The 60,948-nt window shown below is 46.0% G+C and overlaps 2 protein-coding genes across 5 annotated transcripts; one reads left to right on the top strand and one right to left on the bottom strand.

The window, feature by feature from the left end:
* Nucleotides 1-321: 321 nt before the first annotated feature.
* Nucleotides 322-29,918, top strand: KAT7 (lysine acetyltransferase 7). Of its 2 annotated transcripts, XM_033090716.1 has the most exons (15): nt 322-527; nt 2,927-3,074; nt 5,231-5,407; nt 6,513-6,752; nt 11,347-11,429; nt 14,491-14,580; nt 16,051-16,149; nt 18,702-18,812; nt 20,644-20,835; nt 23,152-23,241; nt 23,452-23,592; nt 24,630-24,723; nt 26,704-26,850; nt 27,462-27,568; nt 28,238-29,918. In XM_033090716.1, the coding sequence occupies exons 1-15, from the start codon at nt 513-515 to the stop codon at nt 28,337-28,339; spliced, it is 1,836 nt and encodes a 611-aa protein (XP_032946607.1). In that variant the 5' UTR covers nt 322-512; the 3' UTR covers nt 28,340-29,918. The 2 variants fall into 2 exon arrangements, with proteins under 2 accessions (XP_032946607.1, XP_032946609.1); XM_033090718.1 differs by lacking the exon at nt 14,491-14,580 and having other exon boundaries at nt 332-527; nt 28,238-29,000.
* A 4,374-nt stretch (nt 29,919-34,292) lies between these two features.
* On the bottom strand, nt 34,293-43,664 carry TAC4 (tachykinin precursor 4). 3 transcript variants are annotated; one of them, XM_033089118.1, is made up of 4 exons: nt 43,412-43,664; nt 40,262-40,355; nt 38,657-38,689; nt 34,293-36,497 (listed from the first exon to the last, which is right to left on the bottom strand). In XM_033089118.1, the coding sequence occupies exons 1-4, from the start codon at nt 43,565-43,567 to the stop codon at nt 36,466-36,468; spliced, it is 315 nt and encodes a 104-aa protein (XP_032945009.1). In that variant the 5' UTR covers nt 43,568-43,664; the 3' UTR covers nt 34,293-36,465. The 3 variants fall into 3 exon arrangements, with proteins under 3 accessions (XP_032945009.1, XP_032945006.1, XP_032945005.1); XM_033089115.1 differs by having other exon boundaries at nt 34,293-36,493; XM_033089114.1 differs by lacking the exon at nt 34,293-36,497 and having other exon boundaries at nt 37,478-38,689.
* Between the last annotated feature and the right edge of the window lie 17,284 nt (nt 43,665-60,948).

Here is a 60,948-nt window from a genome sequence, read left to right as displayed (position 1 = left end):
CAACGAAGGGGTTAAATCTCAACAACCTGATGAATTCTGGGGGTTTCCTGCCTCGATTTCAGAAATTAAAACAACCGGGAAGGGAAATTTTGCCCAAGGTAAAGATGAGAAGAGTTAACTTCAACTGTCAGGCTTCTGCCCCAAACAATAATGGCTACTCACGTCCACAAAGGGTGCCATTCCCCTAACTAGAAATGGCTGGCCCCCGTTTCTACTTTGTGCCCAATTCCAGCATGGCGCTCACTAGCCTCACCAGAAGGAGCGAACTTCCCAGCACCCATCTGGCCCGTAACGTCAGGTGACGTGAGCCTCAGCCGGAAGTGAAGGAAAAAGCGCCTCAGCCCGCGGCGCCTGCGCAGAAAGCTCTAGACGCTGTGAAGCAGGAGGCACTTGGGATCGTCCGCAGGATTGGGCCTGCTACCGTGGCCGCCACGGAGCCCGCCGGAGCCACCGTTCCTACTGCTGCTGCCGCCGCTGCCCGAATCGGAACCGTCGGGCCGCAGCCGCCGGCAATGCCGCGAAGGAAGGTAAGAACGGGACAGGAGGGATGGCGGGTTTCTAAGGACAGTCGACTGGGCAACGTGACGCAGTTGGCCACGCCTCACACTCCTTGGGTTCCAACTTCCCGCTCCCCGGAACCTAGCTTGGCAACCCTCTCTTCTGTCCATACCCAACAGAAAAATGTGGGCCCGACCCTGGCCTCGGCCTGTGCTTGCAACTATTCCCGCCCTCTGCTTGCCTGGCTCGGAGGCGTTCTTCTCGTTAATTGGTCGCTGAAACGTCTAGAAGCATATTGATTGGCTGATGACACCGCCCATTTGGGCCCAACGGTCACCTCCCCGCGTGCGGGGGCGGTGTCTGGGCCAGGCTGTTCGACTTTCAGACTGGCTGTAGAGAGCGATCTCTCCTCTCTTGATTGGCTGGGCTTGGCAGTCTGTCCCGTGGGGGCGCGGTTTAGCGGGACCACTATTGGATGGCACGAATCCACGCCCTTCTGGCTGCTGATGCTGATAGGTGGAGAGGCGGAGTTTGGGAGCATTCTTTTTTTTTTTTCCGGGCGGGGGGCATAACAAAGCAGAAGAGTGGGTGGCAAAGAACCAGCGCCCACTCCCAAGGGATCCCACTCTGTCCTATTGCATCTAAGCCGTAATTTTTGCTTATTTGCTTAGTTGGACAGGCCCTAGAAAATGCAGTTAGTAAATTCAGAAACTTATACCGGACTTATGAGATCTCTTTGGGACACCCCCATCTCTTTGCCGCTGAACAAACAGGCCTACTGGAGTGTCCCAAGCCACTCATTTAGGCGGTGGCAGAGCCAGCACTGCAGAACAGATTCAATTCAGCAAATGTTTATTGACTACTTGCAGTGTTCTGGTTGCTGGGGGTTCAGAAATTAATTAGACATGATCCCTGGCTTAAGGAAATCACAGTCTGATGGGGGAAAACAAGATCCAGTAAATTCTCTACTTAGAAGTATATGTACAAAGAGTTAGGGGAGGGAAGTGAGGGAGTAAGTCAGTCTGCTCTGGAGTAAGATGGGAAGTAGATTGGTGGAAGCTGAAGAGAAGAGCTGAGTTCCAGGATGGAGCCAGGAAGGGATGGTCAGAGATAATCAGGGATTCAAGTATCTGGGTAATTGGACTAGATGACCTTTAACCCCCCCCTTCTTCCTCTGGATGTTCTGTGATGTCCATTCATTTCTGGGCAGATTACCCTTGAACTATTTGGAAAGCTGGGTAGTATTCTTGCTCATTTCTGCAGAAATATTTATTTTCACAGAGGCTTTCAAATAAAATATATTTTTTAATGTCTTCTAAAATGACCTACATTGCTAGGTGGTGCTTATGTTAAGGCTCACCAAATGCAGGAATAGTATTGGTGCCTTGCTTGGAATAGGTCCACAGTCCCCCCCCCCCCCCCCCCCCCCCGCAAATACAAAGAACTCTTGAAAATGGAAGTTTTTTTGTAACTTATTTGGTGGCAAAACCTGTCCTAAACTGTCCGGAGGCTACTTATATTTTTTGTGGGTCTCCTTGGTAGTGTGATTATATATTTTCCTGCAGGAATACTAATGTGTTTAATTATGGGCTGTTATTTGCAGGATATATGCAAAGTATTGTCTTTCCAAAAATCTAAAAAATAATGAAATTCTAAATAAAGTCCTAAGGTTTTTGAATAAAGAATAGGAGACTTGTAATCTGAAGCTCTGTATTGTTTTTTTTAGCAAATAAGCTTTCCTTTCTGGTTTAGTGTTAACGCTCAATTGATAAAAACTGTGCTTATGGCTAATCATGCCTAAGGAAGCTAAAAATCCTCTTTCTGAATGCCTACAAGTCTTTGTGTACAAGCTGCCTTTTTTGTTTTTATTTTTGTAAGCACCTTTGGCACTCGTGGAGAAACTTCAAATATAGATAACATAAGAAAGAAGAATTTTATTCTTTTTATGCTTAAGTTCTTTTGGGATCAGAGTTGTGACCATGATATTTTGAATCAGTGTATATGGCTTTTTAAAATGTGATGACTGTTCATGGAGACTTTGAACCAGAGCTACCCTAAAGTTAAATGGGGTCTAACATTTTTCTCAGTACCTTGGACTTTCTGTAAGTCCATAGTTATGGCAGCCATACCTTTTTGAATTGGGTACATTTGTTTCCAGTTTGTAATACTGACCTCCAAATAGACTTGTTTTAGAATTAAATTTGTCTTAATACAGCAAGAGTTAATTCTCCTTCATTTATTTAATAAAGGTACGTTATTTCTAGGTTGTTCCACTTAAATGCTCTAAATAACAGGAAGTTGGCTGTGGAATCCTTTTTTAGGTTTGAAGTTGGTGTTTTTGGCATCACAGTTCGTTTTATTTCCAGTGTTAATATAAACCCACAGAGTAAATGCTTCTGTGCTAATGTCTGGATCTATGGTGTTACAGAGGAATGCAGGCAGTAGTTCAGATGGAACCGAAGATTCCGATTTTTCTACAGATCTCGAGCACACAGACAGTTCAGAGAGTGATGGCACATCCCGGCGATCTGCCCGCGTCACCCGCTCCTCAGCCCGGCTGAGCCAGAGTTCTCAAGGTAAAGGCTTCCTTCTTACTGACTATGTCTCACAACTCACTGACTGGTCATCATATTGTGCTGGTTAATGTGGAAACTGGTCCCTTGGCTTGATGTAGTGACAGAATCTGGTAAAATGCAAAGGAAATGACTGCAGAAGTGTCAGGTCTTTAAAAATGGTCCCGTTGGGGTTGCTGTCCATTTTGTAGACCCAAAGGAACTATGTCTGGTATAATGGATGTATGATACATTGTATGTCTGTCTTGAGTCATTTAATTTTTTTTTTTTAGATGTTATCTTTTCCTTTTGTTAGAATGGTTTAGACTTAGGGACTTAAAGTAGTCCCTTGAACTCATTATTGGAGGGGGCCCAGTACTTGTAAAACCAAATGTTTAAGGCTGTAATATAGTCAGATACGCAATTAATAGGTATAAATAGTTGACCTAGTTATTAGTTGTAAGTGCCCAGGATTTTGCTTTGGTAGTAAACAATAGAGAATCTCGGTGTTGGAAGGTTCTCTAGTGCAAGTAGCCATCTGGGCTTAGATTTGCAGGGTACCCCTGACCCTGCCTGGCTCTGTTCTGGATTCTCATAAGGAGGAAAGAAGGTTGCAGTTAATATAGAAAGCTGATCATCAATAGATGATAATAGATTAAGGGCGGGGGAACGTGATATACTTTGAGCACTTAAATAGTGCTGATTTGGTTACTGCTATGTGAGCATGTTGCAAGATGAGAGAAAAAAAGCTTTATTTTGAATTTAACATTTCATCTAAAGTATAACTGTTGTCTCTTGCTTTCTTAATTTAAGTTTTGTTTTTAGCACAATGAGAATATTGATAAATGGTACTATAATTCAGGTACTATACTAGGAACTGGAATGCCATGAGAGAAAAATCAGTTTCTGCCCTCAAGGAGCTCACAGTTTAGTGAGAGATACATAAACTCATCATTGTAATGCATTGTGGTAAGGGCTCTGAGAGTGGTTTGCGTAGAGTACTGTGAAAGCCCAGATATGGGGCAGCCAAACTAGGGCAGGATTCCCAGATGGAAATCTTAAAGGATCTAGTAGGAATTTACAAGTTGAAAGATGGGAAAGTGTTATTATAGGCAGAAGGAACAGTATACGAATATTCAAGAGAAAGGGCATAAAGTTGTTAGAAAGTGTAGTTGGCCATGCCCTGAACACCAAAGTTTTAAATATTCAAAACAGCTAGGAAATAACATGAGCTCTGGGTCTCTTTCTAGTTATTATGCTTCATGACCATGGAGTCGCACAGTTGCTAAGGACACCATTCACAATGTAGTCTGTGTAAGGTGGTCCCTCTAAAGCAAAATACTGGAAACGGAGCCCCCTGGAGGTGTGCAAACTGATAACCTAGCTGTGTGCTAACTTTTACACAAGTTTGAGAATTTCCTTTTTTCCCTTGTTTAAAATATACTTTAATTTCAGCTTTGAATTTCCTTTGTTCCTTTTTTAGGCATCATCAGCTAGTAGATGTAAAAAAGCTGCTGGGTGCTTCAGAATAGGTTTTGCCATCCAAGAGAATTTTAAAAGCTGTGCTCTTGCCTTACCCGTTATGAATCTATTATGATTTTGTTTCAGGGAATCAGAGGGTAATCAGGAAGGAAAAAAGAGATCCCTAAAGGAAAGAAATATTTGTATATTGTTATACCCTTAGTAATAGGAGATCTCTTTTGTGATGGGGTAAGAGTAAGGGAAGAAAGAGGATGGAGCTGATATTTATAAAGTACTAGATCTACGACCAGGCATCACGTTAAGTGCTTTACATGACCTACCTCGCTTATTCCTTGTGACGAATACAAACATGAGAAATGTGCTACTAGTATCTTCCCCTTTCTATAGATCAGGAAACAGGCTTGGAGAGATTAACTTGCCCAAGATGCCACAGCTAGTTGGTATGGTGGAGTGAAACTGAATCTTGTTCAGCCTTGATTCCAGAACATAAACTATATTCCACATGATATTGCATCTCTATACCTGTTCTAGGCTCTTTTGTTTATATTTCACTTAAGAAAATAGATATTTTAAAGATTTGTTGGATTTTGTAAAATATGAAGAGGGCCTACATGGTACTAAATCATATGGGTGGAAAATAAAACAGATTTCCTTCTTTTTTCTTTAATTATTTTATTATCTTTTAAAATTGGGAGCAGATTCCAGTCCTGTTAGAAATTTACAGTCTTTTGGCACTGAGGAGCCTGCTTATTCTACAAGGAGAGTGACCCGAAGTCAGCAGCAGCCTACCCCTGTGACTCCGAAAAAATACCCGCTGCGGCAGACTCGTTCGTCTGGCTCAGAAACTGAACAAGTGGTTGACTTTTCAGATAGAGGTGAGTGGGTATGATATGATTTGGACCCATTACAGAGAAGCTCTGGTCAATTTCTTCTTAAGGAAGTCTTGGGGCCACTGCAAATAAATGCCTGATACTGACAAAATTTCAGCTAGGTGAATGCTGTTTGCCTGATTCCTTTCTTACGTCTTGATGAGGACAGTTTGGTATTAGAGTATTCTTGACATCCAGAGTAGCTGGATGTATTAGACCTGCAGTAAGCAAAAAAGACTGGGTACCTCTTATCCACAAATGAAGAAGGCTTAGACTAGATTTTCTTATAGCCATGCTTATCAGTCCATTGACCTGTGAATTTCTGAAAAGAGGCGTCCTTCAGCAATGAGGAATGGTAAGCTATTGAGATTGTAATTCACCAGCCCAAATCAGGGGCCTTTGAGCAGAGGTCACAGACTGATGAGCTTCTAGCCTGCCAACGTGGTTGGTTGGTTTACTTGCATGGTATTTACATTAACAAAAAATAAATTTTTTTGTTGCTAATATTTGACAATACAGAGATTTCATATAAAAACTTTGGTTACTAGTTTTTTCCCAGAAAAAAATGGAAAGCTCTTGGAACATTAGGTGGCCACTCACCCACAAATAATTGGCTGAAACTGTCCTTTGAGATGGACAGTCAGCATCTATTTGGCCTTGCTTAGTTCCTTGCTTAGTCTGGAATTATTAGAGACCCAATAGCTAACTCAAGAGTCAAGTCTGTTTAGACTCACAGCAAGTCTGTTTAGTGTCATCTAGAAAGAACCATTTTCATTTGTCTTCCATCCTGTGTGTCTCCTGGAAGGAGAGTAGGATGGCAATGTTTTTAAAAATTTGTTTCCATCCAGTTTTGATTACCCATGATTGGCGACTTAGGAGAAACACACATAAGTGAAATGTATTAGGTAAACCCCAAATTTAATTTTAGTCAGTATTTGAAGTTGCACAAAAGGAACAATGTTCATTTTTCTTTTTTATTTAGCAGACAAATGGCTAAAAGCTACTGGTTAAATATAGAAAGAGGATCTGGGAAGCCAATAAACTTCTGAAGAGTAAACCTCTAAAGTAAATGAACCCCATTTACAAGTTCTACCAATTGCTTTTACTTTAGAAACTAAAAATACAGCTGATCATGATGAGTCTCCACCTCGAACTCCAACTGGAAATGCACCTTCTTCTGAGTCTGATATAGACATCTCCAGCCCTAATGTGTCTCATGATGAGAGCATTGCCAAGGACATGTCCCTGAAGGACTCAGGCAGCGATCTTTCTCATCGTCCCAAGCGCCGTCGCTTCCATGAAAGCTACAATTTTAATATGAAGTGTCCTACACCAGGCTGTAACTCTCTAGGTGAGTGCCCCAGCTTTATGACATCCTGTGTTCTGTGGTTCTCTCTCCTTCTGGAATTAGGATCACCCAGAAATGTCTAGTGTTCTATTGCGAGCCAGCTTCTTAGGCTCTTCAGTGATCACACGCTCGAGTAATAATGGCCCACTTGAATAGCAGCATTTCTGTTTCTTGGCCTGTTGTCCATAATAATAGATCTGGTTGCAAGGAAATTAAGTGTGATACACCATTTAGTTTACTGAGAGCTTTTCCCAGTGAAAAATTCTTTTTTTCCAGCCAAAATGAAACAAGACCAGTTATCTCCAAATATTAGGTTGGTGTAAAAGTGATTGCAGTTTTTGCAATTATTTTTAACCTTTAAACTGCAATTACTTTTGCACCAGCCTACTGTATGGTGCATAGTTCAAGCTTACTGAGGATTAAAGGTGCAGAAGAGTTGTATGCTTATAGCTATTAAGGAAATGAGAGAAACAGATTGCATGCTTATCAAGAGGCAGTGAAGCTAAAAGAGTACAGATGAGACCCTGGCCTTTTGTGACTTCAGTCGTTTTAGGTTCTGTGGCTTTGTATCCTTAGTATTAATTAGATAAATACTTCTTAGATGAATGAGTATTTCATTGTTTTTTTAGGACAAACTTTTACCCCTTACTGAGGGATTCTTGTAATGGTTTAAACCTTAATTGTGCTCCCTAGATGAGTTTAGGTGCAAATGTTGGGCTTAAGCTTTTGTCTGGAGTTGGAAGGCGCTGATTGGGAGATACGGGGCCTTTCACTAGTGGGTCTACACCTCAATGTGGCCACAATTCAGAAAAAGTAGAATACAGTAAGTTGCTGCTTTGCAGACCATCAGTACATTTTCCCTAGTGTTTTATTGATTGGAGCTTTTTGCTAGTCATAGCAGCAGTTTCTCAAATAAATTCAGTCCATCAAAATGCATAAAATAGAGCAGAAATTCCTCTGAATGCCATACCAGTTGTTACTCAAGATAATTGTTTGAGGCTTGTCAGTTTCCAGTTTCCTTGGGATAAATAATGAAAAACTAAGACCAGACAACATATAAACACTAGTACGAGAAAGAGCTAATGTGCTTTAAGAGGGTAAGAGGACTACTTGCCACACAGCAAGGAAAGGAACTTTCCTGATCTCTGCTAGTCACTGTTTATGCATCCCAAAATTGTTACTTTCATTTTATGTACTATGTTTAATCAGTTACTCAGTAAATACTCACTGAATGTTTGCCATGTGCCAGATACTATTTTAAGTTTTGGAAATGTAATTGTGATTACGTCAAAGTCCCTGCTGTCATGGAGCTTATAGTCTTAGCTGGGGAAGGCAAACCAGATAGATACATAACACATCAACTAGAGATATATGCTATGAAGGAAAGTAAAGTAAGGAGTGCAAAGAGGGTATATCCCTGTGTATGCACACATACACAAACAAACATATGGTAGGTGAGGGAAAGCCTCTTTGGTACAGTGGCATTTGAGCAGAAACCTGAAAGAAGTGAGAGAGGGAGCCATTTGAGTGTCTGGGCGATAAAGGATACGTATTATGGGTAGGAGGGAACAGGAAGTGTAAAGGGTCTGGGGCAAGAGAATGCTTAAGCAGTTTGAGGCACCGTTTGGGGCCAATATGTCTGGGGCAGAGTGACCAAAATGGAGAGAAGGCGATGAGGTCAGAGTAGGGGCCTGATTGTGTGTTATTTATGCCCAGGACTTAGCCCCTTTAATGAGGTAGGCGAGATGGTAAATATAAATCTGTTGCATCAGAGGAACGTTTACTTTGAATTTTGGTTTTAATGTATGGGCAGAGTTTGAAAAGTATGAACATGAGTTTCCAGAATTATTCTTGATCCTGTTCCACTCATTATTTTAGGCAAAACAATGTCACTAACTTTTTTACAAAAATAATTATGGTATAAAAGTATTATGTGCTTGTGAAAAATGAAAACCCCACAGAAGGGCTTGAAGAGCGTAAGTAAAAAGTTCTTCACTCATATTCCCAGAGCAATGCTCCAGATATAAAACTACTGCTGGTAGTTTTCTTAATGAATGTTTCTAGTAAGTTTCTGTACATACATAAGCACACATGTATATGTACATATATTTCTTTTTTGTTATGATTCATAATGAGGAAAATAACAATTTTGGCTTGACATCTTGGGTATTTTACATTATTAGCACTTAGAGGTCCATCTGTTTAAAGGATACCGAGAATACCATTATATTGATAGTCCCTGAATTATTTTAAATTGTCCCATATTGATTGATATTTAGACTACTCATTTGTAGCTATTTTGAACAATACTGTAATCGATAGCCTTGTATGTATGTATTTTAGTGTCTTTCTAGAATCACTGATTGATAAATTCATAGCAGTGGAATTGTTGTGTCAATAGAGCATCTATCTTTTTTTTTTTTTTTTTAAGATTTTATTGGGGAAGGGGAACAGGACTTTATTGGGGAACAGTGTGTACTTTCAGGACTTTTTTCCAAGTCAAATTGTTGTCCTTTCAGTCTTAGTTGTGGAGGGCGCAGCTCAGCTCCAGGTCCAATTGCCTTTGCTAGTTGCAGGGGGCGGAGCCCACCATCCCTTGCGGGACTCGAGGGAATGAACTGGCAACCTTGTGGTTGAGAGCCCACTGGCCCATGTGGGAATTGAACCGGCAGCCTTGGGAGTTAGGAGCACGGAGCTCCAACCGCCTGAGCCACCGGGCCGTCCCCATCTATCATTTTTTAAACTTTTTATATAGACACATTAGAATGGTTTTAGTTTACATGTTATAAAATAAGACATGACTTGAATAATTTACTCAAGTTATAGATGCCTAATACCTAAATAGGCTTGCTGTAGCAGTGACACTTTACATTTTATACGTGGTGTTTGATCATTGAGGGTGGTTTTTTGTGTCCAAGATAAATTGTATGGATTTCTAAATTTATATTTTTAATAATACAATCCCAGAGAACTGGCAAGCTGTATATCATATTAATTCTCCTCTCCCCCAGAACTTGGACTAGTTTTGCCCTTTAAAGCTTATTATATCAATCTTGTTGTGTAATTTTTTAAATCCCTGTGTCTTTTTTACCCCAAATTAAATGTCTTTTTTCCGTGAAACAAAGGTGAAAATGTTTGTAGACTTGCACTTTAGCCACTTTATCTTATCTCATTAGCATTGTCTCACCATCCTTCTCAATCTTAGGTGTTTTATAAACCTTTTGGTTGAAGAGACTTTAAAAAAAAAATAATGTTCAATTCCTTGTGTGATATAACCTCATAAAAAATAGAAAAATGAAGAGATACACTTTAGATCAAATGAGTGTTTCTGTATTGTTATTCCTAACATTTTCCCCTTAAGAGGGCCTTGTGCAAACGACCTGTTTAAAAGTTTGTTTAGGGGCCGGCACGGTGGCTCAGGCGGTTGGAGCTCCCTGCTCCTAACTCCGAAGGCTGCCGGTTCGATTCCCACATGGGCCAGTGGGCTCTCAACCACAAGGTTGCCAGTTCAACTCCTCGAGTCCCGCAAGGGATGGTGGGCTCCACCCCCTGCAACTAAGATTGAACAGGGCACCTTGAGCTGAGCTGCGCCCTCCACAACTAAGATTGAAAGGACAACTTGGAAAAAATCCTGGAAAAATACACTGTTCCCCAATAAAGTCTTGTTCCCCTTCCCCAATAAAATCTAATAAATAAATAAATAAATAAAAGTTTGTTTATAGAAGAAGCCTAAATCTTTAAACAAAACCAGCCCCCCACCAAAAAATGAATATGTTTCATCTGGTCCAAAATTATCGAAATATATTTACTTATGTGTTGGAAAAGGCCATTTCCTTCTTCATTTCTCATAAGTTTCTATTGATTATTGAAAGAAGTTCAATTCAGATTGGATAGGATTGCATAATAGAAAAGAAAGTACACTTGTTATACATACGACTTGATCTATTTAGCATAGGAAAGTTAAATTTCACCAAAAGAGAATATTCTTTTTGGGGAGGGGAGGGGGATAGGACTTTATTTGGAAACAGTGTGTACTTCCAGGACTTTTTTCCAAGTCAAGTTGCAGCTCAGCTCCAGTTCCAGTTGCCATTGTTATTTGCAGGGGGCGCAGCCCACCATCCCTTGCGGGAGTCGAGGAGTCGAACTGGCAACCTTGTGGTTGAGAGCCCACTGGCCCATGTGGGAATCGAACCCGCAGCCTTCGGCGTTAGGAGCATGGAGTTCCAACTGCCTGAGCCACCAGGCCGGCCCAAGAGAATATTCTTGATTGTAATTTTGTGCCTTTATTATAAATGTATGGCTTTATGACATTTTGTAAGTTGAGAACTACATCATCAGAGCAGAAGGAACTATAGTTTATTTTGAACATAGCAAGTATGTTCAAATATTGCCAGATCCAACCTATGGAAGAAAAGAATTTATTGTGGCCACAAGTTACGGCTCCACCTTTGATGGATTCAGTCTGTCTGATTCAATCTGTTTGATCAGACATATTTGATAAAAATGATACAGCAAAAAAACGGGTTTGTTGTGGAGAATATCATTTTCTAAACTTAAATCTTCTGTCTTGAAATTAAGTTTTCTTCTCCTTCAACAGGACACCTTACAGGAAAACATGAAAGACATTTCTCCATCTCAGGATGCCCACTCTATCATAACCTCTCAGCTGACGAATGCAAGGTAATTGTGTTCTCATTCATTCAACATATACTTACCGAGCACTTACCATTTGCCCGGCACTTGGCTAAACAATAGGGATCCAGTGGGCAAGGTCCTTGCTTTGGAATTCCAGTGGAGGAAACATCATTAAAAAATAACTTTTTAAAAAAAATAGACAGGTAAAAGAATTAATTATAATATATAATAAGTGCTTTGGAAGAACTTAACAAGGAGATTATCTATAGAATATTTGGAACATCACCCTGTACTACATTATTTTTCATTGAAAATTACCTTCAAAAGACTGCTAGGGACCTTTTCCACCTTTAAGGACTTAATTTGCGTAAATATGTGGTCTCAATATTTATGCATTAGGTTCTCTTCTTATAAATGTATGAAGACATTTGCTTCAAAAAAGTTTTCCATAATTTTTTTCTCTTTCTCGATCTACTTCTACGGGATACTATTCCTTTTTGTTACTCTCAATCACACCTACTCTTGGCTATTTCTTTTTTTTTTTTTTTCAATTAAAGTTTATTAGGGAGACAATTGTTAGTAAAGTTACATAGGTTTCAGGTGTACAGTTCTGTAATACATCATCTATATGTCACATCTCTTGGCTATTTCTTGTTTTAAATTCTTGAAAAATGTACTCCTAAATAACCTTTGGGATTTTGGAATAATGGAATTAGGAGTAGAGCCTAAGATCCTATTTTGTATGTTTCTGTGTGGGTTGCTGCTACCAAGGATGGAAACAAAAAAACTAATTTGGGGAAGCCAGAGTTGAAAATGTTATTAATTGAATGGACTGCTTGGGTAGTAGCTGGTTAGACCAAAGTATTGCTTTTGTAGTTGTTTTGTAAAGGAGCCCAGGTTTATTTCTGTCTGAAGCAGTTTCATCCTGAGAAAAATTAGATTCCCCAGCTAACATTACTTCTCCCTGATTTAGAAATGTTTTCTCCTATGTACAAGTCAACCACAGGATGGGCTGTTTCTTTATGTGTTTCAGCACAGTAGTATACTTTCAATGCTTATATGGAAGGTTGAGGACACTTAGTCTTACTTTCTTCATCCCAGGTCTCTTGTACAAGCAAGGCAGTTTCTTGTGCCCTGTGTAAGAGTAAGGGCTAGGTCTTCTTACTATCTTCCCATTAGATCAAAACAGGTCCAGCTCTGCCAACATCTGCATCAACGCTGACAAGCTATTAGGTGCTTCTTTCTCTGCAAATAACTGTTCTGGGTGATCCCTACCACTTATCTCTAAATAGGATGATCTGCTATCGTCAATGGTTTTACATGAAAGTCTTCCTAAAGTGTAACTTTTAAATTTGTTGGCTTGGAGCAATATGAACATGTTACCTTAAGCAATTTATTTTTAAAAAAGCAAAATTTCAGTTTGGGGAAGAAAATTCTGAAAAAAGGAAAGCATTTCCTGAATTTTTCTTCTTTTGTGCTCTTTCTTCACAAGGGGAATAGGGTTTAGGGTTCAGCATAATCAATCTTTATGACTGGAACATATGCGTGGAGGACAGGAGAATTTCTGAAAGATGCATCTTTTTACATTTAAAATCCCAAGTGGAAAGATTAGACTAATTCCTCACATTTATTAAAAGTTCTAAAGTTTGTAAAGTACTTGCAGATACATGATTACTCCGAGTTTCCTGGTAAATCTATTGCCGTCAGGGATGTGACCATTTTTATTCAGTCCTAGTTTTCTGACTACATGTGCCAAACACTGTTAAAAGCAGCTGAGGATTCTGTAAATGAGATGAAAGGCTACTGTATTCATGGAGTATGTACATTCTTATGGGGGGAGGCAAAATAACACAAATTAGGAAAAAAGAATTTCACGTAGTGATAAATATGAGAAACAAAAAGACTAAAAGATACAGAGTGACTGTTTGGTGGGTACCGGGGATACGGCACTGCTTTTGCTTGGGTCGTTAAGGAAGACTTTCCTGAGGTGTTGGCATTTGATCTGACTCATGGCTGACAACAAAGAGGCAGTTGTGTCAAAATCTAGGAGAGATCTAAGAAGGATCGCAGGCGCAAAGGCTATGAGATGGGGATCAACTGTTGGGTTTGAGGAGCCGAAAGTGGCCAGTGTGGCTGGATCATGGTGAGAAATGAGGACGGATCCAGATGAAGAAGGACCTGCAGGCCATGGCACAGGAGTATGTTTGTGTTCTGACGGCGTGGGAAGCACCTGGAGGGCGTCAGCAGAGGTGTGATGTAATTTCGTAAATCCTTTTAAAATCACAGCTTGCTAGTGTGTGGAGAGTGGACTGGACCGGGCAGGAGTGGATTCAGGGTAGACTAGTTAGTTGGAAGGCTGTTCTGAAGTTCAGTCAGTAGATGGTGGCCTGGACTAGTGGAGATCATAAGAACTGGTCGGATTCAGAATATATTTTGGAGGGGAGCTGCCTAATAGACTTGCTGATAGATTCAATGTGTGTGAGAAGAAGAGAGGCATCAAGCATGACCTTCAAGTTTGTGACCTGATCACTTGTTTAGAAAGTGTTGCTCTTTATAAATGTGGGGAAGATTTGGGGTGGAGCAGACCTGTGGGAGAATGTCAGTGTTCTGTTTTGACCATGCTGAGTTTTAATGTTGAAGTTGAATAGGCGGTTGGATATGAGTCCTCAATTCCCAGGAGATGAAAACTAACTTGGTTTGTCGAAGGTCACATAACTTCAAAGTTAAGTTTCCCTATAGACTTGACCCCAGGTATCTGACGTTTTCTTTGTACTTCTTCACTTTCTTCTGGTACCTCTCACGCTGTTTCTTATTCATTGTACAGTGGAAAGAATCCAGGCTCAGAGTCATCAGACTTAATTAAAATCTTCACTTGACCACAATTTAGCTGCAATTATTTCACTTCTCTGATTCTCAGCTAATGGCTGAGAAAACAGAATATGAAGCTTGTCTTAATCTGTATCTTACAGATTTTGTGACAATGTGAAGACCCTTTGAAAGTCAAAGTACCACGTGAATTCAGGGGATTTACTCTTGTACTCTTATGCTCTAAGTAAACGTTAGTCTTAGAAGCAGGTGGATTTATTGACGTTGTTGATGGTTGCAGGTGAGAGCACAGAGCCGGGATAAGCAGATAGAAGAGAGGATGCTGTCCCACAGGCAAGATGACAACAACAGGCACGCAACCAGGCACCAGGTACGGGCCTTGTTAAAGCTCTGGCCGCTCAGTTTGAGAGCCAAGTCTTGGATCTCCTGCCCCGTGACTGTCTTTAGGTATATCCCTGCCTCTTATTTTCTATGGTATGTCTAAATAACTGGTCTTTAGAAACTCAGAACCATATTTGATTTCCAAATAGTACATTTTTATGAAACAAACACTTCTACCTCATAAATGAAGGAACCATGCTATCTATAATAATAATCGTAATAATAATAATAGTAATAATAAAAGAGAATCCTGATTATTTGAAAGATTGCACTTGTTGTTCTATTTCCTCATTTTGCATCTGTTTTTTAACCCATTGCAATTTCAGACCCCTCTGCTGGCATGTTTCCAAGGTCACTAGTGACTTTTCCTTGGCGTTTGACATTTGTTAATTTTGTCATTTTCCTTCTTCCTTCTCTCTTCCCTTGAATTCCAAGGTGCTGCTTTGCCCTAATCCTTGTGCCTCTCTGAACATCCATACCCGTTGATTACGCTTAATTCTTTGTTCTTCCCTGAATGCCTTTGGTCTTTTGCTGTTTTTCTGCCTCGAACTCTGTACCTACACCAAGAAGAAATTGTGTATATTCTTCAAGGCCTTGTGCAGCTCTGAGCTGTTGTAGGAATTCTTCCCCCAAATTCTCCTACCATTAATGATTTCTTCTTCATGCATTCCCGTTGTGATGTTCTCAGAATGTCAGCTTAGCCCTTGTCACATATTATACAGACATAGCTCATCATATGGATGTCTGTTTTTATGGTTAGCTTATAGGTGGATAGCAGAGGAAGCATAGTGATGAGGGAGAAATTTGACTTTGGAGCCAGATAGATCTGGATTTGAATACTTTGATTCTGTTACTCTAGCACTGTGGTGTTGAGCAGGTCAGGTAACTTCCCTAAACTTTTATTTCCGTGTTAATAAAAAGGAGTGAGTAAGACCTACCTGTCATTACCTGATTAGGGTAATCAGCTAAATTATGCGTATTCGGTACCTATCCCCAGTGCTGGACAAGTAATAAACACTCTGTAAGTGTAAGTGGTAGCTACACTTTTCTTCATTGTCTATTTTGGGTTCTGGTCTTACTGTTTTTCAAGTTTTATTCATTTTTGTATTAGTGTTAAAACTTGGAAAACGGTAAGCATTCAATAAATGCTTACTGAATTGAAATGATCTTTATTTTATTCCTATTGCTTTTGTGGAGATTTTCATCCTTAATATATGTTCTGTTTGGGTTTATATTAAAATAAATACATTCCTGACCTCATTAACTAACAGTAAGAGTAGTGCTCTAGGTAATGAGGGAACTCAATTTGGAATTTTTAAATTGCCAATAGTATATTCACAGAGCTGGAACACATCTGGCATCCTCCTCTCCTTATTTATTTGTTGTTATTTTCATTTTGAAACTAATTAGATAATGAGTTTTCCAGCTAGCGTCTCAATTTTCTCCTTTTTCCTTTTAGGCACCAACAGAGAGGCAGCTACGATACAAGGAAAAGGTTGCTGAACTCAGGAAGAAAAGAAATTCTGGGCTGAGCAAAGAACAGAAAGAGAAATACATGGTAAGAAAACGTTAAATGGTTAATTAGCATGAACTCGTGCCATCACATTTGATTCCTTTTGGTTTCTAAGCTTCTGCTTTTCAAATTTGCCATTTGGTATCCTCTATAAGTGTAAGGAGTCTTCTCTGGCAGGTAGAATTTACTATAATTCCCCCAAAACTGTGCTATTAAGAGTGGAAACAGAAGGTCTTCCAAAAACTATTAGAATACTTCCAAAATACTTTTAGAATTTAGATGAAAAAAAAGTTCAATCCTCTAGTTGTTTGTAAACTTTATTTTAGCTTTAAAAGGTTAATTTACCCACTCAGACAAATACCATGATAATGGAGATGTCTGTATAAGGAAAAATATTCAAGCTAAGCTGTCGTCCACTTATTTTAATGGAAAAATAAAATTGCTACATGATAAAAGGTATTAATTTTATTATAGATATCTTTAGGGTATTTTAACTTTTTTCCTAGTTTTAAAAGTAATGCACATTTGTAAACTATAGAACAATTAAGAAAATAATACAGAAATAAACATTAATCCTATTATCTAAAAACAACCAGCTTTTTGGGATATGTCCTTTTAGCTTTTTATATAATACCTATTTACATAATTTGGATATTACTTTAAGTACAGCTTTGAATTCTGTGTTTTTTAATATCTTGAACTAATTTCCTCATTTTGTTAATCCATCAAAAAACTTTTGCATAAAATTTAATTTTTAAGTAAAGATTTATTTTATTATAAACCTATTAAATGCTCACTATTGAAAATACTAAAAAACTGAAGAAAAATTCCAATAAAAGTTACCCTTCAAGATAAAAACCACTGTTAACATTCTTTTGGCGTGTAATCACTCAGTCTTTTTCTAATGCATGTTTTTATTTTTTTATGGAGGTGGAATAGTTACATATTTAGTCATTAGAATGTATTATTAAAAGTATAGTTTGTGAATACTTAGGCAGTCAGCATGGCTTCACTAAAATGAAAGTGTGCCAGTATTTACTTTTTGGTAGTCATCACTGTCTTGCAAATGACCTTATGAATAAATGGAGATGGGCCAGTGTGAGAGAAGTGGTTCGTTGTGGGGTGAATTTGTAGCTCAACATGCACACCAGACTGTATTGGGTTTGTAGAGGAAGGGCTCTAGTGGCTGTAGGGTGCACAGTTATATTCTCTCCGTCTTGTTCAGCGGTTTTTTTCCCTACAAATTGGGTAGAGAGATAATGATACGATAATACCATTTATTGAATACTTATGCTAGGCACTGTGGTTATGTTGCCCCCATAATCTTTGTGGTGAAGGTGGATGTATTTCACCTATTTTTATAGCCAGGAAACAGAGCTTAAGAGATGTAATTTGCCCAGAATCACATAGGTAGAAAGTGTCTGAAGTATGCTACTGAAATTTATCTTACAAACATCTGCTTTCCAGTAGTTTGGGCTAGGTGATTTGGACCCAACCTTCCTGGTAAAAATGCTGGATAGGATTTTCTTTTAAGCTTTAAAAAAAAAAAAAAAGTTCATGAAACTATAAGAAATAAGTAATAGTAGAACCTAGATGTTGGATGATAAAGAGTCCAATTCAAAAAGATATCCATCAGATGGGCCCAGATTAACTGGAAGAAGATTTACTAGGAGTGAAGGTACTGGTGAATGGTGTTTTCATATGTGTGTGAAGTCTGTACTGTTCTTCCTGGGAAGAGCCATCCACGCCACCTAACTACCATGGTCTTCCATTCTCTGGGTGAGAGGTGGAGTCTAGGATAGAGTGGGAAGGGCTAGAATCAGGTTTAAAAGGGGAGTTTCCTTTGTGGAATTTCTTTCCTGTGTAAGGATACTTGGGACTGCCATGGTAAGTTTTGATACTTACTTAAAACTGAGTTATTTTTGTGCTTCTAATTTTCTTGCTCTTTTTCTTGGTTAATATTTAGTAAAATATTTTTCAGAGCCCAGCCTGTTTTTCGTATGCACTTGGGCTGGAGTTCTAAAGTAAGAGCATTACAAACCTTTGGCGGACAGTGTAATGGTGGGTGCAGCAATTCAAGTGAAAGAATTTAGCACAGACTGTTTCGTCGAACTGGTCCTTCCTACCTGCGGATTTTCTTTTCTGTCTGAAATCTGAGACTCTAAGGCTTAGAGCTTTGGTTTTTTGTTTTGTTTTTAAATGGGGGAGTATGCACCAAGGTTCATTCCAGATCTCAGGATTCTAGCAATGTGCAGTGCTTTTAGGTTTGTTATATTTTGTTTATTTGTACTTGTCGTGCGCATTTTCGGAGGGAGAAATGGAAGCCTAGTGTTCTGATCCTTGAGGTGCTCATTTAGAGATAGAAGAATGAAACTCCCTTTTGGAGAGGTGGTAAGAGCATTTCCTTTCCAGATTCACCAGGGTGGGTAGTGGGTGTCTTCTGGCATTAACCTGTTTGATAAGTAGTATGTCTGTGCCAAATCCTGTAGTGCCAGGGGTAATACCTGGCAATAAATAGCTTATGGTTGTGCATCAATTAAAATGCAAAAGATGCTCTTAGCAGAAAGTATCACGTCACGCTCTGGTAATTTTCCTAGGAACACAGGCAGACCTATGGGAACACTCGGGAACCTCTCTTAGAAAACCTGACCAGCGAGTATGACTTGGATCTCTTCCGAAGAGCACAAGCCCGGGCCTCAGAGGATTTGGTGAGTATTAAACCTCCAAGCTGAGGACCGCTTGTGATGGGCGTTTAGAACTGCCAAGAAAACGGATCAGCAGTCAGTTTGATGGGAATTCAGTGTACCTTGCTGCTTGAATAACTTCTTTCCCCTTCCCCCAGTTATCTTTATTTGAGACTGTCTTCCTTCCCATTCATATTTAAAATTACCCTTCCTCCCTTCCTTTGTCCGCTGGAGTTTTCTCTCTCCACCTCAATTCCTGGAAGGACCTGTTTGGTGGGGGGTGGTTAGCTAGGTAAAACAATAGGTGCCCCTTTGTCTCAGTTGGGTAATTTGCAATTCTGAGAACCTCTGGACTGGGAGATATCCCCTGTCGTCCCCAACCCCGAGGAGAACTCCCGTTGCAGGGTGGCCTCGCCCCTTCAAAACAGCTATAAAAGAATTAAAAAGCCAGTGAAGAGGAATAATGGAAAAGGCTATTGTAAGGTGTTTTATAATTAATCTTTGACACAGCCAAGGTTTATATATTAAGATGGTTTTTTCGGTTAGGATTTTTATTTACAATTAGTTAACATTTAGTTTTGATGACCTAGGCAGACTTTTCAACAACTTGAATAAAATTGTGGTGATTGAATTTACCTCTGATTTAATGGAATACATGTATTCAGGGAAACAATCAAGTGCATCACTTCCTTTTTTTTTTCCTTTTTTCCCAACTGTAAGAAATACTTCATTTAAAAATCCTAGAACACACTTGTTAAAAGTTCTATAGGAGGCAGAGTTTGCTAGCTGCCCATGGCTGGGATGGGCTGCCACAGCTGTTTTTCTCCACCCTACTCTGGAACGGCATTTCCTAGGCTAGCCTTTCTCAGTGCTCCACCTGGTAATGCTTAGAGATTATTTCTGTAGCTAACTCATAGCCACAGCCACAGAGTGGAGATAGATACCAAACCTATTTTCTACTTTCTAGACTTTAGACTCCAGAATTGAAGCATTGTCAATGTTTCCAAAATAATTTTTTAAGGAACCTAAGTTGAAGAGCGGGCCACGGCGGGTATGTGTCACGCAGATCCAGACAGCTTTATAAAAGCTTCTGGAAATATGTAGAAAGCACATTCTAGCTAATCTTTTCTCTTTAGTGTTAGACTGTTTTGAAAGGCATGGAGTTTGTATTTGTGGTAGATTGCCTTTTTTATAATTCAGTTTGGTGCAGATTTTACCAGGGACTTGTTCTGATGTTCAAGAGATGAGACCCAAAGTGTGGTAGGGAGCAGAGAAAAGCCACACTCCCTAGTGAGGCCTGTCCTCCGGGCCTTGTAGATAGTAAGTTTTCCGGAGGCCTTCCTGATTATCCAGGGCTGCATGCGCAGCCCTCTTCAGTGCAAGTTTCTCTTAAGTTAGAATCCAAGTACGTCTGATCTTTTTGTTTTCCATAGCCTGGCATCACGGCGTGCACACAAGCTTACAAAACAAAGGTGATTACAGTTGACCCTTGAACAACATGGGTTCTAACTGTGTGGGTCCACTGACATCGGGATGTTTTTCAATAAATACTGGAAATTATTTTCCTAATGATGTTCTTAATAACATTTTCTTTTGTCTAGCTTACTTTATTGTAAGAGTACAATATGTGATACATATAACATAACGAAGTATGTGTTAATCGACTGTTTATATGATCAGTAAGGCTTCCCCTCAACAGAAGGCTATTGGTAGTTAAGATTTTGGGGAGTCAAAAGTTATGCGCAGATTTTCCAAGACTGCCTGGGAGGTTGACATCCCTAACACCCTACCCCTAGTTGTTCAAGGGTCAACTGTCATTTTAATCCTCCTTTGACTTTTGATTTCTTTGCAACAGGAGAAGTTAAGGCTGCAAGGGCAAATCACAGAGGGAAGCAACATGATTAAAACAATTGCTTTTGGTCGCTATGAGCTTGATACTTGGTACCATTCTCCCTATCCTGAAGAATATGCACGGCTGGGACGTCTCTACATGTGTGAATTCTGCTTAAAATACATGAAGAGCCAAACAATACTCCGCCGGCACATGGTAAGTTGTCTAGGATTCCATGGCGGCCATACGCTATAGGATCTTTAGATACTGACATCTATTCAGATGGCATTTCTCTAAGCGTGTCTTGGTGGTTCACAGTAATGGGAGGAAGAAACAGGAAATGGAAAGCGACATTTCAGGGTTGGGGTTCTACAGCCTGTGGCATTGCTGGTGCTGAGTGGTACCAAAAGCAGCTGTTGGCCTTCACCACATCCTATCATACACATCTCTCTCTTTTTCTTGCTGCCTGCTCTTTTTCATTTCTTCCTTGGGATATGAATTACCTCTGTCCACAGGTTTTATGTTTCCCAAACTAGATGAGAATAAATAGACTTCATTAGCTAGGGCAGGGACAACATGACTCACCTTTGTATCCCTAGCAACTACCATAGGCAATACATTGGCAATAAATACGTGTTTAATGAACACTTACGTAAGGGAGGTAAATTATGAAATGAACAGAATGGGTCCTTTGATGCCTTCTCAAGCTGTTTAGTGCTTTTTGGTTTCTGAACATTCTTCTTCCAATAGAGATAAAGACTTGAATCTCGTATTGTTGACAAATATGCGTACTAGATACTTTGCAGCTTTAAGCCATGTTTCTTTCCCGACTTGTAGAATGAAAAGTCTTAAAGGAACTTTCTGCCATGGAGTAGGGATGGGAAAAGGGCAAGGAGCAGAGAGTAGTCTTTCAGACAGCGAAACCTTTCTTTTTTCCTTCGTTCTATAGTAATAACATAATTTGACTCTAAAGCTTTTTAGGGTGTCTCTTCTTCTTTCCCTTTCCATCTTTATTTCTCAGGATTTCTATATGCTGAACATACAACCCAAGCATTTCGTGGTTTCTGTCTTAAACTCTTCTCTCCAGTTTGTTGGTACTGCTTTTTTGTGTTCTCACCTCTGGAGCACACAGTCTGTAGCATTCTGGCCCAAAACCTCTCCTATGAGTTAAGCCCCCCAGACCTGTCAAACTTGACTTGGGATAAGGATAAAATGCTGCAGGGGAGATGATGGGCGAGGGCTGGTGGGGACACTAGGGCACAGGAATAATGGTTATCAGAAAGACAGGTCTCCATGATTGTAGACCACGGAGATAAACTAAAATATGGTTTTGCTATGTGAAAGTCAGACTGGTATTTTTATTGATGTGACCTGCTTACCATTTATGCCCTTTTTCTTCCTTTTTTGTTTCTAGTTATTTAGTGGCACTAACCAATGAAATAGCCAAAAGGGGCAAGAAATGCTAGGTGGAGAAAACAAAGAGTCCGGATAAACCTAAGGGTCAAGTAAACATTCTGAATTGGAGAAGATCCTACTGTATTATATGAGTTGCAAAAAGCGAACTTCAGGAAATAAAAATATTTTAGTCCATACTTCGGATTTCCGTTGCTTCAGCTATAATCACTGAAATGGGCCTTTGGTCATTAGGCCAATAGGTTTGGCTTCTGTTTCTAAGCAAATAGTTGTTGTATTAGTTTGGTTATTGTTGGAAAAGAGCCAGCATGAGTAAAGGGTGGAGATAAGAACAAACTATAGGTGGAGCTTTCTTAAAGCAATTCCAGTTAAATATTTGGATTTACATGTGACAAATTGGGACATGATTCTTGAGTTGACCAAAAGTCACAATAAAATACATATGCTTTTTAAACATATGTAAACCCTTTCAAGAATTCACCTGTTTATAGAAATGGTTGACTGGCTACATTAACTCTGTTTGCAATTAAAGATAAGGAAGAGGGGTACTTTGTGGCCAAGTGATCTCTACCCCAAGCTTTTTGCTGTTCAGCCAGGCTACCTTGCTTTCCTCTCCCCGCCACCCGCTATTGTTTTTTTCTTTTTGCCACACAAGAACTTGCCCCTATTTCCTTATATAACGAAGAGACAGCTAGAGAAGTTACTGGGAAAGGTGAGAGTAAAGTACTCCTACCTTTACTTAGCAACTCTTAAGTTGCTGGAAATTAGCTGCTTAAGAATTTCCTGTTGTTGTAAGGCATCTTATAATAAGCAAGGGTATTTTATCTATCTGGCTTTTACGTAGTAGATGATTTTAATCTTCTGAGTTGAGTCGGTGCCAGAATGTAATCCAGAAAACTTGTTCCAAACTGCTATAAAAATACCATAAATAATATGACAATGATTTAGGAGCCTTTGCTTTACTGAAAACAATCTCTCTGTGTTGCTGCATGTTCTCAAGTGTGTCCAACTATCTGTAATCTCAGCTGACTAAATTTGACCTGTGATTCTTTTTCCCTTTTAAGCAGCAGTTTTGTTGGGAAGGTTTGTTTCCCTGATGTGAATTCCATTCTCTTGCAGGCTAAGTGCGTGTGGAAACACCCACCCGGTGATGAGATATATCGCAAAGGTTCAATATCCGTGTTTGAAGTGGATGGCAAGAAAAACAAGGTAAAAGTAGTCACGGAAGAAAGAAAGGTGTTGTACATTCACAGGTTTCAGAAGGAATTTGTCTCACCTTAAAAGAAGACGGAACTCTTCTATTGACCAAAATATGCAGTTCTGCTTCATTGACAGTAATATGATCTTTAATTTTAGGCCTTCATGTGATAAGCTCAGGAATCACGGGCCCACACCTGAACTCTGTTTCTCTGCTTCCAGATCTACTGCCAAAACCTGTGCCTGTTGGCCAAGCTTTTTCTGGACCACAAGACATTATATTATGATGTGGAGCCCTTCCTGTTCTATGTTATGACTGAAGCAGACAACACTGGCTGTCACCTGATTGGATACTTTTCCAAGGTCAGCAGGATCTGGAGATTAAGAAGCTAATGGACAGAACAGGGTGATTGATGTTGGCAGAGGAGCCTCAGGAAGAGGCAGTACTCGGGGCATTGATGACAGTGCTTTCTTGAAAACAAAGAAAATCTGTATCAAACATTGCTTAATGAAAATGTGCCAGTCTTTATTTAAAAGCTTCTGGTTGATTCATTTCTGGACTTGGGGGTTGGAGCTGCCTATTAATTACTGGCCAGGGCCCTACCTACTAACCCACAAGGCCACATCTTGTAGTGAAGCCAACTCTCTCGGCTTTGCCCTCTATTAGCTCAGAACTAGGAATGTATTCCTTTTCCCTGGTGCTCTAGCTGGATTCTCTCAATGGTTAAGCCACTGTGCCTTTAAAGATTCATTATCAGATTTTTACTTTTAATGTAACTTTTTAAAAATATAACTCATACCACAATTCACTCATTTAAAGTCTACAGTGGTTTTTAGTGTATTCACAGAACTGCAACCACTGCGCAGGCATCGTAATCAATTTTCACGACCTCAGTAAGAAAGCCCATACCCATAAGCAACTCTTCCCATTTCCACTCAACTGCTTCCAGCTCTTCTGTCTGTCAATTGCCCTATTCTGGACATTTCACAGAAATGGAATCATACAATATGTGATTTGATTGTTTTTGACCCCCTTCCAGAATGGGGACTTACTGTTTGGGATCCCTCCCTTCTCCAGTAGGCAGCCCCCTTTGACAAAATTGCTTTTAAAGAGGGCGGCTCTAGACCAACTCTGCTGTCTAAACCTTACCCTGCTCTGTGACTGTAAAGAATCCAGAGTCAGCCCTCCTTAAAATGAGACTGGAGGTCTCAGAGCTAGGGAAACCCTGGGATTGATGTCCTTGACCATCACAAAGGGTGTGTAACAGCTGTGAACCTGACAGCCACTCCCAGGATTGGTTAGCCAGGTACTTTGTAAGTAGCCTTATTTTGTATCTAGGACTGCTGACACTTGATTCCAAACCCTTATGACCTGCTTTTCTGTTTGTTCTCGATTTTAGGAAAAGAACTCATTCCTCAACTACAATGTATCCTGTATCCTCACCATGCCTCAGTACATGAGACAGGGCTATGGCAAGATGCTCATTGATTTCAGTAAGTGAAACTGCTAAGGGCCACGTGGCAGAGACCGTGTGAATATTGTTTGTATTCTTGTCCTATGGTTTTCACAGTTCCTGGCATGTAGTGGGTTATACTGATCTTTATTAAGGGAATGAGTAAGAGGAAGGAACCTCAGTACAGTCAGTGGGCCTGATACACATTGACGCTCAATGAATACAGGCCCCTGAGTTTGGTTCCTGATAGCAGGAGATAATAGAGGAGGGTGAAGTAAGCTCGTTAGGCTTATCCCAGCTTGAGCCTTATGAACAGCACATACATGTTAAGGCTTCAAACCTGTTCCTGGATGTTAGGGATTTCGGTTTTGTAAGGACTTTCCTAGAGGTAAGCAGCAGACCTGATAGAGGGTTTGGGACTCGTGAATTGTGGCTTCTGTGTTTGGGGATTTGCCGATTCACTAGAATTTATTTGTAACCCAAACCAATACTCTTGGCACTTTTGCAGTCATTCGTGGACCTGTGCACAACAGCAAACAATAAGTCACCAAATGTTCCCAGCCAAGGTCAAACAAGGTGCCTTGTTTCAGCTTGTGCTGTAATCAAGTGTCCTTTTCATGGTCTGTTAGAGCCACATTTTTCTTATTTTGGGGATTTTTGTTGCAGATTTTAAATGGCCCCTAAGTGTAGTGTTGAAATATTGTCTGGAAAGGCTTTGATATGCCTTACAGTGAAAATATGTGCGTCAGACAGGCTTCATTCGGGCCTAGCTTATTGAGCTGTTGGCCATGAGTTCAATGTTACTGAATCAACAATATATATTAAACAAGGTATTGTTGAACGGGGTTGTGTATTGATTCATTGATGAAAATGTGACCAGAGCCTTGTAGAAACCTAACCCTGTATTTCCCTAGGAGCAGAGGTTCGGTGCTCACTAATCCATAGTGTCCGTGGTGACTTTATAGAACATAACTACTATAAATAAGGAGAATCAACTGTTGTTATTCAGTGTTAACTGTCGTGCGACATTTTAGTCAAAATTAGAATCCTTAGAATCAGCCTTCCAACCCTTTCATTATTAAGTCATTTTTAAGCCACCTGGGAAGAGATGAATGAGGAAGTGGCGTAACCCAAAAGGGGAGGGAGACGGTGTCTTTAATAGGTAACACCTAGTTTGTAAACTTAATTTTGTGGAAATTTTCAAACATATACAAAAGTAGAACAGTGTAAAACTCCTGTAATGTTTACCATTTTATGGCCAATTTTCTTTTACCTATATTCCTACCCTCAATTATTTTGATAACCAAAAAAATTCCTTAATATCATAAATTATAGTTTTAAATTTGCCTGATTTTGAGATTTTCTTTAAAAAAACAATTTTTTCACTCATCCACATAGAATTGATCTATTGGAATTAATAGCTGTGGTTTGTAAATCACTTTTAATCTGAAAGTTCCCACTCCCATCTTTTTTTTTTTCCCTTTGCTTTTTATTCGTTGAAGAAAGGTTAGTTTTCCAGAGTATGAATTTTGCTGACTGTATCCCCATAATGTTGAATGGTAGATATTAGTACTAGAGGCTTCGTGAGATTCGGGTCTCACCCGTCCACACACACGACATAGGTGGTACTGAGATAATCTATCCTTAAAAGTTCAAAAATTTGAAAAATAGAAATAGCTATCTAATGAAATGGTTTCCCATCCCAGTTCCTGTCTACCCTGTTCCAAACACACCTACAGGTAACCATTGTCATTAAAGTTTCCTGTGGAACCTTCCAGTTTTTTAATGTCTATTATAAGTAAATGCAAATACACATTTTCCCCTTTCTGCTTATACAAAAGCAGCATACTCCACAGCGGCCACAAAGTATTCCATTGAATGAATGGAATTGACTGTACTCTAATTGATACTGCAAAGCAGACTGTATTTATACCTTCTTCCATATTGGCAGGTTGTTTTTCTTTAATAGGATGAGATCCAGTGTTGCTAGAAAAAAGTCTGTATATTTGTTCCCTGGCAGGTTATTTGCTTTCCAAAGTGGAAGAAAAAGTTGGCTCCCCAGAACGTCCACTCTCAGATCTGGGGCTCATAAGCTATCGCAGTTACTGGAAAGAAGTGCTGCTTCGTTACCTGCACAATTTCCAAGGCAAAGAGATTTCTATCAAAGGTTGGTTTTTGACACTCTAGAATGGTTGTTAACCCAAGGTGTTAGCTCCTCTGAATATTTTGACTTTTCCACTTGGCCCTGTTCATGCTTTGTAACCTGCAAAGATAATGCTCCATTCTGTTTTATCTGAATGAGAACAGAAGGCCCTCTGAAGGTGGGTCACTGCAGAGACCCTCACTGATGGTGTGTAAGGAATCCAGAGCATTTGGCTCTTGGCACTGGTTATATGATTTGGTTTCTCAAATCTCAGGTTGCTACCATTTTAATTCTTAACAAAAGTCAAAAATGAAGAAAAACTTCTTCAAATTTTGGCACACAGAGTAGCTTCTAAAACATCCCTGTAAGTTTATGCAAGGGTGGAAGAATTTAGTAGTCTGTCTTTGACCTTGATTTCTACAAGGGGCCAAGAGGAGTTTCTTGCTCTAATATGCCTCTTCCATAGTTTATTTGGACTGTCACATGAATGCATCATAAACTTTCTGAACAGTTTGGGTTGAATATTGGCGATTCTAACCATTTGAAGTTCATTTGGATTTCCGGGGGGGGGGGGGCGGGCCTTGATAAAGGGGGTCTGCCTTTTGGCGGGCTTCTCAGTAGCTCTTATGTTTCAGAAATTAGCCAGGAGACGGCTGTGAATCCTGTGGACATCGTTAGCACTCTGCAAGCTCTTCAGATGCTCAAGTATTGGAAAGGAAAGCACCTAGTTTTAAAGAGACAGGTAAAGTTTTTTCTTAGCTCATTGCTGAATGTCCCTCGAGGCCTAGCTGAGCAAAGTGGGGCCTTCACCCCCCAGAGGTAACTTTCCCTTTTTAAAGGAGTTGACTCCGTCCACCATTTATTGAGTCTCATTTCTTGAGCGTGCCATGATGCCTTCATCAGGCTTATCCTCCTACCTTATCCTTCTCAGAAGCTTTTGGTAAGCTCCTGTCTCAAATTTGGATGCCACTTTTCAGCAGCTCCAGTTAAGCAGCTTTCTGTTGCACAGCACTTCTGTTGCTTCATGATTTTGTTAGATTGGAGAAAATTGTCCATCTGTAGAGGGGAATCTTCATAAACTCCAGGGTTCGTGGAAGTGGTTTTAAATTCCTTTAACAAATGCCATCCCAACTCATGCCCATTTAAAATTTTTTTTAATTGACTCATACATATCATAAGGAAAGGTGAATGATTTTTCAGGTCTTACCAAGGGCATAGTAGGAAGAAATGGACTAGGTATGAGTTTCATAAATCTAAAGATAACTTTAGATTTTTTTTTTTACACCTGTTTTATACCTATATATTATTAAACCTTTGGTGGTTCCTTCTTTGCTAACAATCATTTTGGAATCCATATACATCAAGACATTTTAGTTGAATATGTATAATTTTTCCCATTGTTCTCCCCCAGGACCTGATTGATGAGTGGATAGCCAAAGAGGCCAAGAGATCCAACTCCAATAAAACCATGGATCCCAGCTGTTTAAAATGGACCCCTCCTAAGGGCACTTAAAGTGACCTGTTACTCTGAGCCAGCGAACCCCAGCAGTAGGAATCCGTACCCTAGGGATCTGTCTGTCATTTCTGTTGCTCTTGTGATTGGCAAGTACAGTACCCTTTGGGAAGGCCACCCCCTCAGGACTGCCCTGGCTCCGACCTTCATGTACACTGCAGACGCTGGTTCTAAGGAACTGTTCTTTCGGCCTCAGTGAGGTTGCCCGGATGGGATCCATATTAGACTTGAGTGACGGTCCCTCATAGCACTGACCCATGGTGTTCTGTTTGGTACTGTACCTGTCCAGTCACTGGTTCTCTCCTCACGTTCTCTAGCCCCATGAGATTGTGTTGTGTCTTCTAAACTTTGTAATAGTGCTTCTTCCCACCTGGTCGCCAGACCTTCAAATACGGTTTCCGGGACCTTTCCGATTATTCCTTACATACGCTTTTTGGAGGGACAGGGAAGAGGTAACACTTCTGAGTGTGTGTACCGGGAGGGGTCCGTTCCCTTTAGATTTCATCTCATTTTAAATTTTTTCCTCCATTTTTATTGGAAGACTGTTTTGATTAGTATCAGGCTGACCAGAGCCAAACACATTTCCAGCCTCTCCCAGGGATTAGCCTTGGTAATGGCACTTAATCTATCTGGATGAGAGGGACAGAAGAAGTAAGAGATGGTGATTTGGTGATTCTGTATTTTGCGTTGAATTCACCAGTGGGCTGCGCGCATTGTTATGGTGGAAGGGAATGAATACGTTTTGCCTCACCAGAAAGTGCCCAGTAGTAAATGTTTTCTTCTCTCTCAACACCCTGCCCCTTTTTACGTTTGCAGGTGCCAAAATAATTCCTAGTTCTCCCTTTCATGCTGCATGTTAACTTGGTTCATTAACTGCAAAAACCTTTTCACCGGTACCAGTCTGCTGTAGCACACCTGTACTTCCACATAAGTTCTGTTGGTTTTGTCTGAACATACATGGAGAAGTAGAAACTGATTGAAAATGACTTCCATATCTTGGCCCGTGACTCAACAGGCAGAGTGGCCACCCTGCCAAGGTTTGCTTCTCTTCAACAGTGCCTCACCCTCCCTCTAGGACTAAAGTGCTGATGCCCTTCCAAGAACTCCTCCATTTCCTTTTTGGGATTTGCCGTTATTCCCCCTATTCTCTGGTCTCCTATTTTTGGTGTTTAAGTGAAGGAAGAGATGCTCCCTCTAATTTCTCTCTAGCCCGTTATAACCTGCTATCTTGGGGCAGCTTTTGATGTCTGACATGTCACCCTCCCAACTTGGTCGTCTACAACACTGCTGTCTTCATGTGGAGCCCTCACCACAATCCCGACTCTGGTCATTTGTGCCTTTCTCTTGTCGTCTCTGTACACTACTTATAGTCACTGTGGGTTGGGGGGAGCTCATTTTAAGCATGTTCAGTGGCAGCTCCCTGCCAGTTTCAGTGTCACTGTTAAAATTTATCCAAAAGCAACTTCACTGGGGGTTTTCTTGAGGGGTAAAGGCCTTTTACAGAAGCTAACCCTTCCCCACATGTGGTAGAATGTGCTGTTCTATATCTACTCCTCAATAAAGCATGTTCTCTGCTCAAGTCTGTTTCCCCCAGGAGCTCTCATTTATGTATGAAAATGGTGCAGCTGACCTGCTACTAATAGTAAATGCACTTGGGATCTGTTTTCCCTAGCAGTTAAACTGGCTTGAGGAATGTTGTTTGTGGCTGTGGAATTTTTTTCTTCTCTGATGCAGGCTGTCTATAGAGGGAGTGCTAACTCTGAACTTGTCTGGGTGATGGAATAAACTCTGCTTCGCTTTGTTTCCAAATTAGAGGTATGCATAGCAATGACTAGTCAGTATTATTCTTTCGTAAAGTTCATTTTCCTCTGATTTTTAAGGGCAAAGAAACCAGCCGGAAGTTAGGATAGGTGGGGTACAATTGATACTTGTGGGAAGGTGGGAAAACGTGTATCCCTTTTCATCTCCAAGCTCATTTGCCAGTAGTGAGCAGTACCACCTCGAATTGACTCTCCCAGGTTGAGTGACTTTTCAGATAGCTGCATTTTCCTGTGGTGCTTACCCAGTGCAGGAAAAGGGAGGCCAGGCACTTACTTGCTTGTGTGGTGGAAAGGAGGAGGGTGGATATTGCATTTACTGGGGTGGTTTTGTTCACCATGGCCAGTAACCTGTCCCAGCAGACAGGGTCCTCTGCAAGGGTAGCGTCCTGTGTGTCCCTTGTGGGGGGTGGGGGATAGCATGAAGAGAAGCTTATGGTTTTGTAAGAAGATCCTAACATTTACTTTAGAATGATGTGTGCCCAAATCTTCCTGTTCTAGATATTTGCATCAAAGGGAAATTCTCTCAACATTTTGAAAAAAATGAGGTTGGTAAATTGACCGTGAGAATGGAATGCTGAGAGGTTAAGGCACTTGAAATTTTGCAGTCCGGATCCCAAGCCTCTACTGATCACCACCCCCTTTTCTTTTACCTAAAAATACAGTAAGTCTGCATGTAAGGTCAGTAGGTTCTGTGACTAAGTGAGATGATATTTAACAAAACCAGTTGTATCATAGGTTAATTGATCTAAACAAGAGTAAGTTCCTATGGCACCTCATTAACATCATGAAATGATGTTGAATGGGATGTTATTCAAGGATCTACTGTAAAAGGAAACTTGGGTTTAAACCACAGGTATAAGAACAGAGAGTTACACTTTTCTTGGCTACTTTCGGTGAGACTGTTGATCCCCTCTGAATTCTTTTTTTACCTGCACAAAAGCTTGGCTGCTTAGGCTCCTTTATTAGAAGAGAAAAGTCTGGAGTTAATCCTGGATCTAGCTCCTGCAACCCTCTAAAGACAGCACTTACTCTGTCTGGAGGAAGAAGAGAGCCCCAGCATGTGCTGTTGCTCTGTGTGCTTGGCCCTGTGCTGGGTGCCTTCACCTGCCTGGTTGGACCCTCCTATTAGCCTTGCGCAGTAGAAATGCACCCTGGTTTTGCAGAAGGAAACCTGGAGCTCAAGGTGACACAGTAAGCAAGGCAGCCGTAAATCTCATTTTGTTCTAACAAGAGCCCACACCCTCCCCTCTACCATTTGCTTCCTCAGTGTTTTCAATTCCTTAATGATTAATCATCCTCTGTGTTCTAGTTAGATTTCCTTGCTGCAGCCACAGGCTCCCATGCTTCTAGAGGCTTCCATCACAAAAAATGAAACTGGTGTAAAGCTTTCAGACAAAAGAATTGATTTTATAAGCAGCAGATGGGGGCAGAGACCTAAACCAGGAAGTAAAAGCTATGTCTTGTTCTGGCTCTCCTTCTGATTTAGGAATTGACTGTTTAGTAAGCACTGTCTCTTTACTTACATGGTTTCCTTCAAGTCCTTGCCAACACCACTGTAAGGTGGGTATTCTATCCCTTTTCCACATGAGAAAATTTGAGGCTCAGAGGTCTTGCTGCTGGATTACAGAAACAATGAGAACCCTGATTCCAAATCCCGTACTTCTTTGACTGTTACGGTGAGCCATCTTATGCCTCTGCCTGTTTTCCCATTCTCACCAGGGAGGAGTGAGTCATTAAGTAATTTTTAACAATATGGTACATACACCCTTTATATAGCAAGATGATGCTTTTGACTTGTCCTCGGCTTTGGTTTGTCCCTGTAGCTGGGCAGGGTTGCCTGGCTGGGGTTGGGGATGGCCTCAGATGAAGTTCACGAGAAGCCAGTAGGTTCTGATCAAGGTTGGGACTACATATGAAAAGCTAGTAGAGGAAAACAGACTACAGCTTGCTTACAGTACACGTTCCTTCTGGAGTATGAAGCGAATGTAAAGCAGTTTTTTTGATGTACATTACAGTCATTTCAAGGATAGTCGGAAACATGCCTGCCTTTTCCTCTGAAGAGCAATTGACAAATGACTTTAAAGAAGCATCGTTTTTATGACGTGTTAGGATCAAGCAGCACAGCTCAGCAGTGATCCTTAAGGGGTTTTTTCTTCTGACCTTATGAGAATCTAAACATTGGGTCTAATTTTTTTTTTAATGCACATGATGGAAATATGCACACATTTGTCTACAATTGAAAAATCGAGCCCTTGAATTCCATTCCTGGACTGGGTTAATTAATTTGGGTTAATAAGAGAAACCCTGGTTTGAGAAAGCAGGAATCCTGCCTTCTGCCTGCCTTTTCTCACAGCAAAGCCCTAAGCTAGCTCTGTGTGTACGCTCAAATAACCTCCTGTTAAGGGAGGGAAAGTGAGAGCTAGGAAGAAGCCCTGGCTCACCTGGCCTCCACGTTCCTTTCCTTCCTCGTGGCCTCCCAGGTGCACATATAGGCAAAATGCTGGACAGGGTTTTGGGGTGTTAAAGTGAAAATTCTGCTAAACATGTGACGTATGCTAGGAATTCTAGAAATTACCTTTAGCTATGCATTGGGATCATGGGATTGGATCTCCACTGGTTTTAACCTCAGCACTTTGTGTTATAAACTTGTATGATAGCCTCTTCCCGACTGTTTCCTGCTGTTGGGGGCAGTATAATTGCCCACTTCCTTTGTGGTATCTTCAACAAAGTGCCAATAAATGTCACTAAGAAGGAAACAAAGGACTGCCAGTGGTGAATAATGTGCTTGGTGCTGCAATATCAGTTTGTTCGTCTTGTGCAATACCTTTAGATGCAAGTCATGCTGCCACCATTTCAAGGTTTGGGAGTTGGTTTGTGCCCAAGAGTGGAGAAAATAACCTGTGCTATTGCACAACTTGGACTTCATTGCTGCTTAGATGTTCTATGAGGTATTCTAGACGAGTCGCGTTCATTCCAAGAAGCCAGTCTTTCTTAACTCGGTGTTTGTGTCTGGGAATAGCTCACCTTGTATTTACTCTGTTCCAAAGTTACTAGAAACTTACACTCATATCTCATAAAAAAAGGTGTGATGGATCATCTCGAGAGATGGCCACCAGCAATTTGGCCCATCTCTGGATGTGTGCTGCTCCTTCACATAAGGTCTGTTTCTCATTCTCTTGTGTGGGCTGGACTTTTTGACTAATTGAATGTGGCAGAAGTAATATTCTGGCAGCTTCCACTTTGGCTCTTGAAAACCAGCTGACGTTTCCAAACCAGAAGCTTGAATTAAACAGTATTTTTTCTGAGGGACCGGATAAGAGGCCGTGTGTAGGAGAACCGAGATGTTGCAGCCAATAGCACCAAAAACCCAAACATGCTGCCAACTGAATGCAGCCTCCTTGAGTGACCCCTGTTGATACCACATGAAATTAAAGAAACATCCAGCTGAGTCCTGCCAACCTAGAGAATTGTGAGAAATAATTGGTTTAAGCCATTGTTTCAAGATGGTTTGATACACAGCAATGGGTAAGGGAAAGGAAGGGTCCTTTTGAAACTATAGGGCTGGAATTCGGTTTGGCCTTGTAGGTTCCATTAATTGATTGCCTGTGATTGGAAACCAAGTGTGCCCAGGGGAGGGCCACCACCTTGTGTAACTCCACTATTCGTGTTCAGTATAATGGCACTCATAGCCAGTTCAACCCATTTTTTTGTTCAGCATATCTCAGCTTGTCAATCAAATTGCTTCTGAGGTCCCTGTCTGGCCTTGGAATTCTTACAGAAGTAGATCAGGAAAAGTGAGTATTATGATACCAAGATATGGCTCATCGAAAAAAAAAAGATACAGCTCATCACTTGTCTGCTCACGAATTCCTTTGGCTTCCCAGTCGTTCATTGGATTAAGTTCACATTTATTCTGGCTTTTCAGTGTTTCCATAAATTGACTTAACCTACGTAGCTTTCTTCGTTCCCCTACATATAGCCTCTCCTTTCCTGTTTCTACTTCCACATTCCCTAAAGTGTCCCATTAAACACAAAGTATGGGCAAAAAGGGTTCTGGGAAAACACCAAGTTTGAGTATCAGTGTTTCGTGACTCAAAACCTCCCTTGGGATTTCCAGGACAGAGAGACAGACTAACATTTCCTAAAGTGACTTGATCTGGAAGGAGTTTCTTGAGAGACCAGTACATTGTGGGGACAGATACTTGGAAGTTTCTTTCCTATCTATTCAAATAGGCTCAGCTAAAAAGGAATTCCTTGTGACGTCTTAATCCCACCTGGGACTTGTCTTTCCGATTCTGGCACAGGCCAGGGAAGTGGAGGGGCTGAGTGGAGTGAAGGCGCCTTGGCTCAAATGCCATCTCTGCCATTTGCTGTGTAACAGCATCTGCAGAAATGAGGATAGGAATTGTGAAGGTAAATTGACTCACAGACATGCCTGGTGTGTATGTTTTTCTCATTGAGGATTTGGGACCTGGATATTTAGTGGTGCACAAAATAGGTAGAATTTGCAGTCTCCTGGAGGAAAGCATATGTATGATTACTAATTGTGATCAGTACTATGAATGGAAAAGGATAAGGTGTGTAAGTATAACTGGAGGGAACTAGTTGAGCCTGGTTATCAAGGAAACCCTATCAGGAAGGGCCTTTATTCTGGGACCTGAAAGACGAGTTAGCCAAGGGAGGAGTGGAGGGATGAAAGGGCTAGGGCAGTGTTCAGAAGGGAGAACCTGAGGAGAGACTCGGGCAGGCATGTGGGCCGGAGGGCCTGAGAGCAGGGGGCCTTGGAGGTCTCGACAAGAATGTCAGGTTTATCCTAGGAAACCATGAACTGGCCAGTAGGGGATGGAATGGGACATGCTCTGATTTCCCATTTTAAAGGGTCATGCTCTGGGTGGAGAATGGATTGAGATGGGAAGCAAGGAAGGGTCTATAAGGAAGCTGCTGCCCTCCAAGCGAGGGGTGAGGGGCTTGTATTAACGGTGGTAGTGAAAGTGGCAAGAAGATGAATGAGATTTTGGAAGAACCGACAACTGGGGGGATCTATGCGATGTGGAGAGGGGAGGACTAGAGTAATACCCAGGTTTCTAGGTTGGGCAGCTGGGTACATGGCGGTGCCTTGTGTAAGACAGGAGGAGCTTTGAGGCAGGAGGTCGAGTTCAGTGTTTGGAAATGTTTGAGAAGTACGGGATACGCATTCAGTGAGGGGTAGCTGCTGTTAATTATTTCAGTTGTATAAGTTGGGCTCCTTCCTGGCTCTCTGAGACAGACTCCTTGAGGACAGGAAATGTGAGTCCTTTGTCAAAACAGATGCCAGCCACTGTTGTCGGCACTGGGTAGATGAGCAAGGTGTGACTCGTGTACTTGAGAAACCCTTTTGAGGAGATGAACCATTCTAACACCATACATTAAGTTCTGGAATGGAAAAATGTACCAGGTGCTTCAGGGAACTGGAGAAGGGAGCCCGTGGTTACTTCCTGGACTGGGGAAGACATGGACGTCTGAGTCAGAATTCACCAGGTTGGGAAGAGAATGGCCCGTGCAGAAACCAGAAGCTTCAGTGAACATGGTGGATATGAGAAAGATGATTGGGGAGCAGGTATGGCCTTTGCACACACACCACCTCACCTCCCCTCCACGGGGAGTTCTGCAAGGGCAAATTCCAGTCTCCTATTTCTTATTCCCAGTCCCATCTGAATTCCTAGTGGAGTGCTGACACAGAGTGAACTCACAAGATATTTAGTGAATTTGGTTTTTCCTAAATGTCCCAAACTTCAAACACAAGAATGAAATGTTTACCCCTCTTTGCTGAGCCTCCCAGTTGGGTTATTGGTGAACCACCTCTTGGGGCTGACGACAGCACTGCGTGGGGTGGGGTGCGGGAGACAGCAGGGATGCCTGGTGCGTCGGGGGGTCAGGGATGGATGGAATGAGAACATTAACTGGGAAATTGCCTCTAGGCTGTGCCAGAGAAGACGCTATTCACGATTCATTCATTTATTGAGCCCCTACTGTGTTCTGGGCACAGGTGATAGAGAAGTGGGTGAGACTCAATCTTGCTATGAGCTCCGAGTGCCTTCGGAGGGCAAGGTCACCCTACTTGCGAATGTGACAACTGCACATTTATGGACAACCGCTGCTTGAGACCGAGAGTCCTGGCAGGAAGCCCACTGAGGAGTGCGGGCCTGGGGGGACACACCAGTGCTGAGCACAGGACACACGGAGAAGAGCTGGTCTGGCCGATGCCAGCGGGAACATCCAAACATGGAGAAGGGGTTTCATCCTCTGGGAAGTGTGCGGTGGGGACTCTCACTCTGACTCGTGGTCCTCATCCTCTCTGCCTGGGAGAAGTGGATGCAGCGGTGGTTAGGAGTCTTGCCTGGCTCCTCCACCCTTGGAAACCTTCCCTAGTCACCCACTCAAGGCCCTCCATTTCCCTAACTCGTGTTTCTCTGGCTGTAGATACCTAGGACAATCAAATTACAGGCTCATCTGCCATATCTCCCATTATTCAATCATACACGCCTCCAGAGCATGGACAGAGCCAACCCTCAGTTATTGTCTAAAGGAAGGGAAGTGGTAATCCAGTATTCAAAATCCCAGAGGCCCTCCTGGGAACGTGGAAAGTGCCATGGGCTAGGAAACAGGAGACACAGCTTTTAGTCCTGGCTCTGTTATCGGCACAGACTGGGCACGTCGTTTTCCATCCCTGAAGAATGACTTCTAAGGTTCCTGCCCATCCTGCATGGAGGGACATTTCCATTTTGGTATTGGGGTGACTTCCATGGCCCTTCAAGTGGAATGGCTCCAACACTTAGGAAAAAATCTCAGGAGAAAATAGAGGACTTTATTCCCAAGAGCCTACGTTGGAAGGAGTAGGTGTTCTATCAGGAAAGTGAAGCTGGGGCAGAAGTCTGCAGCTCCGGGGGAAGGCAGACTGGAGTTCAGGATCTCTGAGCAGCTGGAAGGGTGGAGTCCCCTCTCCCTGCCACCCTTTTGTGTTGGCTGACGAGCTTTTGACGTTTCCCCCAACCTGATTCACTTACCTGCTTTCATGCCTGTTCATTTACTGAGCATACCCTTGGACCCATTTGAGGTGTGGTGTTAGTTGGTAACTGCTTGGGGTATTACTCTTCCCTGGGGTGATTTGCATTTATTTACAATTACCGAAGACAGAAAATAAAGACTAAAGACACGACTTTCTAATGATCAATGATTAGTGAGGGAATAAGGGGTGCTGCAGGAGCTGGAAAACCACATCATTGTGGCTTCAGCTGGCCCTGAGTGGGGAGCAGAGTGTACCTGGGGGTGGGGGATGGACAGGGTGCAGTTTCAGGGCTGCAGCTGTTTAAGGCCTGGATCATCAGAATGACCACTTCCCTGCACCTCGACTGCTCTCTTCTGGAGTGCCTCTGCCTGCCGTCTGGCCCCCATCATGGAGACTGGCAGCAAAGTATCGGGGCACTTTCTCATGATGCCCTTGCAGTCCACTAGAACCTCCCACCTACCTTCTGTAGGTGGTCCTCTCCAGCCCAAGCGGTCTGGGACCTTCTGTCCTCACTTATGCCCCAGTGATGGAGAGGTAGCAAAGAAAGAAAGTGCAGCAGAGGAAGGGCAGGGATGGGGCCCGAACAGGCCTCATAAATGGAGTCATTTTTCAATCCTCCCAAGAGTTGAGGAAAAACCGTGAATTGGTTCATTCATTCGCTGATTCATTGATTAACTTTCTCTCTCTCCTCCAGTCTTCCTCCATTCTGCCCTTCCTTCCACAAACCCCTGTGGGCACCTCTTACAGAAATTGCTGGGTGTCGTGGATACAGAGGAGATGGCAGACCTGCTATCTGGTGGGGTTTCCGCTCTGGGGACCCCAGCCATGTGACCCCGCAGGACAGTGCAGTGCCGTATGCCAAGGCGAGGGTCCTGCCTGGGCCATGAAGACAAGCTCCGTCCGGGTAGCGTAGGCGGTCAGGGAAGGAGAGATGGGGCTAGGAGTCAAGTCAGTGAGGGCAGCCCAGGAGGATGTGCTGAGTCCCTAGGACATTGGACTTGATCCTGAGAGCACTGGGCGGGGGGATCGGGGTGGGGGTCAAGTTGGTTGGTTTTCTTTTGGTTTTGTTTTTGTCTTTTCACCAAAGCGTTTTAGGCAGGGTACTGGCTGCTCAGATTTGCACTTTTCAGATCATTGAGGATGCAAGGTAGGGAATGGATTAATTTTTCCAATTCCAGGCTTTAGACCCAAGGGAATTTTAAACTTTTGGCAGAACTGGATTCATCCCCGTGTCTTCCTTATCCCTTCACCTACTCCCTAATCATACATACATAGACCACTCTTCTAAGGAAGCAACTAGGAAGCCAAGCGTGTGGCCAGACCACCCTGAGCAATGCCAGCCTGGCGTGTTGGTCCCTGGCCAGAGCTCCCCGCACCTCCCTGACTTCATGGCCAGGACAACTCGGCCCTCCCCAGGGAGCATCCCGAGGGGAATATTGGGATAACACTTACCCATTTTTCTCTCTGGCTGGATAGGAGGTATTCCTGGGGGAAAGAGAAAGAAGGAATGAGGGCTGCACCACTTCCTTGGGGGCTAGGTGAGGTGAGGAGGGCTCATGGCTCTTTGGGGCTCGATGCCTGTGGTGAGTCTTCAGTGAAACTCCAGGCACTCCCCATTGTCCTCGTGTGACTGAGTCACTTGGCTGCTCCTGCGAGGAGGCAGTGTGGGGTGGGACACCATTGGCACCTGGCACCAGCTAGGCATCCTTGGAAAAGCGTTTAACCTATCTGAACCTTAGCTTCCCTGCCAGTGGTGAAGGGGATATTGTGAGATTTAATCACATGAGCATAGTAGATGCCCAGTCAATATTTCTCTTGTGCCCTCGTCCCCTGCTCGTGGATTGTTGGGTTTGGACGAGAACCCTGAAATGGCCCTGTCTAAAACTCATTTTGCCAAGGAGGAAACTAAGGCCAAAAGTGTTTGGTCACAAGTTGGTCTTCTCTGTTTTTTCATATGCATATACAGGTACACTATAAAAAGAATCAAGTAATGTACAGGCTTGTACAGTAAAAACGTCCCTCTTTAGTCTCCCGCACCTCCACTGCCTATCCTACATAAAACTACTGTTGACAGTTCGATAGTTATTCTTCTAGAACTTTTCCTATGCATTTGTATGTACATGTTTGTAAGTATGTCGTTTTTGAAAATGAGTAGGCTCCTATCATACATATATATATACCTTGCTTTTCCCACTTAACCAGTATCTTGCAGATCTTTCCATAGAGAGCTGCTTCATCCTTTCTAATAGCCGCCAAGGCTATGAATGTGCCTAATATACTTTGACCACTCATTCCCCTGCTGATGGTTTATGTTATTTCCAAACTCTTGCTATTACAGACAAGTTGGCAATGAACACTCCGATACAAATATCTCAGGGCTCATTTATCAATAACATTTCCGTTTGATAAGTTCCCTGAAGTGAAACTTGGTCGAAAGATATGTACATTTCCGACTTTAATGGCCATTGTCAACTCTTCCTCCAAATGGTATAAAAGTGCCAGGTCCTTCATATCCTCGCTTAAAATATATATGTATATATATAATGTTGACAATAAGAAAGAGAAAACTCTGTCTAGACTATTTTCTCCTTGTTTCCCTAGGACATGACTCCCATATTGAGAGTGCCCCCAGGGAACACAGGTTCATTTTAATCATTCCATTTGAAACAAACAGAATCAACTAGAAAGCTTGGCCTGTGGCTTTGCTCACATCTAGACGCTGATCTGTAGCCACTACCACTCTGCAAAGTCATCCACAGTATTGAAGGTAAGGGCACTAGCGGGTGCAAAGCATTTGCCCCCACCCTTAGGGTGACCATACTCCCCATATTCCAGAGACAGCCCTGGTTTACACTTGTTGCCTGACGTAATGAACACTCTCCAACGTGCTCTGGTTTGGATGATAATTCATATGGGCACTCTCTACTCCATCACATGAGCGAACCCTACTGGCCTGGCATCATGAATGGACGACTTCAAACTAGGGCCCCTGCTTAGTGTAACACAACCCACTCAGAACCACTCCGTGCTGGGCGCTCGCCCACCTTTGTCACTCACCTCCTACCTGCTTCCCCATCAGCCCAAAGAACTGGCTCACTTTGCCCTTCTTCACCTCCTGAAGCTGGAGCTGAACGCTGGGGATGACACCTTTCTGAAGAAGCAGAGAGAGTTCGTTAGAGTTGGGGGAAGGCTGGCGAGGAGATAGGGAGGGCAGCCTGCGCGGTAACAGTCTCGATGGCGCTTGCTCTGTGCTGGCACGGGGCCCTGTTGCATATTTTGCACAACACTGTGTACAGTAATAATAATAGCTTACATTTCACCTACTATATTCCTGATACTATTCCTAGCACTTTATTGATTCATTTAAACCTCACCAAAACCCATGAAGTAAGTACTGTTAGTGTCACCATTTTATAGATGAAAACACCAAGAGATTAAATAATTTGTCCAAGGTCACCAGCTAGGAAATGAGAACTGGAGCCAGAACTTGAACCCAGCTCATCGGGCTCAAAGGCTCCAACACAATAGTCATTTATTCATTTACTCTTTACAACCACCATATGAATGAAGTGGGGACTGTGATTTATCCCTGCTTGACAGATAGGGAAACTGAGACTTATGGAGGTTTAGAGATTTGTCCAAGGTCACACAGGAGGTGGTAGAACCAGGATTTAAACTCAGGAAGTCTGACTATAGTGGAGACATTTCCCAAGGTGGAGCTTGGGTTCTGCTCCGTCTTGGGAAATGTCTCCACTATAGACAAGGAGGGCAGCTGATGGACTCAGGGTGGCACCCAGTAGGCAAGGGGAGACTGCTTCCTCTCCAGCCCCACTCTGCTGCTCTCTGGTCTCCCAGGGACATTCCGCCTATTGCCTGAGAGACTGGGCCCCCCATGGGGAACATGGCATGTGGCCTGGGGTGGAGGCCACCACCCTGGGCAAAGACATTTTCATCCTTAAGCTGACGGGATGAAAGTTCTGGTCCAAGGGCTATGGATTTAAGTTCTCATTGTGACCTTGGCCAAGGTACTCTCCCTCTCTGGCCTTAACCGGATTTCCTGAAGAAGGGCTGACTCAGCTCTGCTGAGAGGGAGAAAGGCTCGCTAGTGAAGAGAGTGACAGTGGGTGACAGTCGTTAGACCGTCTTCACCTCTCTGCATCCCCAGTACCTGGCATAAAGTCTGATACACACAGGAGCTCAGCACATGTGGGATACCTGGGTCCTTTTCTCTGACAGTCTGGGAAGAGGGAAGAAGATGGGGTCTCCTTTTCCAGGGAGGCTGAAGACAGGCAAACAGCTCCAGATGAACAAAGCTGTCTGCCAGGAGGCTGGGAGCTGGGGTGGGATGAGGGGCTCGCTCTTCCATCCCCAGTTCCCCCAGGCGCAGCGCCGGAGCATTGGGGACCAGCATGGACCCGGATGGGGTGCAGAGGTAACCCCTATGCCTCTCACAGCTCATCCCATCCCAACTTGCGGGATCAGGAGTGAATTGTTTTCTAAGCCTTGGACTAATACAGTCACTTCCGATCTGTCTCCTCCCCAAGACGTCAGTGGCTGGGGCAGCTGTTTCGGGCTGCAGTCGCCTCGCCTGGCCAGGAACCGGAAAAGTCTCTTTGGAGATTTGGACCCATTTTCTGAAAAGCTCATGAAAACCACTTTGCCTTGGTAAAAGGCAGCCTTCAAAAGCAAGCTGGAGAGAATGGCTATTTATAAAATAAGACTCACCCTTCTCCCACCCACTGGGTTTCTGGGAGTCCATTAGGAGGTATCCTTCCCTCTCACACAGGAAGGACTCCTGCCGCCACCTGAAGCCCTCTCCTTACCCATTTAACCCAAATCACCTGCTCCAGGGATAAGTGCAGGTGGGGAGCCCTGAGAGCTAGGGAGGTGATCAGACACCCCTGACAGTGCCACCGTTCCTCTTGTCACCTCACTCACAGTAATGGTTCCTGTATTCCAAGCCCTATGTCTCGGGAAGCAGAGGGATGTTAAATGAGAGGGAAAGGACAGTAAGCAGTAGACCCAGCTTCGGGGTAAGGTCCTTGCAGGTGGGAAGCCCAGCAGCACCATTTGAAGTTGATGATTTTCCTGTGTGGCTGGTAGAAAGCTCCCCCTCACAGATTTGTTTCCCTGTGCCCGGGCCAGGTCCCCTGATGTTTGGTCCAGACGCAGTAAAGCTCTAAAAATACTCTGGGGATCGTCTCCCCTTCACCCCCTCCGTTACAGGTGTGGAAACTGATGTCCAGAAAGCAGCTGTGACCTTCCCAAGGTCACATGGAGTCAATGGAGAAGTTGAGATTTGAACCCAGGTCTCCTCATCTTTCTGTCTTCTCAACTGCACACATGTCCCCATTCAGACAAACCAGGAAGGAAACCCACCACAAAGGGCTGTTGATTCTATGGCTGTATCTGTGGCCCCAGTGTCCTCGCCGTCCTGGGACTGGGAGGAACTGGGCTCAGCCTGGTCCCACTGTCTGCTCTCCTGGAAACCTTCCTGAGCACTGGTCCTGCTAACTCTGGGCTGTTGGCCTCTCCCCCCTGTCTGATTAGGAGTTCCCCAAGGTCAGGATTCTTCTCTCTCTGACTAGATGGGGTGAGGCACAGATGCTGGGTCTCTAACTTCTAGATTTCTCCCCAAATGACAGCGCTCAGGTCAGTCTAGTAGGAGAGATTGGCCATCACACCAGTACTTGTCAGGAAATGAGAGTTTCTACCTGTGCAAAACATTGATCCTGCCCCAAGTGGACCCCCTTGAAATTCTGGAAAATATCCTCTGATGCACAGATACCTACAGTCAGACCTTGGGTAGGGTATGCAGTTGCGCTTTTGAAGCTGCATAACTTTGGACAAACTACTTGACTTTTCTTTGCCTCACTTTCCTTATCTGTGAAATGGGGATAGTAATGGTACCTTCTCCACAAGGTTGATGTGAGGATTAAATGGGCTAATGCTTATAAATCCTTTAGGACATATTGTATGTTAAATAAGTATTAAATAAAAGCTCTCTCTCACTCTCACTCTCTCACTCCCATGTGCACGTGCCCCTTTGGAGCTGTCAGCCCAGGGGCCATGGCCTTGAACTTACCTACAGAGGGAAGTCAGACAACCTGCCTTGCAGTGTGCAGCCTGCTCTCCTGGCAGCCACAGAAGGGATCTTCAGCCCCCTCAACCCACCATGGATCATCCCCTGCCTCTCCCCGAAGTTACCTCCAGGGTCACGGTTACCCAAGACCCTGCTTCAGTGCCGAGTGCCTGTTCCTTGTCACCTGCCACAGTGCATGCAGACAGCCCTGTCAGGAGAAGCAGGGTGAGGCAGAGCAGCATGGTGGGCGCTCTATGCTGGGACCCTTTGGGAGTCGTCATAGCCTGAGGACTCCGCCTCCAAAGCCCAGTCCTCTCTCTGGCTCCTTTCCTGTGGGTGAGGGAAGCTCCACCGGTTCTCTGTCCTTCCAGCTTACCCGCTTCTTCCTCCAGCTTATCTAACCCTACCCCCCACACACACATTTCCTGTGACTCCCCTCTCTACCTGGCTGCAAAGGCCAATAACATCAGGACGCTCAGAGGAGGGACCTGACCTCTTCCGCCCACCGCCCCCTCAGCACTTGATCCCAGGGCTTAGCTCTGATGCAACGGCCGCCTCACTTTGGCTGCATTCTCTCCCGTGGCAGGTGCACAATGGGGCAGTGTGTGGGGTCGGGCGCTTCCAGCTTCCTGGCTGGAAGCCCCAGGGGCCATGGTCATCTTGGAGATGGGGAGAGGGACTTATGGCACCCCCTTTCTTGTGCTCTTCTCCCCTGTAAGAGGCCTCTCGCCAGAACCTAGCCAGTATTCCATCACTTGTCTCCCCTTCCCGTCACTGAGCCCTCCTTCCTCAGCATTCCCCTCTATCAATAGTCCCCATGTCTGCATTGAAACATAGGTCTTACTTAGGAGGAATAACTGCTTAGTGAGACGAGGCTCCTCACAAATGGGAATAGAGATTTGCCAGAAAAATGGCTTCGTGCTTAAGTGTCATCAGCTCTAAATATCTTCCCACTGTTTCCAAAGATATCTTTCTAAAGCCCTAACCTGACCCGTGTCTCCTTGCTCGTAGCCTTCTAACATCTCCCCGTTGCCCTTGGCATAAAGTTCAAGCTCCGTAACGTGGCATTCAAGGCCCTTCTTCACTTAGTGTCTCCCTGTCTCCCATCCATCCACCCACCCCCCCCACCATCCGTCAGTGTAGACCAGGGCCGTGAGGTCAGAGACCTGAATTCCAGTCCTAGCCCCACCACTAAATAGCTATGTGACCTTAGGCACATTACTTAGCCCCTCCAAGTCTTAGAATCCTTATCTGTAAAACAGGATTAGTAATAGCACTTATTTGCAAAGCTGTTTGAGGATGAAATGAGATAATGCCTGTGGAGCACTTAGCACAGTGCGTGATAGTAAATATTTAATGCCCGTTAACTATTATTACTGCTATAATTACTGACACTGGGTAAGGCACTGGGCCACAGAAGATGAATAAGACGCCATCTCTATCCTACAGCAGCTCACAGTCCAGGAGAGATCTCTGGTTGGCAGATAAGCTGTGTTCGATTAGGTATGTGCAGCCATAGAGATGGGAGCAAGGGAAGGGCATTCCCCTTTCCCAGTCTTCCCTGGAGCCATTCCCTGCCTGCCCCCCCCCCCCCCCACACACACACACACTCTGCACCACCTGCTCCCAGGACAGGCTGAGATTTCTCACTCCTATGCTTTGGCCTATGGCTGTTGCCTCTGCCTGGACCTCCCTTTCTACCTGGTGAACTCCTACCCATCCTTAAAGGGCCAGCTTAATGGTCACCTCAGTTGATTTTTTTTAGTCTGTTCCTACCTCCAGCAAAAGTAATTTGGTCCCTTTCCTGGGCTTCCCGAATATCTCCCACTTATGTCTCTAGCAGCTCTGAGATATAAGCTTTCTGTATAGGCTACAGTGAGAGGATGTGCATGCGGGTTGTGTCCAGCACAGAGGTGGCTGCCAAGGGAGAGAATGGAGGGGAAACCCAGCTCTTGCTCTGCTCACTGAGCTGCACAGTCTGGTGCCAGGCTGCATATCCCTGCAAGAAGGTGCTTTGCTCTTTTTTTTCCCAGAGGAGCCAGCTGGGCTGAGGACAGCCCTGCTAGTCTGCCATATGGTAGCTGATTATGCCCTGAGCTCTCTGAGAGTGGGACTGTCATACATGTGTGCTTGGCACGCAGTAGGTCCTTAAGAAATATGCAGTCACTCTGTCCAGGCCAGTGAAGGCAGAAAAGAATAAGGGCAAGAATAAGAATAAGTGGAGGTTTGGGGGAGGACAACCCCACACACACGACTTCCACCCCCTTCCACAATCTCTTTGGTGGATGCTAAACTCGATGGCGTCAGAATCCCTGCCTTTGTTAAAATGCAGATTCCCGGGGCTCGGCCCTATTCTGACAAAGCCAGCCCGGGTCGCCCCGTCTGTGAGTCTGTCTCAACACTCTAGGTGGCCGTCACTCAGCCTCCCATTGAACTTCCCAGGGGCAGGGCGTGTAAAACCTCACATTCCGCTTCGGGTTTTCCACTGTTGTTAACAAGTTCTTCCTTTCAGGGAACAGTATTGCTTTTCATTTTATGGATGTGAAAACTGAGGCGGGGTGTGGCTTGGTCTAGGTAACAGAATTGGTGATAAGCGAGCATCTGGGACTCCCAGCCTGCTGCTTTCCATCTCCCACTGGGGCCTCAGCCCAGCGGGCAAGCAACACAGGGCTGAAGGCAGAGTTACCGCATGGGCCTCTGCGCAGGGGCGGGGGCGGTGGTGGGGGTGGAGGGTGAGGTGACTTCCCATTCTGCAGGTCCAAACGGGGTGACCTTAGAACCTAAGGAGTCTCTCTGTGCCTCAGTTTCTCCATCTGCAAATTGGAGCCTCCCCTCATTGGGTGGTGGTAACGATATCATGAAGTCCCATCCTCAAAGAGCTCAGCCCAGGGCATAGTATGCACTCAATTAAACCTAACTTCGTTTTTGTGATGATTCGACCTCTGGAACCCTAGACCTCCGCGCCGGTCTCCTGCCCCCGCTGCGCTCTTCGCCCTGTCAGCGCAGGGACCATCCTGCGTGGGGACAGGATGTGGTGGAGTGCACAGCGGGGAGGTGGCAGGGGCCATGGGGCAAAGGGAGAGGGCGGCGGGAAGAAGGGAGAGAAAATCCCAAAAGGCCCGGAAGGTTGGGAGGGAGGCAGGGCTCGGGCTGGAAACCGCCGCTATTTGCAGCGTTGCCCTCGGGCTGCGGTGGGGCTGGCGCTCGCTGCCCTGGCGTTGGAGCCCGCCGCCCCGCCCGGTGCCCTCGGCCACCCGGGCACGGCCCTGGCCGGCGCTCCCCGCCTTGCCCCGTCCTCGCGGCCCCGGCGGCGGGTGGCTTGGGGCCCCGCAGCCAAGGCAGGGCGCGACCCTCGGCTGGCTGAGGGTGGGCGCGGGTCGTGGTGCGACCCCGGTGGGTGGCGAGGTCCGTGGAGGCGGGCTGCGCTCCGGGAAGCACAGGGCCTGGCGCGGGCGCGGGGGGCAGTCTACCCGCGGGATGGGTCGCGGCCGCGGCGGGGCGCCCTGGGCGCCGGGTGGGCGCGCAGAATTGCTAAAACCTGCGGTTTGGCTACGATTGCGGAGCCGAGAGGAGCAAGGGCGCAGGAAGGAGGGATCTTTTTTGAAAGCTGAGGGAGAACACAGAAGAGGGAAACACGAGGAGCCAAGGGCGGGATGCGGGCAGGAAGCTGACGTTTCCTGAGCGCCTACTCTGCCCAAAGTAGGTGGGATGGACGATTGGCCCATTTTCCCCGCGGGCGTGGGGAGGCTGCGCGCCATGGAGGAGGCCGCCCAGCTATGAAGTGGCGGAGTCAGGATTCGAACCTAACCTACATTCCACCCACGTGTTCTTTCACCTTGACTGAGAAACGCAAACGGGAGAGAGAGGGGAGTGGCGGGAGCGGCTCGGAGAAACAAGGGGAAAGGGACGCAGGAGGGAGGGGACACCAGTGAGGGGTCGCGGCTGCCTCTTGGGGACCCTTGAGGGGAGGAGGCAGCTGTCTGGCTGACGCTACAAAGGCCCTGCTTCAGTCTTTCCTGCGCCCTCTCAGCGCCCCCACGTGGAAGCTTCTCCAGAAGCCTGATCTCGCCTCTCAGAATTCGGAGTTGGCGGATCAAGGCGGGGCCAAGAGCTAGTGGTGGACTCGACGTCCCGTCCTTTAGGTAGAGGGGCAGGAGGGGCTGGGCCATCAGGGCGGGGTTGTGTGGGGCTGTGTGTGGGGCGGGCAGTGCGGTCCTCCCTACCAGTGGAAGGGGAGGGTGGTGGATAAAAGAGGCCCGGAGCGCGTGATTGGGGCAATAGTGTTTGCACTCTGTGCTTGGACCCTTCATGCTGTAGTGGCTTAAGACCTCCAAAAAAGGCAACTCCCTGCTCCCAAATCTTTGAGATTACATTCGTGCATTCATTCACTGATTTGGATCTACGGAGCATCTTACAACATGGGAGTTGCCCCAGAACAGAGATGAAAGAAACAGACAAGCATGCTAACAATTTTAACACAGGGTGGAAAGTGCCACGGCAGGGGCATTTCTGGAAAAACAAAGAATTGTGGACCTTCTTTACCTATATTTACAGTGTGGGTACACTTCAGACACTTGTCCTAGACAGAACAATTGGAGTTTGGAAAAGTGGGTCTCTACGCCCAGAGTGTAGACGGAGCATGCAAAGCTGTTGCCTCTGTGTTCAGAGGTTGTGTGGGCACGTATCTCTACCCACAGTCTTGACAGACTATTGCGCGTTGATTTTGGCATTTCTAGCTCCTCAGTTATACCCAGAGTATCCCTGTAAGAGCCTGAAAGTATCGCCCAGTTTCAGAAAGAAATTCTCCGAGTCCTGAGAAAAATTCAAAACAGTCCCTGACCTCGCCCTTATCATCAGGAATGGGCGGATTCCACCCACCATCAAAAGGAATCCTCAGTGGGCCTAGGGCCCTGGGAACTACTAACGCTGTCTCCCTTCCTTCTCTGTCACCTTTCTCCATAGGGCCCTGGCACCCACCCATACAGGTCCTTTCTGCAATTAGGTTCTATAAGGAAAGACTAACGTGCACAGTGAGAGTGGTGGTGGTGGTGGTATTTGTCCACCAGAAGGATTTAAGTCAAGAGTAGAAGTGAAGCATACCACAGCAGCTAAGATTAAGACTCGGTTCAAATTCTGACCCCACAACTAACCATCTGTGTGACCTCATACTTTCTGAACTTCACTTACCTCATCCAGAAGAGGGGGCTAATAATATACTCACTTCAAAGGCTGTTGAGATGTTTAAATGAGATGATGCCTGAAAAAACTTTGGATACCATCTGGCACATTGTAGTCACTTAATAGATGACAGCAATTATTATTGCTCTTCATGATATAATTAAACAATAACACTCACCTATATTTTACAGGAAAGCCCAGATTAAGGAGTCATTTTAGGCATTCCCTGATATTTTGCCATCAGGCTGAGAGCTTCTTAAGAACAGGAACTGATGATTTCTCTCATCAGACTAGGAGCTCCCTGCAGCCAGGTCTCTTAGACAAGGCTCAGTGTGCTAGACCTCAAAGGTAGGGCTCAGAAACTTCAGGCCTGAGGGACAAAGGAGGTGTGTGAGGTCCCCCCCCAGGGATATGTGGCAGTGAAGAAGCCCCTCTCCTGAGTGCTTGCTTTTCCCAGGGTCTAGATGCAATCAAGGCACCCGGAGTCTGATCCCATTAGTGGGAGAGGAAAAGCTCATGTTGAAAATAGGGCCTTTTTTTCTGGATCTCGGTTTGCAAGTGGGAGAAAAAATGAATGGCTAATTGAAAATATAATTGTTACGCACTGTCTTTTGCCTACCAAGCAGAGCTTCCAGACCCCACTGTCTGCAGAATCGTTTGTTTCTCATGTCGGGAGGACTCCGGAGCCAGCCACGTGGAGACAGCCCCCACGGGTTGGGGCACGTGGTTGGCTGGGCTGGGCATAAGGCTCAGGATTGCCCCCTGTCCTGCTCTCCCTGACCACTGTCCGGGACACCCGCGCTGAGGAAGTTCTCAGAGGAATGCTGAGTTCACTGAGAGCCTGTGCAGGCTGCCTGGGAGCTGGGGAGGGAAGGCCTGGAATGCTAGGCTGGGGAGTGTGGATTTTAGCCCACAGACACCGGGGAGCCATTGAAGCCTGTAGAGCAAGGGAGATATGGGGGATTTTGTTTCTTCTTCCCTTCATGGGTTCCCAAATCCTCCTCCCCTCAACACGGTGATGAGGAGGAAGGGCTGGAGTGAGGAGGAGTGGGAGACAGGGAAGCCTTTTAGGAGGTCATAGTGTCTTCTAGACATGATGGACCTGGGGCTGGGGAGAAGAGGGCTGCCTCAGTGTCATTGCAGAGGGTGCAGCAGGTCTGAGATCTGGAGGGACGGAGACAGGGAGGCACTGGGGTGATGAAAAGGAAGGAGAGCAGGCTCTGGGGTGGGGCAGGGAGGAGCTGGGAAGGGTCCACTTGGAAAATTTGACAGTTTGAAAGGCCTGTGACCATCCGAGGGGTAGATCAGGAGGTGCTTGGAGCTCGGGGGACAAGGTCATGGAGCTTTAAGGAGGTCAGTGTACCCGGGTAATGAAGCTAGGAGAGACCAAGGTAACCCAAGGAAACTGAGAACAAAAGGGCTGAAGCTGCACATGGGAGCTGCCTCAATATTTAAGACGCAGGTGATGGACAGGGTGGTGGGGTGAGAGAGACTGAAAAGGAAGAATTAGAAGGATGGGGCCTCAAGAGAAAGGAGAGGTGCAGACATCAAGGCAAGAGATGCTTATAAAGATACATACGTATATGAACAAACATGTATATGTTAGTGTCTAGAAAAGGGACTGGCAGAATACCCATAGATGGCTGGTGGTGGTTATTTCCGAGATGGGCAGTAGGTAAAGAGACAGTTTCATCACCTATTTGATATCCTATGTTATTTGACTATTTTACAGTGAGACTATGTGCATGTATTACTTTCACAATTTAAAACAAGATAAGTAATCTAAAAGTCCATTAACAGGAGAATGGACAGATCAGTTGTGGCTGTGGAATACTACACAGCAACGAAAATGAACCAATTAGAGTATGTGTATCCATCAACACGGATAAAACTCAGAAAACATTAAGCAAAAAAAAAGCAAGTTGCAGCAAGATGCCTATAGCAGGATTTTATCTATGTAGAATTTAAAAACATTAAAAAATGTATCCATATTATAGATGGATACATACACATGTAGTGAACGTATAAAGTACTCATGGGAATAATTGATAAATTCAGGAGAGAGCTTACCTCTGGGATGGGGCAGTGGACGGGGTAGGGGTCACAGGTTGCTTCCATTTTCTGTGTAATAATTCGTTTCTTAAGCTGGGTAGTGAGCATTCAGGTTTGCTGTACTATTATCTATACATTTTTATGTGCCTAATATAATTAAAACATTTTGGAAAAAAAGACTAGAAGAGAAATAGGAAAAACCTCGAGGAAGAGAGGTTTTAAGAAAGAGAAGGGCCACCAGTATGAAACGAAGCAGCGAGTCCTGCAGTGACAGGGGCTGGGGACAGAAGCTGGGTTGCCCTGGGGTAGGAGCCGTCCACCAGTGTTTGCTTTCAGTTTTCCTGCTAACAGTGCTGACAAGAGGGCCCTGGACTCCATTGTCAGCTAATGCTCCTCCTGGAGATTTCCCACCGCGGTCTGGGCCCCGAAGGCCTCTGGGACTCATGAAGGAGCATCAAGGATCTTTGAAGTTGCTGATGATACAGTGACACTGTCCTGTCTCTCACCAGAGAGTGAATGGAGTTGTCATCCTGGGAGTGACTTGTTTGAGGACCCAAAGGGGCGACAGCAGCCCCCCCAGTTAGTGCTGCTGGAGGCATAGATTGGCCCTGAGGCAGGGGGATGACCAATCTGACTTTGACTGGAGTCAGTGAGTCTCTGGCGCCCAGGGGGCAGGTGGGCGAGGACAGTGTTGAGGCTTGAAGGTCTGAGGAAGCAAAACCAAACCCTGGTGCCCAGGCAAGGAGAGTGGGCGATGCCCAGGCTTGGCAGACAGAAAGCAGGCTGAAAGATGCAGTGCCAAGCTGGGGCGAGGGGCTGCCAGGGCTGGAGATCAGAGGAGCGAATTGGGGAGGGACTGGCACTGTTGGGGCTTGAAGCAGGAGGCCACCGGGGGAAGGGCGGCTGTGAGGCAGAGTGTGGGGGATCAGTGAAGGCAGAGGGTGGCCGGGAGGAAGTGGGCAGTGCCAAAGGAGCAGTGGGAACGAGTCAGTGCCAGCTTGGGGCTGGGGGGTTGGGCAAGGGGAGGGAGCTCTCACCCTATGCTTTCTCCAGGTCTTGTTTTGTTTTGCAAGAAAAACAGATACCCCTGTTGGTAAGTTGTAAAACCCAGGAGTTTCAGGTTCAGAGGGCCCTCTGGGGTCATTTTTTCAAACCCTTTCTGCGTTTGGATGGGAATAGTGAAGCCCACAGTGGCGGACTGGCTTTTCCAAAGCTACCAGAGTCTAGTGACACAACCTGGACTGAACCTGCCTATGTGTACAGGTCTGTGCTACTTGGGGGAGCAGGGTGGAGAGCTGGGAGGTGAGGGGGTACCAAGCGTGAAGGGCCCCCAGTCTTGACTAAGGGAGCCGGAGGTCGTGAGGAAGGCCGAACACATCCAAATGCAGCCAGCAGTGGAAGGCCACGTGCGCCCCTGGGGAAATGTTCTGGGGCAGCAGTGGAGGGGGCCTCCTGTGAGCTGGGGCCTTTAGGGGAGGGGCTCCCATGGGAGCTGTGGCTTTGGCAGGGCACAAACACGTGGGAAGGATTTCAATCCATAAGAATTTATTTTCAGTGGAAATCAAATGTCCCCCAGTATTAGAAGAGATGTTGAAAGACAAAAATACATCACGAAGATGGGATTATTGCTTCGTGTCTGGAGCTGACCCTACTTACTCGGCTGTCCTAGGGGATCAGGGCGGGGGTCTTCTGATCAGTAGATAATCCTGAGACCTGTAGGTCTGCTGGGGAACAGAGCCGAGAGTTCTCTTAGCGTCATCAGCGGCAGCCCTGGGAGTATTACTATGCATTGCAGGCCAAGGGCAGAGGTCAGTTGGGAAGTGCCTTGGAGAACACAGACCCCCCTCCTCATGGTACAGCGGAGCCAACTGAGGCCCAGGGAGACGCAGCATAATCTCCAACACAACCAGCTTTTCAGTGTTTCATTTATTGCCAAGATGTATTTGGGGCCTTGCATGTGACTGAAGAAGTGCTCGGCATTCTGGGAAGGTGTTGGCTGGAACCAGGATGCCCCAGAGGGCAGGGAATGTGCCTAGCTGGGTGCTCAGGGGAGTGGGCCTGCCTGGGCAGAGACGGGTGGGCATCTGCTTTGTTGTTCTCTGGTCAGGGGACGGGCCTGGACCTCGGGACCCTTCCCATGCCCTGTTTGCCTGGGAGTGGAAGGGCGGCCCACCATCTGGGGAAGGGTGGGGTGCCCCGCAGCTCCTGGGGGCTGCAGGATGGGACCCATTTAGCCTCCGCAGTCATCTGACCCCCATGACTCAGGCCTGGCCCTGCCCGTGGAGGGCAATGGGCCAGTCTGAGCTCATCACCACTGCCTGGAGCAGAAGTGGTAAACAAGTTCACCCTCTGCCTCCCACCCCTGAGAGGAAGCAGGGAAGAGGGTGAGGTGAGGGCCCTCAAACACTCCGCCCACCTGGCCCAAGCCATCTGCATAAGACAGGTACATGTCAAGGGTGTCCACCATGGGGCCTGCAGGATGTGTGCTGGGGGCGTGTGTGCAGAAGTGTGTTCGCCTTCACAGACGTCCTCAGGGGAGCTGTGGCCAACCTTTTCCAGGGACTAAGTTGGCCAGTGCTCACAGGAACCATTTTACCCCATCCCTGGAGTCTGGGCCTGAGGGCTGCGGGACCCCATGGAGTAACATTGGGTTTGAGCTGCTGGATCTCGGTTTCCGGGCCTTCAGGCCTCATGGCTTACACTCAGGTGCTGGGGTGGGGAAGGGCTTATGGCCTCTGGAAGCCTCTGAAAGCCTCCAAGAAGCTATGTATAGATCCACGTTGTTGGCCTCTTGCTCCGGCCTGCCTGGGCCGCCGCAACATGTGACAGGCCCCACTTCAGCATCATCTCTCTTGTTGTGCCCCCTTCTCCTCTCCTTCCATGTCACTTTCTCCTCCCCTCCTCTCTCCCTCATGCCTTTCTCTGTCTCCCTCCTTTCCTTTTACACTTCTTCCCCCCCTTTCCTCCCTGTGTCTCTTCTGAACCCAGTGACCGGCATTGCTATTTGTAGCCGCCAGATGGCACCAGTGTATCATGGGTCCCATCTGCGCTGGGGGTAAGGAACCCCGTCCAACAAGCCCAGGATGATTAACCACCCTTAACCCTTCACAACACCCACGCCTTGCCCGATACCTTCCTAGGACTTTAAACATGGAGGAAAACAAGCAGCAAAATATGGGCAGGGCTAGGGTGGGGGCCAGGAGCTTCCAGCTCCCTGCAGGTGCTCTAATATCCCCTCAGGGTAACAACTCGCAAAGGGTGGACACACACATTACAGCATTTACTCCCCGACACTCTGAGGTCCTGGTTAGCATCCCCACTATACACAGGAAGAGACTGAAACCCAGAGAAATGAAGTCACTTGCCCAAGGTTTGATCAGGTTTTCCTTTCCCCTTTGGTCTCTCTATGCATCTTCATGTTCTGTCTCTTCTAATGAGGCTGAAATGCAGAAGAGGCAGCCCCTCTCTGCCCTTTGGGAGTCCCCTGGCTGATGGGGAAATACAACCTTCCCCAGGAACCAACTGAATCCGGGAGACAGAGGTGCAGTTTCTGGGAGCCTCTACTGGTGTTGAGCCAGAGGAGGGGAAGGCAGTCAAGGCAGGCTTCCTGGAGGGTACTGGAACCAGCACTAGGGGAATGCAGGCTGAGTGAGGGCAACATCCTCCATGGCCGCTCTCAGGCCAGGAGCTGCTCAGTGACCCTCATGTATGGGGAGCAGAGGTGGTGGGCTGTTGCAGCCCTAGAGGCAGAGGAAGGGACCATGTTGGTCCCAACTTGGGCTAAGCTCCCCTACTGGGAGCTCCCCCTGCCCCACCCCCTCACTCCCTGTCCCACTGGGAGGCCAGCTGTGGGCTGGGGACAGGAGGCCTAGGGTGGGGTCCATTCCCCAGGGCCTGAGCAGGATCCTGAGCCGGCTGTGGCAGTGCCCAGGAGCCAGAGAGGAGCCGCCGCCCCCCACCCTCTTGGGCCCCTCTGTAATTAGGGCTATTTTTAGGCCCCTCTTCCTTCCTATTTCAGGCCTCTGGACTGGGCCAGAGAGTGGGCTGTCCTGGGGCCATGGCTGTTGCCGCTATACTGGGCCGCAGCGTGGGAGCTGCAGCCACAGTGCAGACCACAGCTTGGGGAGGAGTCCTGGCGGGGGAGGGGAGCAAGGACGTGGCCAGGCCTGGGGCAGAGTGGGGTGGGGGCGTGTCTTGGCTCATCTGACCCCTCCCTGGGCCCCTCACTGCTCTGCCCCATATGGCCCATCCCTCTGCATGCCCCCAGCCCTGCTGATTCGAGGCTGTCAGCCCTGGGCCTCCATCTCTGTGTGTGCCCAAGATTTGTGCAACCCCAGCAACTTCAAGACAGTGTCACCCCCGGGAGGGGTGCCCAGAATGTTCATAATAACGACCAGCATATATTAAGTATTTACTGTGTGCCAGGTACTGTCTCAGCATTTTACCTGTGTTAGTTCATTTACTATGGACAACAACACTATGAGGTCAGTGCTATTTTATCCCTATTTACAGATAGGAAAACTAAGGCTCCGAAGTAGCCCATTTTTCACTTATCAGGCTCGGTCTTACCTGGCCTACTTTCAGGGAGCACCTTTGTCTCTTTGATGGGGGAGTTGGGGAGAGGGATGCTAACGGCTTTCTTTTCCATCTTCTTCCAGGCTCTACTCCGTGGAGCCCAGGGCTCTGTCAGGCGTGGCTCCCAGGCAGCTGCGTGCTGCTCATCTGTCCATCGTCTGACCATCCATGTCCTGTCCTGCAGGCAGAAGGGTGGGTCTGGCCCAGCTGGTTCCAGTTAGGCACAAGAAAGCTGGCGAGGGGTATATTTAGCCCTGGTTTCTGGAGGAGCCAGAGGTCTTTCATCCTTGGAGGCACTGGCCACAGTGGGACCCAGCTTGCCAACACTGGGCTCATGGGCTGCAGGGAAGACAGGCTTCAGGGCAGGGAGTGGGGTCAGGGAGAAGGGGCAAATGTGACCCTGTCCATCTCTATAGCTCGGGAACAGTGGTGATGCCAGCCTGGGCAACTGAGGTCTGACTGCCACGCTCAGGATGTGTCTCTGTAGGCTTGAAGGCTCCTTCAGGTACTGGAGGGCAGGACTTGGGGGAGACCTGCTGCCTGCCGCCCCCTGCCCAGGCGTGGCCTGGGCCTAGCATGTCCATGGCATGAGGCTTATTATTGGGGCTTGGCCCTGTCCTCAGGGTTTGGGGGCCTTCTTAGTGAGGAGGGGTGGGCAGGGGACAGAATTGAAAGGATAGGAAGGGAGGGTGGCCTTTCTGTTCTCTCCAAGGAGACTGACAATTTTGGGCATCGTTATTCCGAGAACGTGGGAAGGTTGGGAGGCAAGTATATCATGTAAGAGAAAAAGAAACAGGCATACAGAGTGGCAACTACGTGGTGGCAAGTGGTGCTACGTGGTGTGGTCAGGTGTGCGGACGGTGCACATGGGCTCTGACTCAGTGCCATCTGCTTCTGGACAGTAGGCACTCACCGAGCGCTGTGATGGGGCTGGGGCGCCAGACCCTATGCCATGGGGTGACTGTGTTGCTGGGTTCTGGTGGCGTGTGGGTGTGAGATGACCCATGTGTGACCGTGGCATTGCTCCGCTGTGGGTGAATAGGACAGCATGTGACCCCATCATGATGTTTCTGGGGGGGCAGCTGTGAGTGTGGTGGTGGATGAGGGCCTAGAACTGTTATAAGCTGTACAGCTGTGATCTTGCAGAGTTGTGTAATTATGCCCCTGGATGTCGGCCTGTGTGTGCGAGGCTGTGAGTAAACACACGTGTGGATGCAGAGTTTGGGCTCTGGCTGTGTGTGTGTGCGTGTGTGTGTAGACTGTCATTCTGGGTGTGGGTGTGACCGGGTATGTGAACGTGCAGCTGGGCTTCCAGCCACCCGCCAGCTTCCCACTGCAAACAAGTCCTGCTCCTGCTGAGGGTCGTGCCCCATTGCCCTCCTGGAGACCCCCACCCCAAAGCCACAGGCCCTCTGGGCCCGAGGGAGGGAACCCTACAAGTTGTAAGCGCCTGTCTCTCCCCTAATCCTCTCACCCCCACTCCCTCCGACCAACCGACCTACCTACCATCCCCACAGGCTGGCAGGCTTCTACCTGCCCCCGGGGCGGGAGGCTGGGGAGAGAAAGGAGCCTGCCCGCCTGCCCGCCGCCCCTCTGTCGTCTCTGCTCAGACAAAGAGCTCACCCTGGTCTCTGTGGGCGTCTGGGAGACGCTGGGGGGATTAGCTGCCCGCACCGCCCTCTCCCCACCTCATGCCAGCCCACCCGGCTGGCACCAACACCTCAGAGCCCAGGGGCGGTGCCCTCACCACAGCCTCTCCAGCCCCCAAGGGTGTGTGTGTGTGTGTGTGTGTGAGTGTGTGAGTGTGTGCCCTGCGCCCAGCACCATGGTAGAGACAGAGGTGCAGCCCATTGAGGGGTGGACCTTGGGCACACACCTTCCACTGCTGGCTAGGTGGGACTAGGCCTCCCCTCGGTCACTCCAGCATGTGCTTGGCAGACGGCAGACCAACGTCTTTGTTGGCACCCCTGTCTTTATTCTCTCATTCCTGGCCCTTGCACCCCTCCCCCACAGCTGACTGCAATTCTGAGCTTCCATTCTTTCCCTTTGCATTCCTGGGGGAGGATGAGACCAGGCCAGTGAGAATGAGAGAGGCCGGAGACAGGTTTCCCTCTGATGAGGACTCAGCCCTCCCCTGAGAGGGAAGCTCTCTGTCTCAGCATGGGGTCAAAGGGGCTCTTGGAGGAGACTTGGGAATGACATTGGGTCTGGGTTGTTCCTTGTGTTTCTGGAGAGCGACCTGTGGCTTCACTTTCATCAGGGTGAATGACTAATAAGGTTAGAGTCGCTGTCTCATGACTTTGAGACTTTAAGATTAGCACTTTCTTTGTAATGTGCAAAACAAGAAGTGATTCTCAAAGTTCTTTCACGTTTTCTCTCATTGGATTTTCTCAACAGAGAAGGCAGGTGTTCCTGCTTTTCCCATTTCAGAGGTGTTTAGACGGAGGCTCTGAGAAGTGACAAGATTTACACAAAGCCACACAACTGGGGAGCAATAGAGCCAGGATGGAACCCAGGACCCTCCTCTGTCAGTGTCGAGAGAGGCCCGTTGGACCCCTCATAATTCCCATGGCTGGGCCTCTTCCCCCTCAGCACTCCATCCTTCCAGCCCTGAAGAGTCTTCAGTCTTGGGAAACTGGAATGGAGACAGGCCAGTGGGAGCTGGGTGAGATGACCTGGCCCCTCCCTGAGTCACACCCCATCCTTAAGCAACCAGGGCCCCATTCCATAGAGGTCTTGCAGTCCATCCCGTGCTTTGGGGGGTGTGTGTGGAAACTCCCTTCTCTTCCTGCCAAATGGGTTGGGATCTACTTTGTTCTTAAAGACCCCTCCATATTAATCTTTTCTATCAAAATGTTGTTCTATAGTTTTTGTCTCCTCCTGCTGCAGGTGGGCCTGTCGCTCTTCATTCAGTCTTGGGTAGAGACAGTAAGGCACTACAGTCAGTAAGGAAGCTGGGGTTTCCCAGTGATTGAGAGAGGCCATGGAGGTTACAGATCTGGTTAATGCCTTCAATATAAGAAATGATCAATACATGGAGATGGACATATCATGGTGAGGGCTGGATAAAAATGTAGAAGAGGGTGTGTGGATGGGTGAGTGGGTGGTGTTTGGATGAATGAGTGGATAAGTTTTTAGGTAAATGGATATATGGGTGAATGGTTGAATGGATAGATTATAAGGTAGATGGAGGATGGATGGATGGATGGATGGATGGATGGATGGATGGATGGGTGGAAGGATGGAGATGGATGAGAGAGTGGGTTGCTAGGTGTGTGAGTAGATTTGTGACCAAGATTTGGGATCTTGCAGGAGCCTTTAGAAGACAGGCCATACATAGGGAATGGTTTTGGTCAGCTCAAAATTGTCTAGACTAATGGAGAAAAACCATGTTATGGAAAAGTCTCGAAGACACTGGCTAGTTGTAACCTGATTCATGTCACATTCAGGGGTTGGTTTGGCTCTCACCTATGAAGTCTGCACTTGCTCTTAGCGAGAAAGCCGAGAAGCGATCTCATCTGTGAAGTCTGAGGGTCTGAGCACTTGTGACATGCCAGTCATACACACCCGGTCATACATGCCCGGTTCGTCTTGGGAGTCCAGCTCTCACTCTCCTCATGGACTGCCGTCATCTTCCTTCCTCCCTCCTAGGAAGGTCAGCGTCTCCTCCTAGACGGATACAGAGTGTAGACAGAGCAGGTGGGATTCTCCTGCATCTCTGGCGGGCTGACTCCTTTCCTAAGTTCAGGCACAAGTGACTGGACTCTCTGAGGATCTGGGGCTGTTCCTTCAGGTTTCTCTGACATTTGATCAGCATTGGAGGGACCCAGAGTCACAGAAATTAGCTTGGCATCTGCCAGGTGGTGTGATGCTGACAGGAAATTGACAGCAGCAACCCTACCCTAGCCACAGAGAGTGGACGCTGGCAAAAACACTGACCTGGTCCTCCAAAGGCGAGGGGCAAAAGGGAGCTGTAACGAGACCTGTGGAGGCTAGGTGCCAGGGAGAGGGTGCGCTCAGTGTGTGGGAGTGAAGGGGGTGGAATCATTTCTCTGTCCCTTCCCAGGTGCCAGGCCTACTCTTGTCTCCAAGAGGACTCTTTTGCCCTTTTCTTGGGGAAAATCTTCCCTGTGGGATGCTGGATGGTCTCCTTTCCATGACAATTATAGGAGCTTCATGCATTGAGTACCTGCTGGATGCCAGGTACCTCACTTACATTATCACATTAAATTCTCACAATATCCTTTCAAGGGAGGGAGAATTCCCCCGTTTTACAGATCAGGAAACTGAGACTCAGGAAGGTTAAAGAATATGCCCAGTATTACCCATCTGGGAGATTGAAAAATCAGGATTCCTATTCGAGTTGGCCTGGCTTCTCTGAAGCCCCCTGCCATCTCTCATTTTGGAGACGCTCCACTTCCTGCAGTGGCAGCTCCAGCTGGGAAGAATGGGTCCAAGGAGCCGCAGCTAGAAGGACATGTCAAAGCGATGTAGGTGAGGCCCCCAGAGAAGAAGACGGCAGAACAGGAGATGGGACCTAGTGAGGATCTGTAAGTGTTTCTAAGGCTACTGTGCATAGGCCCACTGACGTTTATCTGAAATAAGAAGCAGCATGCAGGATTTGGGCAAGACCACCAGAAGGACTTTCTGGCCGTGAAGGGCATAGAACTCTGGAATGGGCAGAAGAGGAAGTGTATAAAGACATATTCTTTGCAGAAGCCGCTCTGTGGTGATTCCAGCACAACTGACTTGCTGAGCTGAGGCGGGGGTTGGCCGGAGGTCATCTTGGGATATCTCCTCGTAGCCAAGAGTCTGGAATCCCCTGCTTGGGTGGGAGTTGGGAATCTTGAGAGCTGGAGTTTTCTGGATCCAAGGAAAGACATCAGACGGACTGGTGCTGGAATGCTGAAGCTGGAGCTGTTTGGAGCCCACCTCAGGACCCCAAAAGTGGGGGCTGGGAGATGCCAGGACATATTTTCCGGGAGACAAGTAGGTTGTCGTTGCAGGCACCATGAGGGAAGCCCACTTGTCCCCACGATGGGCAGTCCCTGAGGCCAGAAGTCTGCCATGGTTCTGGGGACGCTGAGAGCGCAGTGGGGCCAGGCCCCGACCCTGAGTCCCAGGTCTGTGACTAGGTGGCTCGGACCACTGGCCAGTCCTGGCAGCTGGGTGGAGGAGGGCTGGGCGCTGGGGCAGGGTGGGGTGGGAACTGGGAGGTCCAGGTGGGCCTGGGCAGAGGGTGGCCCCTCCTGTGTCTCCCCTCCTCGCCCTGCTGGCCTCCTTCCTCTCTCTTTGATGCCTCCCACCACAGACTTCAAACAGGCTGCCCTCTGCTTCCACCCTCCACCCGCCCATAATTAAAGCCTCTCAGGCTGCCTCTTGCCCTCACTCCCTTCCCTGCTCTGGATCCATCTCGCCTTTATCTCTATACTTTCTTACCCTTTCTCTCTCTTCCCTCTGTTCCTGGTTCTCTGGTTCTCTGTCTCTCTGAAGCTCTGTCTAGATCAGGGACCAGCGCCAGACTACAGTTTCCTCTCCTTTTCTTTCTCCCTTCCCTTTAATGTGACCTGCACCCCGTCCCCACACCAAAGACTGCCATCATCTGCGCCCTTTCTGCCCAGAACCTGGGACTTGTGCCTCCACCCTTGTCTCTGTCCTGTTGAGATTGACCCTGGGGCAGCCCGTAGGCAGCAAGCTGAACCAGCTCCAGGCTGTTGCCTCCTCCCTGGTTGGTGCCCTCTGGGCTAGGCACAGCTTCAGCTCCTCCCACCCCTCCCTGGATGGCCTTCAGGCCCTTCCCAAGTCTGGTTTTTCTGGCCAGGTTGACCTCCCACCAAGCGGGCCTCTGTTGTGGCCC

Source organism: Rhinolophus ferrumequinum, chromosome 21, assembly GCF_004115265.2.
Source record: "Rhinolophus ferrumequinum isolate MPI-CBG mRhiFer1 chromosome 21, mRhiFer1_v1.p, whole genome shotgun sequence".
Taxonomy (NCBI): domain Eukaryota; kingdom Metazoa; phylum Chordata; class Mammalia; order Chiroptera; family Rhinolophidae; genus Rhinolophus; species Rhinolophus ferrumequinum.
Note: the sequence above shows the minus strand (reverse complement) of the source record. Positions and strands in the feature narration are given on the sequence as shown.

What these genes read in the sequence shown, in the direction of transcription:
- TAC4 (XM_033089114.1), bottom strand. Translation starts at nt 43,567, where the DNA reads ATGACGACTCCCAAAGGGTCCCAGCATAGAGCGCCCACCATGCTGCTC. An exon ending in GGGTAACCGTGACCCTGGAG is followed by an intron (nt 40,356 to 43,411) that starts GTAACTTCGGGG and finishes CTGCTTCTTCAG; the next exon opens with AAAGGTGTCATCCCCAGCGT. An exon ending in GATGGGGAAGCAGGTAGGAG is followed by an intron (nt 38,690 to 40,261) that starts GTGAGTGACAAA and finishes TCTTTCCCCCAG; the next exon opens with GAATACCTCCTATCCAGCCA.
- KAT7 (XM_033090716.1), top strand. An exon ending in GGCACGCAACCAGGCACCAG is followed by an intron (nt 14,581 to 16,050) that starts GTACGGGCCTTG and finishes TTTTCCTTTTAG; the next exon opens with GCACCAACAGAGAGGCAGCT. An exon ending in AACAGAAAGAGAAATACATG is followed by an intron (nt 16,150 to 18,701) that starts GTAAGAAAACGT and finishes TAATTTTCCTAG; the next exon opens with GAACACAGGCAGACCTATGG.